Genomic DNA, 71937 nt, shown 5'->3' with positions numbered 1-71937 from the left:
GTGGTGAGTTACTCACACCCTTCTCATTAACCTGTGGTGAGTTATTCACACCCTTCTCAATAACCTGTGGTGAGTTACTCACACCCTTCTCATTAACCTGTGGTGAGTTATTCACACCCTTCTCATTAACCTGTGGTGAGTTATTCACACCCTTCTCATTAACCTGTGGTGAGTTATTCACACCCTTCTCATTAACCTGTGGTGAGTTACTCACACCCTTCTCATTAACCTGTGGTGAGTTATTCACACCCTTCTCATTAACCTGTGGTGAGTTATTCACACCCTTCTCATTAACCTGTGGTGAGTTATTCACACCCTTCTCATTAACCTGGGGTGAGTTATTCACACCCTTCTCATTAACCTGTGGTGAGTTATTCACACCCTTCTCATTAACCTGTGGTGAGTTACTCACACCCTTCTCATTAACCTGTGGTGAGTTATTCACACCCTTCTCATTAACCTGTGGTGAGTTACTCACACCCTTCTCATTAACCTGTGGTGAGTTATTCACACCCTTCTCATTAACCTGCGGTGAGTTACTCACACCCTTCTCATTAACCTGTGGTGAGTTATTCACACCCTTCTCATTAACCTGTGGTGAGTTACTCACACCCTTCTCATTAACCTGTGGTGAGTTATTCACACCCTTCTCATTAACCTGTGGTGAGTTATTCACATCCTTCTCATTAACCTGTGGTGAGTTATTCACATCCTTCTCATTAACCTGTGGTGAGTTATTCACACCCTTCTCATTAACCTGTGGTGAGTTATTCACACCCTTCTCATTAACCTGTGGTGAGTTACTCACACCCTTCTCATTAACCTGTGGTGAGTTACTCACACCCTTCTCATTAACCTGTGGTGAGTTATTCACACCCTTCTCATTAACCTGTGGTGAGTTATTCACACCCTTCTCATTAACCTGTGGTGAGTTATTCACACCCTTCTCATTAACCTGTGGTGAGTTATTCACACCCTTCTCATTAACCTGTGGTGAGTTATTCACACCCTTCTCATTAACCTGTGGTGAGTTATTCACACCCTTCTCATTAACCTGTGGTGTGTTACTCACACCCTTCTCATTAACCTGTGGTGAGTTATTCACACCCTTCTCATTAACCTGTGGTGAGTTATTCACACCCTTCTCATTAACCTGTGGTGAGTTACTCACACCCTTCTCATTAACCTGTGGTGAGTTATTCACACCCTTCTCATTAACCTGTGGTGAGTTATTCACACCCTTCTCATTAACCTGTGGTGAGTTACTCACACCCTTCTCATTAACCTGTGGTGAGTTATTCACACCCTTCTCATTAACCTGTGGTGAGTTACTCACACCCTTCTCATTAACCTGTGGTGAGTTATTCACACCCTTCTCATTAACCTGTGGTGAGTTATTCACACCCTTCTCATTAACCTGTGGTGAGTTACTCACACCCTTCTCATTAAGCTGTGGTGAGTTACTCACACCCTTCTCATTAACCTGTGGTGAGTTATTCACACCCTTCTCATTAACCTGTGGTGAGTTACTCACACCCTTCTCATTAACCTGTGGTGAGTTATTCACACCCTTCTCATTAACCTGTGGTGAGTTATTCACACCCTTCTCATTAACCTGTGGGGAGTTACTCACACCCTTCTCATTAACCTGTGGTGAGTTATTCACACCCTTCTCATTAACCTGTGGTGAGTTACTCACACCCTTCTCATTAACCTGTGGTGAGTTATTCACACCCTTCTCATTAACCTGTGGTGAGTTACTCACACCCTTCTCATTAACCTGTGGTGAGTTATTCACACCCTTCTCATTAACCTGTGGTGAGTTATTCACACCCTTCTCATTAACCTGTGGTGAGTTACTCACACCCTTCTCATTAACCTGTGGTGAGTTATTCACACCCTTCTCATTAACCTGTGGTGAGTTACTCACACCCTTCTCATTAACCTGTGGTGAGTTATTCACACCCTTCTCATTAACCTGTGGTGAGTTATTCACACCCTTCTCATTAACCTGTGGTGAGTTACTCACACCCTTCTCATTAAGCTGTGGTGAGTTACTCACACCCTTCTCATTAACCTGTGGTGAGATATTCACACCCTTCTCATTAACCTGTGGTGAGTTACTCACACCCTTCTCATTAACCTGTGGTGAGTTATTCACACCCTTCTCATTAACCTGTGGTGAGTTATTCACACCCTTCTCATTAACCTGTGGTGAGTTATTCACACCCTTCTCATTAACCTGTGGTGAGTTACTCACACCCTTCTCATTAACCTGTGGTGAGTTACTCACACCCTTCTCATTAACCTGTGGTGAGTTATTCACACCCTTCTCATTAACCTGTGGTGAGTTATTCACACCCTTCTCATTAACCTGTGGTGAGTTATTCACACCCTTCTCATTAACCTGTGGTGAGTTACTCACACCCTTCTCATTAACCTGTGGTGAGTTATTCACACCCTTCTCATTAACCTGTGGTGAGTTATTCACACCCTTCTCATTAACCTGTGGTGAGTTATTCACACCCTTCTCATTAACCTGTGGTGAGTTACTCACACCCTTCTCATTAACCTGTGGTGAGTTATTCACACCCTTCTCATTAACCTGTGGTGAGTTATTCACACCCTTCTCATTAACCTGTGGTGAGTTATTCACACCCTTCTCATTAACCTGTGGTGAGTTATTCACACCCTTCTCATTAACCTGTGGTGAGTTATTCACACCCTTCTCATTAACCTGTGGTGAGTTACTCACACCCTTCTCATTAACCTGTGGTGAGTTATTCACACCCTTCTCATTAACCTGTGGTGAGTTACTCACACCCTTCTCATTAACCTGTGGTGAGTTACTCACACCCTTCTCATTAACCTGTGGTGAGTTACTCACACCCTTCTCATTAACCTGTGGTGAGTTACTCACACCCTTCTCATTAACCTGTGGTGAGTTATTCACACCCTTCTCATTAACCTGCGGTGAGTTACTCACACCCTTCTCATTAACCTGTGGTGAGTTATTCACACCCTTCTCATTAACCTGTGGTGAGTTACTCACACCCTTCTCATTAACCTGTGGTGAGTTATTCACACCCTTCTCATTAACCTGTGGTGAGTTATTCACATCCTTCTCATTAACCTGTGGTGAGTTATTCACATCCTTCTCATTAACCTGTGGTGAGTTATTCACACCCTTCTCATTAACCTGTGGTGAGTTATTCACACCCTTCTCATTAACCTGTGGTGAGTTATTCACATTGTCGATGAACAAATAAGGTTTTATATGTAAGATGGTTAAATAAAAGAGCAACATGATTGATTATTATTATTTGTGCTCTGGTCCTATGAGCTCTTTGTCAATTCCCAAGAGCCGAGTTGTGACAAAAATTCACACTCATTCTTATGTTTAATTAATGTATCGTATAGTGTGTGTGTGGCAGACTTAACATGATGGCAAAAAAACAACATTTGAGAGTGGTGCTGACCCTGATGCTAGAGGGGGTACGCAGCTGGAGGTTGAATGTTTGAAGGGGTAAGGGGCTTTAAAAAGTTTGGGAACCACTGGTTTAGAGTAACACTATTTGGGGGGGGGGGGTGACTTGTGTACCTGTTTGCTGATTCTCTCGGTCAGGGCTCCCTTGAAAAAGAAACATTGAAATCTAAATAGGACTCACCTGGTTAAATAGACAGTCAACCATGTGGAGGGAGGCTGTACCTGGAACAGGACCTCTACGATGCCTGTCCCTGCTGGAGCAGCCATGTGGCGGGAGGCTGTACCTGGAGCAGCCCTGTGGAGGGGGGTGTGGTCCACCTTGGTCTGGGCACCATGGCTGACCCCTGGCCTCAGTAGAACCTCCGTTGGGGAGTACTGATCGTGCTGGGCAGACAGGTCCCCAGCTACACTCACAGGTAGAGTAGAGAGATCTCAGTCAGTCAGACAATCAATCAATCAGTTAATCATCCAAATGTAAAAGTTTGTCCAGTAACCCAACCCGCCTGTCCATGTAATCTCAATAATAATTAAATGGTCAAACTGATCCAAGATCAGCACTTCTAATCTGAGATGCTTTGCTGCGTACCGAATGGTCCTGGTCCAATGTAGTGCACTAAATAGGGAATAGGGTGCCATTTGGGATGCTAGTTTTATGAATAAGGGCCCTGGTGAGAACTTGGCTGCTTTCACGAGCTTCCTTCACAGGTCCACTAGAGACCTCCAGTGGTGAGAGGAGAGCATTACAACACACAACACAGCACACGTTATCGTCACCACTGAACCCAAACGCTGTCTCAGGTCTTATACCTGACCCTTTATCTCAGGTCCACCAGAGACATCTAGTGGTGAGAGGAGAGCATTACAACACAGCACACGTTATCATCACCACCGAACCCAAACGCTGTCTCAGGTCTTATACCTGACCCTTTATCTCAGGTCCACCAGAGACATCTAGTGGTGAGAGGAGAGCATTAAAACACAACACAGCGTCAAACTGAACAAACTGGATGTGGGAACTCCACTCGGGCGTTTCTTTCATATCTGCTAAATTAGGTTAAGGGGAAGGTGTTGTGGGAGATGAGTGGTTGGTAGATTTAGCCTATTAAACCAATGACTATGTGCTTTTCATGGTCTTCCTGTATTGTCTGACAGGTTGGTACACCAGACTCTTGGCACATTTGGGCAGAAGTGTCTAGAAACAAGATGAACCTAACCCTGGCTCTGGCCCTAACCCTTACCGTTACCCTGGATCTGGCCCTAACCCTTACCGTTACCCTGGATCTGGCCCTAACCCTTACCGTTACCCTGGATCTGGCCCTAACCCTTACCGTTACCCTGGATCTGGCCCTAACCCTTACCGTTACCCTGGATCTGGCCCTAAACCTTACCGTTACCCTGGCTCTGGCCCTAACCGTTACCCTGGATCTGGCCCTAACCCTTACCGTTACCCTGGATCTGGCCCTAAACCTTACCGTTACCCTGGCTCTGGCCCTAACCCTAACCGTTACCCTGGATCTAGCCCTAAACCTTACCGTTACCCTGGCTCTGGCCCTAACCCTAACCGTTACCCTGGCCCTAACCCTAACCGTTACCCTGGCTCTGGCTCTAACCGTTACCCTGGCTCTGGCCCTAAACCTTACCGTTACCCTGGATCTGGCCCTAAACCTTACCGTTACCCTGGCTCTGGCCCTAACCCTTACCGTTACCCTGGATCTGGCCCTAAACCTTACCGTTACCCTGGCTCTGGCCCTAACCCTAACCGTTACCCTGGCTCTGGCTCTAACCGTTACCCTGGCTCTGGCCCTAACCCTTTCCGTTACCCTGGCTCTGGCCCTCAACCTTACCGTTTATACCAGGTCCAAATATCTAAGTTTCAAGTTGTATGTGTCACATGCACCAGTAGACCTACAGCTTTAACTTGCCAGCCCCCAATAGCAGTATTCAATATCAAAACAGAGGAAGTTATATACAGGGTCAGGGCCTGTAGCACATTTACAATGTGCAGGATACTGGAGTATTGTGGTAGATATGTACATGTAGACAGGGATACTGGAATATTGAGGTAGATATGTACATGTAGACAGGGATTAGGAGAAAGTGACTGGTTGCAGGATTAATTCATATTAATATGGCAGCAGCATGAGTGGTGTATGTGTGTGTGTGTGTGTGTGTGTGTGTGTGTGTGTGTAGGCGGAAAAGGGCTGTAGTAAAGTGACTGATAGCAGGAGTATATAAATACTTCGTATATAAATACGTCGTTGGGTTGGAGCACGAAAGACAGCAGACATACAGTACGGCACCATTACCACCAGTGACATCTAGGGGTGGGAGGAGAGCATTACAACCCACCATTACTTTACCTTATTAACCTTGATCTCGGTTCAACCAGAACTAAAATCTTACATAGTTGGGTCAGATGGTCGATTAAATTCTGGGAACAAACGTGTTAGAAATGTAGATTTACGGATTGAGAAGTCTCCACCCTCGCAAATGGAAACTGTAAGGCAAAGCCCCTCCCCTTCCGATAATTTCACCTGTATTTATCACACATGGGCTAGAAATCCCCACCCCCAGTTTAAGCACCGCCTTTGCCCAATCCTGATTCGTCCAAATAACCAGTGAGGAAGACCCAAGCACAGGAACTAATGCTGCTGATTATCTCACACATCCCATAGCCTGAAGAAAGACCCGCGGTACCATTTACCCTCCTTGTGTCTCTAAAACTGTGTAGAATTATTAGTTCAGTCAGCAACAGTAAACACAACACATTTTTTTGGTCAGAAAAACCCATGAAAATAAGTACTTTGGTTTCCTTTTCTAGTTTATTATCATACCAATACATACATACATACATACATACATACATACATACATACATACATACATACATACATGTAGCTTCCAAAGCAAGATAATATTGTGGAAACTCTACAAAAACACACAGATTATGAACTGCAAATACATGAGTTAAATATTTGAATATATAGACGATAACATCACAACACAGGCAAAATGAGACCTCTAAATATGTAGTTTGTTAAACTATGAATTTCACACCACTCCTTGTTTCTCACCAATAAATCCATGAAGGAGTAGTAATCAACATGCCTTTTCTCTCAAGCACTCCAGCACTGACAGTGTTTGTATGCTAGTATCAGGGTCGGGGAAATTCAAATTGAAGTCTGTTAATTCGTTTAAAAAAAACTGAAATTCGTATTCAATATGTATTTTCAATGACTTTTCAATTCACTGAAAAATAAAATAATTTAAAATGTTTTTCAATTTTAGTTTAAAAAAATCTAATCACATCACATCCTGAATTGACTCCAATTTGAATTGACCCCAACCCTGCTTGGTATGTTTAGTTTTAGGAAGATTGTTATGATGTGTTAAAATAGATCCTCATAAATAAACACTTTCAACTTTATTATTTAAATTGGAAATATAGATTACATTTTAAATGTTATAAAAAAAATGGACACTTTATTTAAAACAATATGTTATTTCATTAGCGGTAAAGCTTGCTATCCTATTGAATGACCAAATCACTAGTAACAGAGGAAGTTCCTCATCTCCTCACAGTCCCTGGTTCCCCAAAGCTCTCCCTCTCTGGGCAGGGTCCCACAGCGGAGGTGTTGGGCGGGGCAGTGGGGCAGCCTCCCCCCGGTCCAGGCCTCGTACTCCAGGGGGTCTCCATTCACCCACAACCAGAAACCACTGAAAAAGCGTAGACCGGTCCACACATGGTCCGTCTGGGCCCCCTTTGAATTCATAATATTCTGGACGATGAGCTGCTCATTCTCAGACAGCAGGCTGGTGAGGTCAGTGTAGTGTTTCCTGCAGTGCTCCAGAGCCTTCTCCCACGTCTTGTTTTTCTGAACCAGGACCACATTCACATCAAAGCACCAGAAAGGGTTTCTTTGTTGGCACAAGCTGTCAGCCATCTCACCCTTTATCACACCGACACAGTCCTGGTTGACAATAAGATGGTTTGGCAGGCCTTTACTCCAGAACCTGAATGTTGAGTTCCACCCTCCAGACCACTTCCACTCTGTTGAGTCATTGGTATCTCTGTACAGACCGATCCAAGTCAAACCAATCCAGTTGAATTCAGAAGTTAAGACGGTGGAGAACAGCTCTGCTTCCTCCTGGTCGGTGATGAAGGCCAGGTCAATGTATTTTTCTCTGCAGTACTGCTGAGCTCCTTGCCAGGTCAGCTGTTTATCCACATAGTAGAACTGTTTGGTAAGACCAGAGACTACTGCAAACAGAGCAGTGATGAGGAGCCCAGTGGAGATGCTCTTCCTCTGCATGATGTACCAGTACTCAGTCAGTGTGGGATGGAGTTGACCCTGCTGCTGCTCTTATGATCACCAACTACCGGGCGCTTCCTTGGCTCACCTCTACACACAAAGCAAACTAATCAGAGAGGCTTCATTAACTCACCTGTATACCCAACCCACCAATGAGGACACTTCCCTAACTCACCTGTAAACACTGGCCCTTCTGCTGCCACTACCCACATCTCTCTCTCTCTCTCTCTCTCTCTCTCTCTCATAGAATGGCCCAATGGGGACGATGCAAAACGAGCGTGCCCCCCCCCCCCTTCTCTTTCTCTCTCTAGGTCACTTCCCTTCCCTCTACAGTCCTTCGTTAGGTAAATCTCCTCACTGCCTCTCAGTCAAATGTTTCCAGCCATGCAAAGACCCTGGGTTGCTCTAGGTAGGTCTGGGTTGGGCCGGTCTGGGTGGGTCTGGTCTAGGTTTGTCTGGGTTGGTCTAGGTTGGTCTGGGTTGGGCAGCAGAAGAACAGAGAAGATGGTCCCCAGTTAAATCCCCCAGGTCATGGATCAGAGTGACTCTATTGTTTGGTTTGAGCTCACCCGCACACGCAGCCCACCAATCAGAGAGACTTCCTCAGCTCACTTGTACACCCAGCCCACCAATCAGAGAGACTTCCTCAGCTCACTTGTACACCCAGCCCACCAATCAGAGAGACTTCCTCAGCTCACTTGTACACCCAGCCCACCAATCAGAGAGACTTCCTCAGCTCACTTGTACACCCAGCCCACCAATCAGAGAGACTTCCTCAGCTCACTTGTACACCCAGCCCACCAATCAGAGAGACTTCCTCAGCTCACTTGTACACCCAGCCCACAAATCAGAGAGACTTCCTCAGCTCACTTGTACACCCAGCCCACCAATCAGAGAGACTTCCTCAGCTCACTTGTACACCCAGCCCACAAATCAGAGAGACTTCCTCAGCTCACTTGTACACCCAGCCCACCAATCAGAGAGACTTCCTCAGCTCACTTGTACACCCAGCCCACCAATCAGAGAGACTTCCTCAGCTTACTTGTACACCCAGCCCACCAATCAGAGAGACTTCCTCAGCTCACTTGTACACCCAGCCCACAAATCAGAGAGACTTCCTCAGCTCACTTGTACACCCAGCCCACAAATCAGAGAGACTTCCTCAGCTCACTTGTACACCCAGCCCACCAATCAGAGAGACTTCCTCAGCTCACTTGTACACCCAGCCCACCAATCAGAGAGACTTCCTCAGCTTACTTGTACACCCAGCCCACCAATCAGAGAGACTTCCTCAGCTCACTTGTACACCCAGCCCACAAATCAGAGAGACTTCCTCAGCTCACTTGTACACCCAGCCCACCAATCAGAGAGACTTCCTCAGCTCACTTGTACACCCAGCCCACCAATCAGAGAGACTTCCTCAGCTCACTTGTACACCCAGCCCACCAATCAGAGAGACTTCCTCAGCTCACTTGTACACCCAGCCCACCAATCAGAGAGACTTCCTCAGCTCACTTGTACACCCAGCCCACAAATCAGAGAGACTTCCTCAGCTCACTTGTACACCCAGCCCACCAATCAGAGAGACTTCCTCAGCTCACTTGTACACCCAGCCCACCAATCAGAGAGACTTCCTCAGCTCACTTGTACACCCAGCCCACCAATCAGAGAGACTTCCTCAGCTCACTTGTACACCCAGCCCACCAATCAGAGAGACTTCCTCAGCTCACTTGTACACCCAGCCCACCAATCAGAGAGACTTCCTCAGCTCACTTGTACACCCAGCCCACCAATCAGAGAGACTTCCTCAGCTCACTTGTACACCCAGCCCACAAATCAGAGAGACTTCCTCAGCTCACTTGTACACCCAGCCCACCAATCAGAGAGACTTCCTCAGCTCACTTGTACACCCAGCCCACCAATCAGAGAGGCTTTCTTTAACAGTGGCGAGTTGTCATGGATCCCAAAGGGAAAACATTTCCACGAAAAAATACTAAAACATAAAATAATACATCTTTCATCTCTTTGTGTTTCATCATTTTTCTTCAATTTGCAAGAGGCTGTATGTATCTCATCATAGAAAGCATCCGAGCGAGTAAAACAGCTCCTCCCAGTCTGTATGTGTAGCCCATCTATCTGATGCTCTGTGGTCCAAAAATAGGATGATATTGTTGGAGCATTGAATGCAAGGGAAGCCAGTTAGCATTTGGCCTCCCTTGATAAAAAATAAATAATACAATAATAGTCAATCAGTGTTGAGCTAAACTGAGTGAGCTCAACTGTGAATGGTCCTGGCACACCAAAACAAAGTGTCAGACCAATCACATCACATCGAGCCAAACATCATTGACAGAAAAAAATGTTTTTGTTGCATCTCGTTGTGTTGTTGTACTCCGGTGGCTGGCTAGCTAATAAAATTGTCCCTTCCATGGACGGAGATAAGGATTTGGACATGTGGTTGTACTTAATTATCCATACTGGCTTGAGAAGATGGAAGTTCAATATGTAGCTAGATGCATTTTAGCCAGGTAGCCTAGGACAACACAAACTAAAAAGTGTACTGTATGACAGCGTGATAGACCATTTCAGTAACATGAAAGAGAGGAGGATGGCATTTCTTTACAAGTAGGGGGAGTCAACATGTTACGCACACGCAAACAGAAATCAGTGCCATGGAAAGCCACATGATATTTAGCTTATGTTGATCGGACTAAAGTGTTTTCGGAATCTTTTAGTTGCCACTGTTTTAGACTAAACTTGTTGAAGTTGAAATGGTGCTGGAATAGTGGGAGCCCATGTTTTCTTTGTGATTTGCGGTAAGCTCATTCCTTTGATGATAAAGGCGAATCCGACCATCACCCCTGGTGAGACAAAACCGCGACTCGTCAGTGAAGAGCGCTTTTTGTCAGTCCTGTCTGGTCCAGCGACGGTGGGTTTGTGCCCATAGGCGACGTTGTTGCCGGTGATGTCTGGTGAGGACCTGCCTTACAACAGGCCCTCAGTCCACCCTCTCTCAGCCTATTGCGGCCAGTCTGAGCACTGACGGAGGGATTGTGCGTTCCTGGTGTAACTCGGGCAGTTGTTGTTGCCATCCTGTACCTGTGTCACGCCCTGACCTTAGAGATCCTTTTTATGTCTCTATTTGGTTTGGTCAGGATGTGATTTGGGTATTCTATGTTCTATTATTTGTATTTCTATGTTTTGGCCGGGTAGGGTTCTCAATTAGGGACAGATGTCTATCGTTGTATTTCTATGTTTTGGTCGGGTAGGGCTCTCAATTAGGGACAGATGTCTATCGTTGTATTTCTATGTTTTGGCTGGGTAGGGTTCTCAATTAGGGACAGATGTCTATCATTGTCTCTGATTGAGAACCATACTTAGGTAGCCCTTTTCCCACCTGTCTTTGTGGGAAGTTGACTTTGTTTATGGCACATAGCCTTTAGCTTCACAGTTTATTTTGTAGTGTTTATAGTTTTATTCGGCGTCTTTTCTAAATAAAATAATATGTACGCTCACCACGCTGTCCAGTTCTTTCAACGGCCGTGACAACCTGTCCCGCAGGTGTGATGTTCGGATGTATCGTTCCTGTGCAGGCGTTGTGACCCGTGGTCTGCCAATGCGAGGACGATCAAAAGTCCGTCCTGTCTCCCTGTAGCGATGTCTTAGGCGTCTCACAGTACGGACATTGCAATTTGTGGCCCTAGCCACATCTGCAGTTCTCATGCCTCCTTGCAGCATGCCTAAGGCACATTCACGCAGATAATCAGGGACCTGGGGCATCTTTCTTTTGGTGTTTTTTAGAGTCAGTAGGAAGGCCTCTTTAGTGTCCTACGTTTTCAGAACTGTGACCTTAATTGCCTACCGTCTGTAGGCTGTTAGTGTCTTAACGACCGTTCCACAGGTGCATGTTCATTAATTGTTTATGGTTCATTGAACAAGCATGGGAAACAGTGTTTAAACCCTTCACAATGAAGATCTGTGAAGTTATTTGGATTTTTAAGAATTATCTTTAAAAGACAGGGTCCTGAAAAATGGATGTTTCATCGTTCGCTGAGATTACATCACTGACAGATCAAGTAAACACAATACGACAACAGGCCTGAAGAGTAAATAAAGACGATGATCCATGACCTTGGGGAATTAACTTGGGGACATCTTCCCTGCTGTGCTGCTGCCCAACCCAGGCTTGGGTGAAAAGGACTGAAGGGTTTTTACATGGCTGAAAAACATTTGACTGAGATGCAGAGAGGAGATTTACCTAAACAAAGAAATGTAGAGGGAAGGGAAGTGACCCTTGATGAAAATGAAAACGTGTCAGTTTGTTACTTTCACAAGGAGTAATAACATGTTCAACTACTTAAGACATTGTCTCGAATCATCTATGCTGAACAAAAATATAAACGCAACATGCAACAATTTCAACGATTTTTACCGAGTTACAGTTCATATAAGGAAATCAGTCAATTTTAATTCATTAATAGGGCCCTAATCTATGGATTTCACCTGACTGGGCAGGGGTGCAGCAATGGGTAGGTCTGGGAGGGCATAGGCCCACTCACTTGGGAGACTGGCCCACCCACTGGGGATCAAGGCGCAGCCAATCAGAATGAGTTTTTCCCCACAAAATGCTTTATTATAGACAGAAATAGTCCTCAGTTTCATCAGCTGTCCGGGTGGCTGGTTTCAGTTGATCCCGCAGGTAAAGAAGCCGGATGTTGGTGGCTGATTGGCTGATTGGCTGTGCAATCAGAGAAACCCTTTCTTGTGCTTTGATCTGAATGTGATCCTGGTACAGACGAACAAGACGTGGGAGGAGGCTCTGGATCACTGCAGGAAACACTACACTGACCTCACCAGCCTGCTGTCTGAGAATGAGCAGCTCCTCGTCCAGAGAATGAGGGATTCAAAGGGGGCCCAGACGGACCATGTGTGGACCGGTCTACGCTTTTTCAGTGGCTTCTGTCTGTGGGTGAACGGGGACCCCTGGAGAACCAGGCCTGGACTGGGAGGAGGTTGGCTCAGGCTGCCCCATCCAACACCTCCGCTGTGGGACCCTGGCCAGAGAGGGGAACCAGGGACTGTGAGAAGAGGAGGAACTTCCTTTGTTACTAGTGAATTGGTAATTCAATGTAATTCTCTTATTAGAATAACATAGGACACTATGTTATGTTTGTCAATTATTTAAAAAAAGTTAACATGAATTTGTTTGAAAGCCAAAGATGTTGTTACATAAATAAAGATTAATGGAGAAGACAGCACAGCAGGCACCCGGGTTGTGAAGGAGTGGATGAGATATTTATTAATATACTAGCAGTGATGGAACTTAAAGGGATACTTTGAGATTTTGGCAATGAGGCCCTTTATGAACTCGTGGATGAATCTAAATCAAATGTATTTACAGTGCCTTGCGAAAGTATTCGCCCCCCTTGAACTTTGCGACCTTTTGCCACATTTCAGGCTTCAAACATAAAGATATAAAACTGTATTTTTTTGTGAAGAATCAACAACAAGTGGGACACAATCATGAAGTGGAACGGCATTTATTGGATATTTAAAACTTTTTTAACAAATCAAAAACTGAAATATTGGGCGTGCAAAATTATTCAGCCCCTTTACTTTCAGTGCAGCAAACTCTCTCCAGAAGTTCAGTGAGGATCTCTGAATGATCCAATGTTGACCTAAATGACTAATGATGATAAATACAATCCACCTGTGTGTAATCAAGTCTCCGTATAAATGCACCTGCACTGTGATAGTCTCAGAGGTCCGTTAAAAGCGCAGAGAGCATCATGAAGAACAAGGAACACACCAGGCAGGTCCGAGATACTGTTGTGAAGAAGTTTAAAGCCGGATTTGGATACAAAAAGATTTCCCAAGCTTTAAACATCCCAAGGAGCACTGTGCAAGCGATAATATTGAAATGGAAGGAGTATCAGACCACTGCAAATCTACCAAGGCCTGGCCGTCCCTCTAAACTTTCAGCTCATACAAGGAGAAGACTGATCAGAGATGCAGCCAAGAGGCCCATGATCACTCTGGATGAACTGCAGAGATCTACAGCTGAGGTGGGAGACTCTGTCCATTGGACAACAATCAGTCGTATATTGCACAAATCTGGCCTTTATGGAAGAGTGGCAAGAAGAAAGCCATTTCTTAAAGATATCCATAAAAAGTGTTGTTTAAAGTTTGCCACAAGCCACCTGGGAGACACACCAAACATGTGGAAGAAGGTGCTCTGGTCAGATGAAACCAAAATTGAACTTTTTGGCAACAATGCAAAACGTTATGTTTGGCGTAAAAGCAACACAGCTCATCACCCTGAATACACCATCCCCACTGTCAAACATGGTGGTGGCAGCATCATGGTTTGGGCCTGCTTTTCTTCAGCAGGGACAGGGAAGATGGTTAAAATTGATGGGAAGATGGATAGAGCCAAATACAGGACCATTCTGGAAGAAAACCTGATGGAGTCTGCAAAAGACCTGAGACTGGGACGGAGATTTGTCTTCCAACAAGACAATGATCCAAAACATAAAGCAAAATCTACAATGGAATGGTTCAAAAATAAACATATCCAGGTGTTAGAATGGCCAAGTCAAAGTCCAGACCTGAATCCAATTGAGAATCTGTGGAAGGAACTGAAAACTGCTGTTCACAAATGCTCTCCATCCAACCTCACTGAGCTCGAGCTGTTTTGCAAGGAGGAATGGGAAAAAATGTCAGTCTCTCGATGTGCAAAACTGATAAACTGATACATACCCCAAGCGACTTACAGCTGTAATCGCAGCAAAAGGTGGCGCTACAAAGTATTAACTTAAGGGGGCTGAATAATTTTGCACGCCCAATTTTTCAGTTTTTGATTTGTTAAAAAAGTTTGAAATATCCAATAAATGTCGTTCCACTTCATGATTGTGTCCCACTTGTTGTTGATTCTTCACAAACAAATACAGTTTTATATCTTTATGTTTGAAGCCTGAAATGTGGCAAAAGGTCGCAAAGTTCAAGGGGGCCGAATACTTTCGCAAGGCACTGTATATAGCCCTTCGTACTGCTGTACTGCTGTACAGAATCCCAGCCTGAAACCCCAAACAGCAAGCAATGCAGGTGTTGAAGCACGTTGGAAAAACTCCATAGAAAGGCCAAAACCTAGAGAGGAACCAGGCTATGAGGGGTGGCCAGTCCTCTTCTGGCTGTGCCGGGTGGAGATTATAACAGGACATGGCCAAGATGTTCAAATGTTCATAAATTACCAGCATGGTCAAATAATAGGTCTGGGACAGGTAGCACGTCCGGTGAACAGGTCAGGGTTCCATAGCCGCAGGCAGAACAGTTGAAACTGGAGCAGCAGCATATTTATACCATTTTTATCTTTCTGTGTCCAGTATGAAGGAAAGTTAGAGGTAGTTTCGTGACCCAAAGCTAACTAGCTTTAGAGCAATGACTGCTAGCAGATACCAGTAGACTTCCAGTCATTGCGATAACGCTAAAATCTTGAAGTATCCCTTTAAGGATCCTGTGCGGTACAAAAGCTGTTGTGTTGCAACAATAATAAAACAAAGAAATAAGCAGATGTCCTTTTTTGTCAATCTTTCTTGCCTAGTTTACTAGGCTATTATTAGCCTACTGGAAAGGAATGTGCAAATAGACAAATAAGAAAATCCACTACAGACAACACTTTGACAGCACGGGAGCTGCATGCAAACCCGCAGCTCTGCAGTGCACCGACTGCGCAGGGTGTAGAGATTACTCCCTCTTGTTCAACCAATCCCAGACACCATTTTATTTTGTTGAATGTCACACATATAATATATTCCTCTATTTTATGGTGTTCTGACTTATTAAACGGTGGGATATCAATAAAATAAGTATTGTAAACATATTATCCGTAATGTCCAGCGAATTTAGTGCCCGAAATCAGGCGTTTTAGTCTTAAGATGTATAAATTCCATAAATGTAACTGCAAAAGGGACTCCAGAGTGGCGCAGTGATCTAAGGCACTGCATCGCAGTGCTGGCTGTGCCACTAGAGATCCTGGTTCGAGTCCAGACTCTGTTGCAGCTGGCAGCGACCAGGAGACCCATGGGGCAGTGCACAATTGGCCCAGTGTCGTCCAGGTTAGGGGAGGGTTTGTCCCGCAAGGATGTACTTGTCCCATTGCACACTAGCAACTCCTGTGGTGGGCTGGGTGCAGTGTACACTGACATGGTCACCAGGTGTATGGTGTTAAGATAGCAGTGTGGCTTGGCTGGGTTGTGTTTCGGGGGACGCTTGACCTTTGCCTCTCCTGAGTCTGTACGGGAGTTGCACCAATTGGAAGTCTACTGGTATCTGCTACCAGTCTTTGCTCTAAAGCTAGCTTTAAAAAACAATAATTTCAACTGCAAAGCTAGTGCCTTAGCACTTGTCGGTAGTTTTGAAAAACTGCAAACAGGAAATCATAAGATTGATTGACTTTCTGGGGTCAACTTCTGGGGGAAGTGGAAGCAACTTTTGTTTTTTTACAACTGAAAGAGATCCAACTTCCACATCCAACGGGGAAAAATAAAGTACCCTACTTCTCTCTATTTTTTATTTAAAAAATATATAGATATATTTAACCTTTATTTAACTAGGCAAGTCAGTTAAGAACAAATTCTTATTTACAATGATGGCCTAGGAACAGTGGGTTAACTGCCTTGTTCAGGGGCAGAACGACAGATTTGTACCTTGTCGGTTACTGGCCCAATGCTCTAACCACTAGGCTACCTGCCTCCCCTCTAACCACTAGGCTACCTGCCTCCCCTCTAACCACGAGTCCTCCATCAGTATCTTAAGAAAACAAGCACAACTAGATTTTTACAAAGTGGCCGAAATGCCACGTCCACTTATGTTAGTACTGTAACGACCCTGAGTTTATAAGCGCGGATATCGACTCTGCCGGTCGAGCATGCTTTTGCGGCACAGTAAATAGCGCGCTGGACTTCTGGCTAGAAGGTCAACGGTTCGAGACCTGCTCCCTGCTGTTTCAGTACAGTAAATTCATAACAACCTAACCATTACGAAACTTCTAATCGATCAAATAGGCCTCACGTAGCAACGGTTGTTGTTTAGAAAAATCGGGTTGATTCTAGCAGTGGTGTGTTCTACATGGTTGATAAAGTTTTGCCATTTTGAGTTCTTCCGGGAATCAGGAGTCAGCTGACTAGGGCTCGTCACTAGTTACCACAGCCACACAGTCATAAACCCCGCCTGTTTCTAAAATATATATTCTTAAAATGTGATTATAAACCTAACCGTAACCACACTACGAACCATACGTCTAAACCTAACCCAAAATTAAGCCCCCAAAACACATTTCTTTAAAAAAAAATACAATTTTACGACATAGCCAATTTTCACTTTGTGACTGTGGTAACTATCGGAAAACACTAGAAAAAACTGAACAAGACAACAGTGCAACGTTATGGTAAGTTGTCTTATTTCCTCTTTTCAAACGTATTCACTTGCTATCTCTTCATTGCAATAACTGTTGGAGGTTATTCGCCGTTATAGTTACGGTTATAACGTCTTTTGTCGTTACCTAGCTAAACATCCATAAGCTGACAGAGCCTGTTCGAGTAAACAACTACAGTGAAAGCTAGCTAGCCTAGTTTAGCTAATAAGCTAGCTATCCTGCTAACAAACTAACTTGACAGATGGGGGGGTTGGCTTGCTACTGCACTTCCTGATGAAACATTACTTAGGAAGCTACCTGGCTTGCTAACTTAACATTTTGCGAACGTACTAGCTAGTAGCAAGTCCAATGTCACATATATTATATTTACAATTTCGTCAAAGAAAATGTCTGTGGTTTCGTTTCTTGGAAGCCTTGCTAAATGCACAGTTCATGTTTACATCTTGCTTGGATGCATTACTCCAGCTGAACCGCCAAAGATAATCATACACTGGAAATGAATCCCCAGGTACACAAATCACAATACAGTGCTTGGCCATTCAGAGAACAACCGCTTACGAACAAAAACGTCAAAAACCTATTGGACATGGTTCTACACTGAACAAAAATATAAACGCAACATGCAATTTTTTTTTCTTTTTTCTGAGTTACAGTTCATTTAAGGAAATCAATCCATTTCAATAAACTAGACGTGTCTGTAGGCAGCCCGGTACCAGCCTGACTAGACGTGTCTGTAGGCAGCCCGGTACCAGCCTGACTAGACGTGTCTGTAGGCAGCCCGGTACCAGCCTGACTAGACGTGTCTGTAGGCAGCCCGGTACCAGCCTGACTAGACGTGTCTGTAGGCAGCCCGGTACCAGCCTGACTAGACGTGTCTGTAGGCAGCCCGGTACCAGCCTGACTAGACGTGTCTGTAGGCAGCCCGGTACCAGCCTGACTAGACGTGTCTGTAGGCAGCCCGGTACCAGCCTGACTAGACGTGTCTGTAGGCAGCCCGGTACCAGCCTGACTAGACGTGTCTGTAGGCAGCCCGGTACCAGCCTGACTAGACGTGTCTGTAGGCAGCCCGGTACCAGCCTGACTAGACGTGTCTGTAGGCAGCCCGGTACCAGCCTGACTAGACGTGTCTGTAGGCAGCCCGGTACCAGCCTGACTAGACGTGTCTGTAGGCAGCCCGGTACCAGCCTGACTAGACGTGTCTGTAGGCAGCCCGGTACCAGCCTGACTAGACGTGTCTGTAGGCAGCCTGACTAGACGTGTCTGTAGGCAGCCTGACTAGACGTGTCTGTAGGCAGCCCGGTACCAGCCTGACTAGACGTGTCTGTAGGCAGCCCGGTACCAGCCTGACTAGACGTGTCTGTAGGCAGCCCGGTACCAGCCTGACTAGATGTGTCTGTAGGCTGCCCGGTACCAGCCTGACTAGACGTGTCTGTAGGCAGCCCGGTACCAGCCTGACTAGACGTGTCTGTAGGCAGCCCGGTACCAGCCTGACTAGATGTGTCTGTAGGCAGCCCGGTACCAGCCTGACTAGACGTGTCTGTAGGCAGCCCGGTACCAGCCTGACTAGACGTGTCTGTAGGCAGCCCGGTACCAGCCTGACTAGACGTGTCTGTAGGCAGCCCGGTACCAGTTTAAACATGAATGGAAGTACTTTAGTTCAAAAATATATATATATAAATAAGTGGTTAAATATTTTTTTAACAAATCCTACAAAGTCCTCATCTTTGTTATTTCTCTCAGATATAGGACAGCCACTTCAAAACATACGTCCATTTGATGATCCCTCACCGACTTTATCACAGTCGCAACTGACAGTATTTTTCAGTTCCAACCCATTTCTGGCGGCCTCAAGTTTCCAAAAACCACAAGCGATGCATGTTTAACATTCAGACCGAATGTCTGGCCTCTTAAAGTCCCCTGGAAGAAGATGCCTCATCAATCGGTGCTAAAGGTTGTTGGCCTCTATGAATGGGGCAGGCAAGGGGTTCATAATAATGATAATAATAATAAAAGCTATTTGTTTCAATTGTTCTGTCTTTCCAGAGCGGTGAGGACTGGAATATGTGAACATTGTACAGTGCTGGTGATATATAACCCACCATTGAAGATGCCTGCGGTGTCCCGCGGGGCGAAGGACTTGTACCTCTCTACTAACCTGGGGGACCTCAACAAGAAAGCTGAAGTCAAGCCTGACAAAATCAACACCAGGAGGTAAGCTGTTGTTCTGGCATGGATGTCATTTAAATGGTCCTGGTAACAGGCCTATTGTTCTGGCATGGATGTCATTTAAACAGGCCTGTTACCAGGACCATACAGACACTGGCTGGACACAACAGGCCTGTTACCAGGATCATACGGACACTGCTCTTGGTAACAGGCCTGTGTTCAATTCTCCAGCTATGTTCTATTGTGTGTTCCAGCTATGTCCTATTGTGTGTTCCAGCTATGTCCTTTTGTGTGTTCCAGCTATGTCCTTTTGTGTGTTCCAGCTATGTCCAGAGTGTATGGTAAATGTTCTGTTGTGTTTTCCAGCTATGTCCAGAGTGTATGGTAAATGTTCTGTTGTGTGTTCCAGCTATGTCCAGAGTGTATGGTAAATGTTCTGTTGTGTTTTCCAGCTATGTCCAGAGTGTATGGTAAATGTTCTGTTGTGTGTTCCAGCTATGTCCAGAGTGTATGGTAAATGTTCTGTTGTGTGTTCCAGCTATGTCCAGAGTGTATGGTAAATGTTCTGTTGTGTGTTCCAGCTATGTCCAGAGTGTATGGTAAATGTTCTGTTGTGTGTTCCAGCTATGTCCAGAGTGTATGGTAAATGTTCTGTTGTGTGTTCCAGCTATGTCCAGAGTGTATGGTAAATGTTCTGTTGTGTGTTCCAGCTATGTCCAGAGTGTATGGTAAATGTTCTGTTGTGTGTTCCAGCTATGTCCAGAGTGTATGGTAAATGTTCTGTTGTGTGTTCCAGCTATGTCCAGAGTGTATGGTAAATGTTCTGTTGTGTGTTCCAGCTATGTCCAGAGTGTATGGTAAATGTTCTGTTGTGTGTTCCAGCTATGTCCAGAGTGTATGGTAAATGTTCTGTTGTGTGTTCCAGCTATGTCCAGAGTGTATGGTAAATGTTCTGTTGTGTGTTCCAGCTATGTCCAGAGTGTATGGTAAATGTTCTGTTGTGTGTTCCAGCTATGTCCAGAGTGTATGGTAAATGTTCTGTTGTGTGTTCCAGCTATGTCCAGAGTGTATGGTAAATGTTCTGTTGTGTGTTCCAGCTATGTCCAGAGTGTATGGGAAATGTTCTGTTGTGTGTTCCAGCTATGTCCAGAGTGTATGGTAAATGTTCTGTTGTGTTTTCCAGCTATGTCCAGAGTGTATGGTAAATGTTCTGTTGTGTTTTCCAGCTATGTCCAGAGTGTATGGTAAATGTTCTGTTGTGTTTTCCAGCTATGTCCAGAGTGTATGGTAAATGTTCTGTTGTGTGTTCCAGCTATGTCCAGAGTGTATGGTAAATGTTCTGTTGTGTGTTCCAGCTATGTCCAGAGTGTATGGTAAATGTTCTGTTGTGTGTTCCAGCTATGTCCAGAGTGTATGGTAAATGTTCTGTTGTGTGTTCCAGCTATGTCCAGAGTGTATGGTAAATGTTCTGTTGTGTGTTCCAGCTATGTCCAGAGTGCCTGTAAGATCTTCAAGGCTGCGGAGGAGTGTCGACTGGATGGAGACGAGGAGAAGGCCTATGTTCTCTACATGAAATACCTAACGGTTTATGATCTCATCAAGAAGAGGCCCGACTTCAAGCAGCAACAGGTACCACCCATGAATACGACCCATGTTTTGCTACTCAGACCACAGAGGGAGTTCAAGCCATACGATATGTGTTAAAGGAGACTGGGAGCTCCCACCTCCCCATGTATTCAGTGGGTTTTCAGACTGTAGGAATGTAATGGGGGGCACAGCGTGTAGAGGGGAGAACAGGGGGGGGGGGAAGTAGTGGGTGAAGAGGGATTCAACCCCATGCCGACACGGGCTGTGTGCTTGTAGACTGCAGAACTAGTGATGAGCCACACTCCCACACGGGACTGTTATGATACTGGCCATATTGAGGGTTCGAACTGTACGAGGAAAAGGCTTCCTACCGTGATTTCACGCTCTATTGATTTCCCGATTGGTTATAGATTAGTACTGTCTTAGTCGAAGTGGGATGCTGCTGGTTTCACATTAACCATCAAAACTAAAGGTACTTGATTTTCCTGATTGGTTATAGATTAGTACTGTCTTAGTCGAAGTGGGATGCTGCTGGTTTCACATTAACCATCAAAACTAAAGGTACTTGATTTTCCTGATTGGTTATAGATTAGTACTGTCTTAGTCGAAGTGGGATGCTGCTGGTTTCACATTAACCATCAAAACTAAAGGTACTTGATTTTCCTGATTGGTTATAGATTAGTACTGTCTTAGTCGAAGTGGGATGCTGCTGGTTTCACATTAACCATCAATACTAAAGGTACTTGATTTTCCTGATTGGTTATAGATTAGTACTGTCTTAGTCGAAGTGGGATGCTGCTGGTTTCACATTAACCATCAATACTAAAGGTACTTGATTTTCCTGATTGGTTATAGATTAGTACTGTCTTAGTCGAAGTGGGATGCTACTGGTTTCACATTAACCATCAAAACTAAAGGTACTTGATTTTCCTGATTGGTTATAGATTAGTACTGTCTTAGTCGAAGTGGGATGCTGCTGGTTTCACATTAACCATCAAAACTAAAGGTACTTGATTTTCCCGATTGGTTATAGATTAGTACTGTCTTAGTCGAAGTGGGATGCTGCTGGTTTCACATTAACCATCAAAACTAAAGGTACTTGATTTTTGCTGACATTGTGAAAAGTAATTCTGTTTGGCAACGACACAATGTATTGATTTTGGCTAGCTGTTTTTTTTCCGTTGTTGAGACCGCTGTCATCTGAAGCACCTTTCCTCTCTGTTGTCCAAGGAGTTCTTCCTGTCCGTGCTGGGGCCCACCAGCTTTAAAAAAGCCATAGAAGAAGCCGAGAAACTCTCTGAAAGCCTTAAACTCAGGTTGGTGTGTTGTCGTCATTTATTCACAGACATTACGTTCACTATGTGCACTTTGTACTGGATGTTAGTAAATCAACTGGTATTCAGTTGGCATAGGTTTTAGCTGACCTTCAATAACCCTGAATGGTTTGAAGGAGACCATGGACTTTACCAAAGACGGAGATACGTTGATTTGAAGCTATAGAATCTCAGCCTGATGCTTCTACAGGTTACTGTTTCTGTTTTTGTGTGTGTGTGTGTGTGTGTGTGTGTGTGTGTGTGTGTGTGTGCGTGTTTAGGTACGAGGAAGTCGAGGTTCGCAAAAAGCTTGAGGAGAAAGAGAGACAAGAGGAGAAGAAAAGGAGGGAGGATAAGATGGAGAAAGATGGAGGGAGGGCATCTCCAAAAGCAGGGAAAGAGATCAAGAAGGTAGGTCCCTGAATGATGACGAGGACACAACAGCTCTATCGAAGGCTGTGAGGTTGATACATAAGCTCAGATAAGCAAGTGGTACTGGAAAAATAAATGTCTGTGAGCACCACCCCTGTCGACACCACCCATGTCACCACCCGTTGCCGACACCACCCGTTGTCGACACCACCCATGTCACCACCCGTTGCCGACACCACCCGTTGTCGACACCACCCATGTCAGCACCAGTTGTCGACACCACCCATGTCAGCACCAGTTGTCGATAACACCCATGTCAGCACCAGTTGTCGACACCACCCATGTCAGCACCAGTTGTTGACACCACCCATGTCAGCACCAGTTGTCGACACCACCCATGTCAGCACCAGTTGTTGACACCACCCATGTCAGCACCAGTTGTTGACACCAACCATGTCACCACCCGTTGTTGACACCACCCATGTCAGCACCAGTTGTTGACACCACCCATGTCAGCACCAGTTGTTGACACCACCCATGTCAGCACCAGTTGTTGACACCACCCATGTCAGCACCAGTTGTCGACACCACCCCTGTCTACACCAGTTGTCGACACCACCCCTGTCAGCACCAGTTGTTGTGGTCTCAGTTGGTCCTTTAAGATGCTGTGGTCTCAGTTGTAATGTTCTGTGTTCTAGGTAAAAGAGCAGAAGGAGTTGAAAAATGTAACTTCAAAAGGTAAGGATGGTTACCAGCAAACTGACTCAAATGCTTTTTAAAAAGTTTCAGAATTGGAGGTAATACGAAGTTATGACATGAATATAAGTTGTTTTACACAACAGGTTGATATTTATTGATTTATCCATCTTTTATTATCCCTACCTCCCTCCCTCCGTACCTCCCTCCCTCCGTACCTCCCTCCCTCCGGACCTCCCTCCCTCCGGACCTCCCTCCCTACCTCCCTCCGTACCTCCCTCCCTCCCTCTGTACCTCCCTCCCTACCTCCCTCCGTACCTACCTCCCTCCCTACCTCCCTCCGGACCTCCCTCGCTCCCTCCGTACCTCCCTCCCTCCCTCTGTACCTCCCTCCCTCCCTCTGTACCTCCCTCCCTCCCTCTGTACCTCCCTCCCTTCCTCCCTCCCTCCGTACCTCCCTCCCTCCCTCCCTCTGTACCTCCCTCCCTCCCTCTGTACCTCCCTCCCTCCCTCTGTACCTCCCTCTGTACCTCCCTCCCTCTGTACCTCCCTCCCTCCCTCCGTACCTCCCTCCCTCCCTCTGTACCTCCCTCCCTACCTCCCTCCCTCCCTCCGTACCTCCCCTCCCTACCTCCCTCCCTCTGTACCTCCCTCCGTACCTCCCTTCCTCCCTCCCTCCGTACCTCCCTTCCTCCCTCCCTCCGTACCTCCCTCCCTCCCTCTGTACCTCCCTCCCTCCCTCTGTACCTCCCTCCCTCCCTCTGTACCTCCCTCCCTCCCTCTGTACCTCCCTCTGTACCTCCCTCCCTCCCTCTGTACCTCCCTCCCTCCCTCTGTCCCTCCCTACCTCCCTCCCTCCCTCTGTACCTCCATCCCTACCTCCCTTCCTCCCTCCCTCTATACCTCCCTCCCTACCTCCCTCCCTCCCTCTGTACCTCCCTCCCTCCCTACCTCCCTCCCTCTGTACCTCCCTCCCTCTGTACCTCCCTCCCTCTGTACCTCCCTCCCTCCGTACCTCCCTCCCTCCCTCCCTCTGTACCTCCCTCCCTCCCTCTGTACCTCCCTCCCTCCCTCCCTCCCTCTGTACCTCCCTCCCTCCCTCCCTCCCTCTGTACCTCCCTCCCTCCCTCTGTACCTCCCTCTGTACCTCCCTCCCTCCCTCTGTACCTCCCTCCCTCTGTACCTCCCTCCCTCCCTAGCTGCGGTGTCTGCAGGAGGGATCACAGCAGAGGGGTTGTTCAAGATGATGAGGGACCAGGCCATTACGGTCATTGTGATGGACGCTCGCTGCCTCCGAGACTTCCAGGACTCACAGATCCAGGTCCCCACCCAGACCGTCATCAGTGTCCCAGAGGAGGCTATCAACCCTGGGTACGGAGGGAGCGATGGGTGGAGGGTTGTATGGTTGATCCAGGTCTCCACTCTGACCATGCCCAAATAAATGTATTAAAAACGACTAATAATCACTACGGGCTACAAGCTGTCTTCTCTGGGGCCACATTCAGCCCATGGGCCGTGTGTTGTGCACCCCTCCACAGGGTAACAGGTCATCATTCTGTTCCCACAGCATCACAGTGAACCAGATTGAGGCCAATCTACCTGATGCGTCCAGAGAGACGTGGAAGAGACGGGGGTTCGTAGATTACATCATCCTACTGGACTGGTTCAGCTCTGTTACTGACCTCAAACTGGGAAGCACCTTACAAAGCCTCAAAGATGCTCTCTACAAGGTAACATAACATAGGAATGTGTGTTCCCTGCAATGCTTCCTCAGTCAGTGTGTTTCCATTGAGGTAATGTGTGTTTCCATTGAGGTAATGTGTGTTTCCATTGAGGTAATGTGTGTTTCCATTGAGGTAATGTGTGTTTCCATTGAGGTAATGTGTGTTTCCATTGAGGTAATGTGTGTTTCCATTGAGGTAATGTGTGTTACCTCAGTCAGTGTGTTTCCATTGAGGTAATGTGTGTTTCCATTGAGGTAATGTGTGTTTCCATTGAGGTAATGTGTGTTTCATTGAGGTAATGTGTGTTTCCTCAGCCAGTGTGTTTAATTGAGGTAATGTGTGTTTAATTGAGGTAATGTGTGTTTCCATTGAGGTAATGTGTGTTTCCTCAGCCAGTGTGTTTCCATTGAGGTAATGTGTTTAATTGAGGTAATGTGTTTAATTGAGGTAATGTGTGCCTCACAGTGGGACAGTACCACTATCCTGCGTAGTGAGCCCATGGTTCTGGAGGGAGGCTATGAGAGCTGGCTCCTCTTCTACCCCATGTACACATCCAACGCCAAAGTCAGACCGCCCCGAACACACAGCTACAGCACCCTCCCACAGCGTGAGTACCACTTACCTTAACCCTAACCCCCGAACACACAGCTATAACACCCTCCCACAGTGTGAGTACCCCTTAACCCTCACTTTAACCCTCACCCTAAACCCCCGAACACACAGCTATAACACCCTCCCACAGCGTGAGTACCCCTTAACCCTCACCCTAACCCCCCGAACACACAGCTATAACACCCTCCCACAGCGTGAGTACCCCTTAACCCTTACCTTAACCCTCACCCTACCCCCCCGAACACACAGCTATAACACCCTCCCACAGCGTGAGTACCCCTTAACCCTTACCTTAACCCTCACCCTACCCCCCCGAACACACAGCTATAACACCCTCCCACAGCGTGAGTACCCCTTACCCCTTAACCCTTACCTTAACCCTCACCCTAACCCCCGAACACACAGCTATAACACCCTCCCACAGCGTGAGTACCCCTTAACCCTCACCCTAACCCCCCGAACATACAGCTATAACTCCCTCCCACAGCGTGAGTACCCCTTAACCCTCACCTTAACCCTCACCCCCAAACACACAGCTACCGCACCCTCCCACAGCGTGAGTACCCCTTAACCCTTACCTTAACCCTCACCCTAAACCCCCGAACATACAGCTATAACACCCTCCCACAGCGTGAGTACCCCTTAACCCTCATCCTAACCCCCGAACACACAGCTACAGCACCCTCCCACAGCGTGAGTACCCCTTAACCCTTACCTTAACCCTCACCCTAACCCCCGAACACACAGCTATAACACCCTCCCACAGCGTGAGTACCCCTTAACCCTCACCCTACCCCCCCCCGAACACACAGCTATAACACCCTCCCACAGCGTGAGTACCCCTTAACCCTCACCCTAACCCCCCGAACACACAGCTATAACACCCTCCCACAGCGTGAGTACCCCTTAACCCTCACCCTACCCCCCCCCGAACACACAGCTATAACACCCTCCCACAGCGTGAGTACCCCTTAACCCTCACCCTAACCCCCCGAACACACAGCTATAACACCCTCCCACAGCGTGAGTACCCCTTAACCCTTACCTTAACCCTCACCCCCCGAACACACAGCTATAACACCCTCCCACAGCGTGAGTACCCCTTAACCCTCACCCTAACCCCCCGAACACACAGCTATAACACCCTCCCACAGCGTGAGTACCCCTTAACCCTTACCTTAACCCTCACCCCCCGAACACACAGCTATAACACCCTCCCACAGCCGACCACATTCACACATTTCTGTCTGTACCCCAAACACACCACAGCACTGAGCTATTCGCCGTTCAGGCAAGAAATACAGCCGGTAGGACTCTGCCTGCAGAAATACAGCCGGTAGGACTCTGCCTGCAGAAATACAGCCGGTAGGACTCTGCCTGTAGAAATACAGCCGGTATGAAATACAGCCGGTAGGACTCTGCCTGTAGAAATACAGCCGGTAGGACTCTGCCTGTAGAAATACAGCCGGTAGGACTCTGCCTGTAGAAATACAGCCGGTAGGACTCTGCCTGTAGAAATACAGCCGGTAGGACTCTGCCTGCAGAAATACAGCAGGGCGGACTCTGCCTGTAGAAATACAGCCGGTAGGACTCTGCCTGCAGAAATACAGCCGGTAGGACTCTGCCTGTAGAAATACAGCCGGTAGGACTCTGCCTGTAGAAATACAGCCGGTAGGACTCTGCCTGTAGAAATACAGCCGGTAGGACTCTGCCTGCAGAAATACAGCCGGTAGGACTCTGCCTGTAGAAATACAGCCGGTAGGACTCTGCCTGTAGAAATACAGCCGGTATGAAATACAGCCGGTAGGACTCTGCCTGCAGAAATACAGCCGGTAGGACTCTGCCTGCAGAAATACAGCCGGTAGGACTCTGCCTGTAGAAATACAGCCGGTAGGACTCTGCCTGCAGAAATACAGCCGGTAGGACTCTGCCTGTAGAAATACAGCCGGTAGGACTCTGCCTGTAGAAATACAGCCGGTATGAAATACAGCCGGTAGGACTCTGCCTGCAGAAATACAGCCGGTAGGACTCTGCCTGTAGAAATACAGCCGGTAGGACTCTGCCTGTAGAAATACAGCCGGTATGAAATACAGCCGGTAGGACTCTGCCTGTAGAAATACAGCCGGTATGAAATACAGCCGGTAGGACTCTGCCTGCAGAAATACAGCTGGTAGGACTCTGCCTGTAGAAATACAGCCGGTAGGACTCTGCCTGTAGAAATACAGCCGGTATGAAATACAGCCGGTAGGACTCTGCCTGTAGAAATACAGCCGGTAGGACTCTGCCTGTAGAAATACAGCCGGTAGGACTCTGCCTGTAGAAATACAGCCGGTAGGACTCTGCCTGCAGAAATACAGCTGGTAGGACTCTGCCTGTAGAAATACAGCCGGTATGAAATACAGCCGGTAGGACTCTGCCTGCAGAAATACAGCCGGTAGGACTCTGCCTGTAGAAATACAGCCGGTAGGACTCTGCCTGTAGAAATACAGCCGGTAGGACTCTGCCTGTAGAAATACAGCAGGTAGGACTCTGCCTGTAGAAATACAGCCGGTATGAAATACAGCCGGTAGGACTCTGCCTGTAGAAATACAGCCGGTAGGACTCTGCCTGTAGAAATATAGCCGGTAGGACTCTGCCTGTAGAAATACAGCCGGTAGGACTCTGCCTGCAGAAATACAGCCGGTAGGACTCTGCCTGTAGAAATACAGCCGGTAGGACTCTGCCTGTAGAAATACAGCCGGTATGAAATACAGCCGGTAGGACTCTGCCTGCAGAAATACAGCCGGTAGGACTCTGCCTGTAGAAATACAGCCGGTAGGACTCTGCCTGTAGAAATACAGCCGGTATGAAATACAGCCGGTAGGACTCTGCCTGTAGAAATACAGCCGGTAGGACTCTGCCTGTAGAAATACAGCCGGTAGGACTCTGCCTGTAGAAATACAGCCGGTAGGACTCTGCCTGTAGAAATACAGCCGGTAGGACTCTGCCTGCAGAAATACAGCTGGTAGGACTCTGCCTGTAGAAATACAGCCGGTAGGACTCTGCCTGTAGAAATACAGCCGGTATGAAATACAGCCGGTAGGACTCTGCCTGCAGAAATACAGCCGGTAGGACTCTGCCTGTAGAAATACAGCCGGTAGGACTCTGCCTGTAGAAATACAGCCGGTAGGACTCTGCCTGTAGAAATACAGCAGGTAGGACTCTGCCTGTAGAAATACAGCCGGTATGAAATACAGCCGGTAGGACTCTGCCTGTAGAAATACAGCCGGTAGGACTCTGCCTGTAGAAATACAGCCGGTAGGACTCTGCCTGTAGAAATACAGCCGGTAGGACTCTGCCTGTAGAAATACAGCCGGTAGGACTCTGCCTGTAGAAATACAGCCGGTAGGACTCTGCCTGCAGAAATACAGCCGGTAGGACTCTGCCTGTAGAAATACAGCCGGTAGGACTCTGCCTGTAGAAATACAGCCGGTAGGACTCTGCCTGTAGAAATACAGCCGGTAGGACTCTGCCTGTAGAAATACAGCCGGTAGGACTCTGCCTGTAGAAATACAGCAGGTAGGACTCTGCCTGTAGAAATACAGCCGGTATGAAATACAGCCGGTAGGACTCTGCCTGTAGAAATACAGCCGGTAGGACTCTGCCTGTAGAAATATAGCCGGTAGGACTCTGCCTGCAGAAATACAGCCGGTAGGACTCTGCCTGTAGAAATACAGCCGGTAGGACTCTGCCTGTAGAAATACAGCAGGTAGGACTCTGCCTGTAGAAATACAGCCGGTATGAAATACAGCCGGTAGGACTCTGCCTGTAGAAATACAGCCGGTAGGACTCTGCCTGCAGAAATACAGCCGGTAGGACTCTGCCTGTAGAAATACAGCCGGTAGGACTCTGCCTGTAGAAATACAGCCGGTATGAAATACAGCCGGTAGGACTATGCCTGCAGAAATACAGCCGGTAGGACTCTGCCTGGAGAAATACAGCTGGTAGGACTCTGCCTGTAGAAATACAGCCGGTAGGACTCTGCCTGTAGAAATACAGCCGGTATGAAATACAGCCGGTAGGACTCTGCCTGCAGAAATACAGCCGGTAGGACTCTGCCTGTAGAAATACAGCCGGTAGGACTCTGCCTGTAGAAATACAGCCGGTATGAAATACAGCCGGTAGGACTCTGCCTGTAGAAATACAGCCGGTAGGACTCTGCCTGTAGAAATACAGCCGGTAGGACTCTGCCTGTAGAAATACAGCCGGTAGGACTCTGCCTGTAGAAATACAGCCGGTAGGACTCTGCCTGCAGAAATACAGCCGGTAGGACTCTGCCTGTAGAAATACAGCCGGTAGGACTCTGCCTGTAGAAATATAGCCGGTAGGACTCTGCCTGCAGAAATACAGCCGGTAGGACTCTGCCTGTAGAAATACAGCCGGTAGGACTCTGCCTGTAGAAATACAGCAGGTAGGACTCTGCCTGTAGAAATACAGCCGGTATGAAATACAGCCGGTAGGACTCTGCCTGTAGAAATACAGCCGGTAGGACTCTGCCTGTAGAAATACAGCCGGTAGGACTCTGCCTGCAGAAATACAGCCGGTAGGACTCTGCCTGTAGAAATACAGCCGGTAGGACTCTGCCTGTAGAAATACAGCCGGTATGAAATACAGCCGGTAGGACTCTGCCTGCAGAAATACAGCCGGTAGGACTCTGCCTGTAGAAATACAGCCGGTAGGACTCTGCCTGTAGAAATACAGCCGGTAGGACTCTGCCTGTAGAAATACAGCCGGTATGAAATACAGCCGGTAGGACTCTGCCTGTAGAAATACAGCCGGTAGGACTCTGCCTGTAGAAATACAGCCGGTAGGACTCTGCCTGCAGAAATACAGCTGGTAGGACTCTGCCTGTAGAAATACAGCCGGTAGGACTCTGCCTGTAGAAATACAGCCGGTATGAAATACAGCCGGTAGGACTCTGCCTGCAGAAATACAGCCGGTAGGACTCTGCCTGTAGAAATACAGCCGGTAGGACTCTGCCTGTAGAAATACAGCCGGTAGGACTCTGCCTGTAGAAATACAGCAGGTAGGACTCTGCCTGTAGAAATACAGCCGGTATGAAATACAGCCGGTAGGACTCTACCTGTAGAAATACAGCCGGTAGGACTCTGCCTGTAGAAATACAGCCGGTAGGACTCTGCCTGTAGAAATACAGCCGGTACGACTCTGCCTGTAGAAATACAGCCGGTAGGACTCTGCCTGCAGAAATACAGCCGGTAGGACTCTGCCTGTAGAAATACAGCCGGTAGGACTCTGCCTGTAGAAATACAGCCGGTAGGACTCTGCCTGTAGAAATACAGCCGGTAGGACTCTGCCTGCAGAAATACAGCCGGTAGGACTCTGCCTGTAGAAATACAGCCGGTAGGACTCTGCCTGTAGAAATACAGCCGGTAGGACTCTGCCTGTAGAAATACAGCCGGTAGGACTCTGCCTGTAGAAATACAGCCGGTAGGACTCTGCCTGTAGAAATACAGCAGGTAGGACTCTGCCTGTAGAAATACAGCCGGTATGAAATACAGCCGGTAGGACTCTGCCTGTAGAAATACAGCCGGTAGGACTCTGCCTGTAGAAATATAGCCGGTAGGACTCTGCCTGCAGAAATACAGCCGGTAGGACTCTGCCTGTAGAAATACAGCCGGTAGGACTCTGCCTGTAGAAATACAGCAGGTAGGACTCTGCCTGTAGAAATACAGCCGGTATGAAATACAGCCGGTAGGACTCTGCCTGTAGAAATACAGCCGGTAGGACTCTGCCTGTAGAAATACAGCCGGTAGGACTCTGCCTGCAGAAATACAGCCGGTAGGACTCTGCCTGTAGAAATACAGCCGGTAGGACTCTGCCTGTAGAAATACAGCCGGTATGAAATACAGCCGGTAGGACTCTGCCTGCAGAAATACAGCCGGTAGGACTCTGCCTGTAGAAATACAGCCGGTAGGACTCTGCCTGTAGAAATACAGCCGGTAGGACTCTGCCTGTAGAAATACAGCCGGTATGAAATACAGCCGGTAGGACTCTGCCTGTAGAAATACAGCCGGTAGGACTCTGCCTGTAGAAATACAGCCGGTAGGACTCTGCCTGCAGAAATACAGCTGGTAGGACTCTGCCTGTAGAAATACAGCCGGTAGGACTCTGCCTGTAGAAATACAGCCGGTATGAAATACAGCCGGTAGGACTCTGCCTGCAGAAATACAGCCGGTAGGACTCTGCCTGTAGAAATACAGCCGGTAGGACTCTGCCTGTAGAAATACAGCCGGTAGGACTCTGCCTGTAGAAATACAGCAGGTAGGACTCTGCCTGTAGAAATACAGCCGGTATGAAATACAGCCGGTAGGACTCTACCTGTAGAAATACAGCCGGTAGGACTCTGCCTGTAGAAATACAGCCGGTAGGACTCTGCCTGCAGAAATACAGCTGGTAGGACTCTGCCTGTAGAAATACAGCCGGTAGGACTCTGCCTGTAGAAATACAGCCGGTATGAAATACAGCCGGTAGGACTCTGCCTGCAGAAATACAGCCGGTAGGACTCTGCCTGTAGAAATACAGCCGGTAGGACTCTGCCTGTAGAAATACAGCCGGTAGGACTCTGCCTGTAGAAATACAGCAGGTAGGACTCTGCCTGTAGAAATACAGCCGGTATGAAATACAGCCGGTAGGACTCTACCTGTAGAAATACAGCCGGTAGGACTCTGCCTGTAGAAATACAGCCGGTAGGACTCTGCCTGTAGAAATACAGCCGGTACGACTCTGCCTGTAGAAATACAGCCGGTAGGACTCTGCCTGCAGAAATACAGCCGGTAGGACTCTGCCTGCAGAAATACAGCCGGTAGGACTCTGCCTGTAGAAATACAGCCGGTAGGACTCTGCCTGTAGAAATACAGCCGGTATGAAATACAGCCGGTAGGACTCTGCCTGCAGAAATACAGCCGGTAGGACTCTGCCTGTAGAAATACAGCCGGTAGGACTCTGATCTCATTTTTCTCCTGGTGTAATTGAACCCAGGGTAGGGTAGTAGACATATACAGTGGGGAGAACAAGTATTTGATACACTGCCGATTTAGCAGGTTTTCCTACTTACAAAGCATGTAGAGGTCTGTAATTTTTATCATAGGTACACTTCAACTGTTCGAGATGGAATCTAAAACAAAAATCTCCAAAAAATCACACTGATTTTTAAGTAATTAATTTACACACACACACAGTGGGGCAAAAAAGTATTTAGTCAGCCACCAATTGTGCAAGTTCTCCCACTTAAAAAGATGAGAGAGGCCTGTAATTTTCATCACTTCAACTATGACAGACAAAATGAGAAAGAAAAAAATCCAGAAAATCACATTGTAGAATTTTTTATGAATTTATTTGCAAATTATGTCTGACCCACTGGGAATGTGATGAAAGAAATCAAATCAGAAATAAATAATTCTCTACTATTATTCTGACATTTCACATTCTTAAAATAAAGTGGTGATCCTAACTGACCTAAGACAGGGCATTTTTACTAGGATTAAAAATCAGGAATTATTAACTGAGGTTAAATGTATTTGGCTAAGGTGTATGTGAACTTATATTTCTTATTCCATCCCTTAGATTTGTGTGTATAAGGTAGTTGTGGAATTGTTAGATAGTTCTGACAGTGCAGCACTTAGGAGCACAATTATTTCACTACACTCTCATTAACATCTGTGTATATGTGTGGTATATGGTATGTGACCAATAACATGTGATTTGGTTTAGACCTCTGGATTCAGTTAGAGAGCCAAACCATGACTTCAGTAGGAGTTATTGTATCATTACTTGTTCATGTTTTCTGTTGAGCAGTGAACTTCAGCTACCCGTCACTGGAGGAGCCGAAACCTCCAACCCCTCCTCCCCCCGAGCCGGACCCTGAACCCCAGGCTCCCCCTGCCTCCCTGAGTAGCGTACAGGTGAACGGTGCCCCCCTGGAGGATCTGACCCCCTCCCACCCTCAGACCCCCTCCACATGGATGGAGGCTGACGCCACAGACTCACCCCACACAGGGTTCACTCACCCTGGAGTAGACCACAGCAAGAAGGACCCTGGAGCCGGGCCAGGGACCCCCAGCCAGCCTGGAGGGACAGCCAAGCACATCCCACAGGTTACTGAACGAGCTCATTGTTTGTTTTTATCATTCATTCAATAAATATTTAGCTTTTTAAATATATTAAAAGGATAGTTTACCCAAATCACAAGATGACATTGGTTTCATTATTTATTTATTTTACCTTTTATTTAACTAGGCAAGTCAGTTAAGAACAAATTCTTATTTTCAATGACGGCCCAGGAACAGTGGGTTAACTGCCTTGTTCAAGGGCAAAACGACAGATTTGTGCCTTGTCAACTCGGGGATTTGAACTTGCAACCTTTCGGTTACTAGTCCAACGCTCTAACCACTAGGCGACCCTGCCGCCCCATTACCCTGTAAGCAGTCTATGGACAAGGTTATGACAGCAATCTACGATTTTGGTTTCAAGTCATGGTATCCTTTATTTGAAATGTTTCACGCATCATGTCCAAGTCATCTATAAGTAACTTTGATGAGCTACACAATCAATTTGAGATACTTTAGGTTGATTTGGACATGTCGTGTGGGAAAATGGTCATGTATTAGGTAATTAGGTACCATGGCTTGCATTGGATTTGTGACACAAGTCCTAAAACCAATAGCGTTTTGAAAACAGTGCCAGGGAAAACTAAACTAAATCATGGATCGTTCTCATACATTTATAGACGGCGTACAGGGTAAAGGAAACCAATTGTCATTTGGGTCAACTATCCCTTCAAATATATTTCAAGAGAACGTCACAATGAGATATTGATAGCTTTTTCCTAGTTCTCAATAGTCCAGAAAATCTGTGTTAATGTCAACACTTAACCTGCCCAGGGACTGCGGTTGAAAATTAGCCGGCTGGCTAAAACCGGCACTTTTACAGAAACGTTGATTAATGTGCACTGTCCCTGTAAAAAAAATTAACTCAAACCTTTAATTTCTGCTTTTTATTGTTCTTCAAATGTCTAATTAAAAGCTTAATCCTCCCTGTTTTTTACCCCCCCCCCCCCCCTCTCCTGCCGTTCCTCGCTGCCCCAGATCGACCGTACCAAGAAGCCATCAGTCAGAGTCTCAGATGGGTCTAAAACCCCCCTGGATGCCCTCCCCAGGGACCTGCCTCCCTCCTCCCAGAATGGCCCGTCTGTACCCCAACCCAACCGCTCGGTCAAACCGGCCTTTGACCCGGCGGTGCCTCTGACGGACGAGGAACGAGGTCAGATCCACACAGAGACGGCTGCTCTGATGGAGAAGGCCCGGAGAGAGCAGGAACAACGCAAACAGGAACGCCGCACCGAGGAGGAGTGGAGAGAGAGGGAACACCGGGAGAAGGAAAATGAGGAGATGGAGAGGAGGAAAGAGGAAGAGAACAGGACTCAGGAGAGGAAGAGGTTGGAGAGACACAAGGCAGAGGAGGAGAACGGGGTTAGGGAAGAGCGAGAGAAGAGGGGGAAGGAGCAGAGGGAGGATACGCCGACCAACGGTGATTCTCTGGACTCGCCGGCTCCCAACCGTATCGTCACTGAGATTAAGGTCAGTGTCTCTGTCTATCTGTGGCTGCATTCACTCATGTCATTTAAAGCTTTGGTTTGGTGCACGCATGGGAGGAGGGAGTTTCCACCATCTTCCGTCACACCAGTCCTTTGAGGAGTGAACAATTTCATGGTATCCAATTGGTAGTTAGTCGCTGCAACTCCTGTGCGTCCTCCGAAACCCAACCAAGCCGCACGGATTCTTGACACAATGCCCACTTTAAACTGGACTTAACCTGGAAGCCAGCCGCACCAATGTGGCAGTTCTATTTCTGAGGCAGATCACAGTCCTGCCTCTCCCATCTCCTCATTGGTTTATAGAAGCAGGTACCCACGTGCCATCTTCTCATTGGTTATACCCACATGGGGGATTGAAAGACGAACTGTGTTCCCGGTTGTTGTGGTAATACTATGAAAGTTTAGATGCCAATCACCATATAAGTTCAAAGCCCTGGAAGCAGGAGAGATGACTAGAAACGATTCGGTTGACCGTTTTATGTGTGGATTAATTGTCAGAGTAGAGGACCTTGTGCATTTCAGGAAAAATAGCAACTCAATGTTTATATCCCAGGACAAATTAACTAGCAACAGCAAGCTAGCTAAATAGGACAAATTAGATAGCAAGTGCAAGCTAGCTAAATAGGACAAATTAGCTAGCAAGTGCATGCTAAATTGCCATAAATGTTAAATGCTTTTCGACCTGTCCCCAAATTAATGTAATTGGTTCAGAGTTTGTTTTGATATTTTAACCTGCGTGTTGTGATCACGTTTGGTGTAGGGGGACAAAATACATTGATGCACGATGGCGCACACACACACAGCCGGTTTGGGTTCCGTGTTTAGTGTGTCACCTTTATTTATACAGGTACGTCAATAAAGAACAGATTCTTATTTACAATGATGACCTGTCAAACACATCAATACACAACAATGACTCTATACACATCTATATTCACATCAATTACACGACACACCCTCTGGCTTCTGCTACCCAAATATTGTAACCCAACTAAACTCAGCAAAAAAATAAATGTCCTCTCACTGTCAACTGCGTTTATTTTCAGTAAACGTAACATGTGTAAATATTTGTATGAACATAACAAGATTCAACAACTGAGACAAAAACTGAAATGGAATAATGTGTCCCTGAACAAAGGGGGGGTCAAAATAAATCAAAAGTAACAGTCTCTGGAGTGGTGTGGCCACCAGCTGCATTAAGTACTGCAGTGCATCTCCTCCTCATGGACTGCACCAGATTTGCCAGTTCTTGCTGTGAGATGTTACCCCACTCTTCCAAATCAAATCAAATCAAATTTATTTATATAGCCCTTCGTACATCAGCTGATATCTCAAAGTGCTGTACAGAAACCCAGCCTAAAACCCCAAACAGCAAGCAATGCAGGTGTAGAAGCACGGTGGCTAGGAAAAACTCCCTAGAAAGGCCAATACCTAGGAAGAAACCTAGAGAGGAACCAGGCTATGTGGGGTGGCCAGTCCTCTTCTGGCTGTGCCGGGTGGAGATTATAACAGAACATGGTCAAGATGTTCAATGTTCATAAATGACCAGCATGGTCGAATAATAATAAGGCAGAACAGTTGAAACTAGAGCAGCAGCACAGTCAGGTGGAAGTTGAAACTGGAGCAGCAGCATGGCCAGGTAGACTGGGGACAGCAAGGAGTCATCATGTCAGGTAGTCCTGGGGCATGGTCCTAGGGCTCAGGTCAGTTGAAACTGGAACAGCAGCATGGCCAGGTGGACTGGGGACAGCAAGGAGTCATCATGTCAGGTAGTCCTGGGGCATGGTCCTAGGGCTCAGGTCCTCCGAGAGAGAGAAAGAAAGAGAGAAGGAGAGAATTAGAGAACGCACACTTCGATTCACACAGGACACCGAATAGGACAGGAGAAGTACTCCAGATATAACAAACTGACCCCAGCCCCCCGACACATAAACTACTGCAGCATAAATACTGGAGGCTGAGACAGGAGGGGTCAGGAGACACTGTGGCCCCATCCGAGGACACCCCCGGACAGGGCCAAACAGGAAGGATATAACCCCACCCACTTTGCCAAAGCACAGCCCCCACACCACTAGAGGGATATCTTCAACCACCAACTTACCATCCTGAGACAAGGCTGAGTATAGCCCACAAAGATCTCCGCCACGGCACAACCCAAGGGGGGGGGGGGCGCCAACCCAGACAGGATGACCACAACAGTGAATCAACCCACTCAGGTGACGCACCCCCTCCAGGGACGGCATGAGAGAGCCCCAGCAAGCCAGTGACTCAGCCCCTGTAATAGGGTTAGAGGCAGAGAATCCCAGTGGAAAGAGGGGAACCGGCCAGGCAGAGACAGCAAGGGCGGTTCGTTGCTCCAGAGCCTTTCCGTTCACCTTCCCACTCCTGGGCCAGACTACACTCAATCATATGACCCACTGAAGAGATGAGTCTTCAGTAAAGACTTAAAGGTTGAGACCGAGTTTGCATCTCTGACATGGGTAGGCAGACCGTTCCATAAAAATTGAGCTCTATAGGAGAAAGCCCTGCCTCCAGCTGTTTGCTTAGAAATTCTAGGGACAATTAGGAGGCCTGCGTCTTGTGACCGTAGCGTACGTATAGGTATGTACGGCAGGACCAAATCAGAGAGATAGGTAGGAGCAAGCCCATGTAATGCTTTGTAGGTTAGCAGTAAAACCTTGAAATCAGCCCTTGCTTTGACAGGAAGCCAGTGTAGAGAGGCTAGCACTGGAGTAATATGATCAAATTTTTTGGTTCTAGTCAGGATTCTAGCAGCCGTATTTAGCACTAACTGAAGTTTATTTAGTGCTTTATCCGGGTAGCCGGAAAATAGAGCATTGCAGTAGTCTAACCTAGAAGTGACAAAAGCATGGATGAATTTTTCTGCATCATTTTTGGACAGAAAGTTTCTGATTTTTGCAATGTTACGTAGATGGAAAAAAGCTGTCCTCGAAATGGTCTTGATATGTTCTTCAAAAGAGAGATCAGGGTCCAGAGTAACGCCGAGGTCCTTCACAGTTTTATTTGAGACGACTGTACAACCATTAAGATTAATTGTCAGATTCAACAGAAGATCTCTTTGTTTCTTGGGACCTAGAACAAGCATCTCTGTTTTGTCCGAGTTTAATAGTAGAAAGTTTGCAGCCATCCACTTCCTTATGTCTGAAACACATGCTTCTAGCGAGGGCAATTTTGGGGCTTCACCATGTTTCATTGAAATGTACAGCTGTGTGTCATCCGCATAGCAGTGAAAGTTTACATTATGTTTTCGAATAACATCCCCAAGAGGTAAAATATATAGTGAAAACAATAGTGGTCCTAAAACGGAACCTTGAGGAACACCGAAATTTACAGTTGATTTGTCAGAGGACAAACCATTCACAGAGACAAACTGATATCTTTCCGACAGATAAGATCTAAACCAGGCCAGAACATGTCCGTGTAGACCAATTTGGGTTTCCAATCTCTCCAAAAGAATGTGGTGATCGATGGTATCAAAAGCAGCACTAAGGTCTAGGAGCACGAGGACAGATGCAGAGCCTCGGTCCGATGCCATTAAAATGTAATTTACCACCTTCACAAGTGCCGTCTCAGTGCTATGATGGGGTCTAAAACCAGACTGAAGCATTTCGTATACATTGTTTGTCTTCAGGAAGGCAGTGAGTTGCTGCGCAACAGCCTTCTCTAAAATTTTTGAGAGGAATGGAAGATTCGATATAGGCCGATAGTTTTTTATATTTTCTGGGTCATGGTTTGGCTTTTTCAAGAGAGGCTTTATTACTGCCACTTTTAGTGAGTTTGGTACACATCCAGTGGATAGAGAGCCGTTTATTATGTTCAACATAGGAGGGCCAAGCACAGGAAGCAGCTCTTTCAGTAGTTTAGTTGGAATAGGGTCCAGTATGCAGCTTGAAGGTTTAGAGGCCATGATTATTTTCATCATTGTGTCAAGAGATATAGTACTAAAACACTTGAGCGTCTCTCTTGATCCTTGGTCCTGGCAGAGTTGTGCAGACTCAGGACAACTGAGGTTTGGAGGAATACGCAGGTTTAAAGAGGAGTCCGTAATTTGCTTTCTAATAATCATAATCTTTTCCTCAAAGAAGTTCATGAATTTATCACTGCTAAAGTGAAAGTCATCCTCTCTTGGGGAATGCTGCTTTTTAGTTAGCTTTGCGACAGTATTAAAAAGGAATTTCGGATTGTTCTTATTTTCCTCAATTAAGTTAGAAAAATAGGATGATCGAGCAGCAGTAAGGGCTCTACGGTACTGCACGGTACCGTCCTTCCAAGCTAGTCGGAAGACTTCCAGTTTGGTGTGGCGCCATTTCCGTTCCAATTTTCTGGAAGCTTGCTTCAGAGCTCGGGTATTTTCTGTGTACCAGGGAGCTAGTTTCTTATGAGACATTTTTTTGGTTTTTAGGGGTGCAACTGCATCTAGGGTATTGCGCAAGGTTAGATTGAGATCCTCAGTTAGGTGGTTAACTGATTTTTGTCCTCTGGCGTCCTTGGGTAGGCAGAGGGAGTCTGGAAGGGCATCAAGGAATCTTTGTGTTGTCTGTGAATTTATAGCACGACTTTTGATGTTCCTTGGTTGGGGTCTAAGCAGATTATTTGTTGCAATTGCAAACGTAATAAAATGGTGGTCCGATAGTCCAGGATTATGAGGAAAAACATTAAGATCCACCACATTTATTCCATGGGACAAAACTAGGTCCAGCGTATGACTGTGACAGTGAGTGGGTCCAGAGACATGTTGGACAAAACCCACTGAGTCGATGATGGCTCTGAAAGCCTTTTGGAGTGGGTCTGTGGACTTTTCCATGTGAATATTAAAGTCACCAAAGATTAGAATATTATCTGCTATGACTACAAGGTCCGATAGGAATTCAGGGAACTCAGTGAGAAACGCTGTATATGGCCCAGGAGGCCTGTAAACAGTAGCTATAAAAAGTGATTGAGTAGGCTGCATAGATTTCATGACTAGAAGCTCAAAAGACGAAAATGTCATTTTTTTTTTTGTAAATTGAAATTTGCTATCGTAAATGTTAGCAACACCTCCGCCTTTGCGGGATGCACGGGGGATATGGTCACTAGTGTAGCCAGGAGGTGAGGCCTCATTTAAAACAGTAAATTCATCAGGCTTAAGCCATGTTTCAGTCAGGCCAATCACATCAAGATTATGATCAGTGATTAGTTCATTGACTATAATTGCCTTTGAAGTAAGGGATCTAACATTAAGTAGCCCTATTTTGAGATGTGAGGTATCATGATCTCTTTCAGTAATGACAGGAATGGAGGTGGTCTTTATCCTAGTGAGATTGCTAAGGCGAACACCGCCATGTTTAGTTTTGCCCAACCTAGGTCGAGGCACAGACACGGTCTCAATGGTGATAGCTGAGCTGACTACACTGACTGTGCTAATGGCAGACTCCACTATGCTGGCAGGCTGGCTAACAGCCTGCTGCCTGGCCTGCACCCTATTTCATTGTGGAGCTAGAGGAGTTAGAGCCCTGTCTATGTTGGTAGATAAGATGAGCACCCCTCCAGCTAGGATGGAGTCCGTCACTCCTCAGCAGGTCAGGCTTGGTCCTGTTTGTGGGTGAGTCCCAGAAAGAGGGCCAATTATCTACAAATTCTAACTTCCACCAAGGCACGTGAAAGTTCCCGGGCATTTCTGGGGGGAATAGCCCTAGCCCTCACCCTCCGATCCAACAGGTCCCAGACATTTCTGGGGGGAATGGCCCTAGCCCTCACCCTCTGATCCAACAGGTCCCAGACATTTCTGGGGGGAATGGCCCTAGCCCTCACCCTCTGATCCAACAGGTCCCAGACATTTCTGGGGGGAATGGCCCTAGCCCTCACCCTCTGATCCAACAGGTCCCAGACATTTCTGGGGGGAATGGCCCTAGCCCTCACCCTCTGATCCAACAAGTCCCAGACCTGCTCAATGGTATTGAGATCCGGGCTCTTCGCTGGCCATGGCAGAACATTGACATTCCTGTCTTGCAGGAAATCACGCACAGAACGAGCAGTATGGCTGGTGGCATTGTCATGCTGGAGGGTCATGTCAGAATGAGCCTGCAGGAAGGGTACCACATGAGGGAGGAGGATGTCTTCCCTGTAACGCACAGCGTTGAGATTGCCTGCGATGATGACAAGCTCAGTCCGATGATGCTGTGACACACCACTCCACACCATGACGGACCCTCCACCTCCAAATCGATCCCGCTCCAGAGTACATCAATCCTGCTCCAGAGCACAGGCCTCGGTGTAACTCTCATTCCTTCAACGTGTGACGTGTGATGTTCGGATGTACCGATCCTGTGTAGGTGTTGTTACACATGGTCTGCCACACGTGGTCTGCCACTGCGAGGAGGATCAGCTGTCCGTCCTGTCTCCCTGTAGCGCTGTTTTAGGCATCTCAGAGTACAGACATTACAGACATTACAGAAATCAGCCGTTTCCAGCTACAATAGTCATTTACAACATTAACAATGTCTTCACTGTATTTCTGATCAATTTTAAGTTATTTTATTCTTTCAAAAAGGACATTTCTAAGTGACTCCAAACTTTTGAACAGTTGAAGTGGGAAGTTTACATACACTTAGGTTGGAGTCATTAAGACTCGTTTTTCAACCACTCCACAAATGTCTTGTTAATAACAAACTATAGTTTTGGCAAGTTGGTTAGGACATGTACTTTGTGCATGACACAAGTAATTTTTCCAACTCCACCAACTTTAAGGACTTTTGGAGATCATTCCACATGAGCGGTGCCAAAAGTCTAAATGCAGATTTACCTAACTCGGTGGAGATTGATCTCCAGGATTAGCTATCCCTGAGTCCAGGTCTGGTAACTTGTACGTCTTAAGGTAACCAATGAGGTCAATTATGACGGACGTTTATGCTAGAGGGCTTTATAACCAAAAAGAGCGCAATGGCATCAAACTACGAGACTTCAAGGAGGGCCAGCCTACTTTCTCCGTCTGTCTGTGGCAGTGAGTCTCTGTTTCTGTGATGCTGAAAGAGACACTAAGCATCTAACCCTTTCTCCCAGTCTCTACTGTACCTTTCCAGCCCAACACCAGTAAGCCCATCCCATAGCCAACCCATCTCTTAATATAAACCCCATCCATCCATCTCACCCCTCTGATAGTATCCACAATTTGATACTATCCAGTAGCCACTTAGTAAGTAGTCTGTCCCCAATGACCAGTGGAAATCTGATAAGCCCATCCCATGTGTAACCCATATCCTACTACAGTGGTTCTCAAACCTCTCCTCGGGGACCCCCAGCCGGTCCAAACCTCCCCTAGGGGACCCCCAGCTGGTCCAAACCTCTCCTAGGGGACCCCCAGCCGGTCCAAACCTCCCCTAGGGGACCCCCAGCCGGTCCAAACCTCCCCTAGGGGACCCCCAGCCGGTCCAAACCTCCCCTAGGGGACCCCCAGCCGGTCCAAACCTCCCCTAGGGGACCCCCAGCCGGTCCAAACCTCTCCTCGGGGACCCCCAGCCGGTCCAAACCTCTCCTCGGGGACCCCCAGCCGGTCCAAACCTCTCCTCGGGGACCCCCAACCGGTCCAAACCTCTCCTCGGGGACCCCCAGCCGGTCCAAACCTCCCCTAGGGGACCCCCAGCCGGTCCAAACCTCCCCTAGGGGACCCCCAGCCGGTCCAAACCTCTCCTCGGGGACCCCCAGCCGGTCCAAACCTCTCCTCGGGGACCCCCAGCCGGTCCAAACCTCTCCTCGGGGACCCCCAACCGGTCCAAACCTCTCCTCGGGGACCCCCAGCCGGTCCAAACCTCTCCTCGGAGACCCCCAGCCGGTCCATGTATTTGATCTATTCCAGAACTGGCACACCTGATTCAACTTGTCAACTAATCATCAAGCCCTTGTCTAGGTGAATCAATCATCAAGCTCTTGACTTGGCGAATCAATCATCAGTCCCTTGATTAGGTGAATCAATCATCAGGCCCTTGACCTGGCGAATCAATCATCAGGCCCTTGACCTGGCGAATCAGGTGAGATAGTTTAGGGTTACATTTGTGAAACACCTTGGGGGTTCCTGAGGAGAGATTTGGAGAACCACTGTCCTAATATACAGCCCATCAATCTCACTGATACCCATGAAGCTAATCTGTACAGTGAAATGATGTGCGCTGCCCTGTGTTGTGTCCCTCCCAAACCCCAGGCTCCCTCCCCCCTGAAGCTTAGTGGTGATGTAAAGAGGAGTCGTCAGCCTGGGATGTTAAAGCATAGAACAGTTGATGACTATGTCATACCCAAGGTATATAATCACCGCTCTGAACCACCACCTCAATATGGCATGTTGTTGTTTTAGAAAAAGCTTCAGTATTTATTTAGGAGTATGTTTCTGCATCCAGGGTGCATGGTCTCGACCGCTGTTGGAAATGGCGGGACACAAATGGCGCTATGGGGACGTTTGATCTCCAAGTTTGCGATTTAAAAAAATTAAATAATAATATATATATATATATATATATATATATATATATATTTTTTTTTTCTACCATTGCCTGCCGGGAACGTTCTAGTGAAGCAACAGGAGAACCCTGCAGTTAAATACTACCGATAGCTGTCCCCCTTTTGACTGGGTATTTAAATACTACCGATAGCTGTCCCCCTTTTGACTGGGTATTTAAATACTACCGATAGCTGTCCCCCTTTTGACTGGGTATTTAAATACTACCGATAGCTGTACCCCTTTGTCCCTGCATTTAAATACTACCGATAGCTATCCCCCTTTGTCCCTGCATTTAAATACTACCGATAGCTGTCCCCCTTTGTCCCTGCATTTAAATACTACCGATAGCTGTACCCCTTTGTCCCTGCATTTAAATACTACCGATAGCTATCCCCCTTTGTCCCTGCATTTAAATACTACCGATAGCTGTACCCCTTTGTCCCTGCATTTAAATACTACCGATAGCTGTCCCCCTTTTGACTGGGTATTTAAATACTACCGATAGCTGTCCCCCTTTGTCCCTGCATTTAAATACTACCGATAGCTGTCCCCCTTTTGACTGGGTATTTAAATACTACCGATAACTGTCCCCCTTTTGACTGGGTATTTAAATACTACCGATAACTGTCCCCCTTTTGACTGGGCAGAATTCTCCTTACATTGGCTGCGCTCTATACACTGTGTGTAACGTGTGTGTGTGTAACGTGTGTGTGTAACGTATGTAATGTGTGTGTTGTCCCACAGCGGGAGCTCCTAACCAGAGCCAGAAGTGAAGAGATGGGGAGGAGTGTACCAGGCCTGCCTGTTGGCTGGATGAAGGTGAAAACAAACACTAAACTGACATATCAAACTATTTCACGTTTTAGTTTCTTGATGTTTAAAGAGAACTGCTAAAAGTAGCCAGCAAGGAGGGAAAGCATTGAAGTGTACATATTCTATCAGTGTAATGGTTAACTACATGGCATGCTAATACGATGGAGAATGTTCTCACACACAACCATCAGTTCTGAGAAAAAGAAAATGGAGAACGAAAGAAAGAAACTCTCCCCTCTCCTCTCTCTCCTCTCTACACCAGTTCTTAGATACGGTAACCGGTACCTACCGTTACTACCATTCCCCAACCAACCGGGTGCACCGCTACCCCCCTGAGGTCAGCGTGCCCCAGACACCCCCCTCCACCCCTCCTACGGCCAAACAGAAGCAGCCTCGCCCCGCTGAGCCAGACCAGACCATGGAACGTGACCAAGAGCAGTCCAAACTGAAACGTTCCTATTCTTCTCCAGACATCAGCCAGGACCTGAGGGAGGAGGGGCTAAAGAAGGTTACCGCCCCTATAACTGCAGCCACGCGCCCAACTTTTAACAGGGAGACCAAGTAGGTGACATCATCGTCACATGGATATGGGCCTGGTCAATATATACGTTTCACTCACTCAGATTAAGCCTACTACTGGACTAAAAAGCTCTTTTTCAATGACGAATATGTTTTTAAATCCTGGGGTGTATTCATTAGTTGGATTCCGTTGCAAAGTGTTCCAAATGTTTTTCCAACGGAAACCGTTTACCGTTTTACTCTAGGAACCAAACGGAAGCCAACAGAGAAAACAGAACGAAACTGGGAGGGACCTAGCTGAATTTGTCCAATCGAAACCGTTTCCGTTACAAAATGTTTTGCAGCAGACACCGAATCCGACTAATGAATACACCCCTCGACTAAAACTTAATCTGAGTCTGGGGGTTAAAATCAACCCTAGGACTAAATTGCATTTAAATGTCTCTAGATCATTTGGATTCATGGATATGATATACAAAATATATACTATTGGATTATGACAAAACTTGATTTAAAAAGTTTGAGTCTCCATAAGTATTTAATCTACATTTCTGGATGAAAGTTGACGACGTCACAGAAGCAGTTTTGTAATGTAGTTTATTTGACGGTACTGTTTGTAACTCGTCACTGCCGTCTGTCCCCCAGACCGTCCACTGCTAGCGTCTACACCAAGGTGGAGATCGCCCGTCCGTCTGCGGCTAAGATACGCAACCTGAACCCTGTGTTCGGCGGTCTGGGCGCCTCGCTCACCGGCCTGCGTAACCTCGGTAACACCTGCTACATGAACTCCATCCTGCAGTGTCTCTGCAACACCCCGGCCATGGTCGACTACTTCAACAAGAACCTCTATCAGGAGGATATCAACAGGTCAGTCATGTAGTGGTAATGATAATGTAGTAATGATAATGTAACACCCCGACCATGGTCGACTACTTCAACAAGAACCTCTATCAGGAGGATATCAACAGGCCAGTCATGTAGTGGTAAAAATAATGTAGTAATGATAATGCGGTAATGATAATGCAGTAATGATAATGCAGTAATGGTAATGTGGTAATGACACTTCAACAAGAATTACTACCAAGATAAGATAATCATACATATACAGCTAACTCTCTCTGTCTCTCTGTCTCTCTGTCTCTCTCTCTCTCTGCCTCTGTCTCTCTCTCTCTGCCTCTCTCTCTGCCTCTGTCTCTCTCTCTCTGCCTCTCTCTCTGTCTCTCTGTCTCTCTCTCTCTGCCTCTCTCTCTGTCTCTCTGTCTCTCTCTCTCTGTCTCTCTCTGCCTCTCTCTCTCTCTCTCTCTCTCTCTCTCTCTCTGTCTCTCTGTCTCTCTCTCGCTCTCTCTCGCTCTGTCTCTTTCTCTCGCTGTCTCTCTCTCTTGCTCTCGCTCACTCTGTCTCGCTCCATCTCTCTCTCTCTCTCTCTCTCTCTCTCTCTCTCTCTCTCTCTCTTTCTCTCTCTCTCTGTCTCTCTCTCTCTTTCTCTCTTTCTCTCGCTGTCTCTCTCTTGCTCTCTCTCTCTCGCGCTCTCTCTGTCTCGCTCTCTCTCTCTCCATCTCTCTCCCCTTCCCTCTGTCTTTCTCCCTCCCTCTGTCTCTCTCTCTTTCTCCCTCCCTCCCTCTCTGTCTCTCTTTCTCTCTCTCTCCTCTCCCCCCCCGACAGGGCTAATATCCTGGGTCACCGAGGCGAGGTGGCAGAGGAGTTTGGTGTGATCATGAAGGCTCTGTGGTCAGGCCTGTATAAGTGTATCAGCCCCCGCGACTTTAAGGTCACTATAGGGAAGATCAATGAATCCTTCTCTGGCCAGGAACAACAGGACTCCCAGGAGCTGCTGCTCTTCCTTATGGACGGACTCCACGAGGACCTCAACAAGGTAGGGAGACCGGAGAGCGGACAGAAGAAAAGTCATTAACAAGGAAAATAGTGTGAACATTACCTAGAGTTGTATTGAGGAGATGGTGTGAGGAGAGAGGAGAGGAGATGGAGAGAGGAGAGGAGATGGTGTGGGGAGAGAGGAGAGGAGATGGGGAGAGAGGAGAGGAGATGGGGAGAGAGGAGAGGGTGTGTGGAGAGAGGAGAGGAGAGGGTGTGTGGAGAGAGGAGAGGGTGTGTGGAGAGAGGAGAGGGTGTGTGGAGAGAGGAGAGGAGAGGAGAGGGTGTGTGGAGAGAGGAGAGGAGAGGGTGTGTGGAGAGAGGAGAGGAGAGGGTGTGTGGAGAGAGGAGAGGAGATGGTGTGGGGAGAGAGGAGAGGAGATGGTGTGAGGAGAGAGGAGAGGAGATGGTGTGTGGAGAGAGGAGAGGAGATGGTGTGGGGAGAGAGGAGAGGAGATGGTGTGGGGAGAGAGGAGAGGAGATGGTGTGAGGGGAGAGGAGAGGAGATGGTGTGGGGAGAGAGGAGAGGAGATGGTGTGGGGAGAGAGGAGAGGAGATGGTGTGAGGAGAGAGGAGAGGAGATGGTGTGGGGAGAGAGGAGAGGAGATGGTGTGAGGAGAGAGGAGAGGAGATGGTGTGTGGAGAGAGGAGAGGAGATGGTGTGGGGAGAGAGGAGAGGAGATGGTGTGGGGAGAGAGGAGAGGAGATGGTGTGAGGGGAGAGGAGAGGAGATGGTGTGGGGAGAGAGGAGAGGAGATGGTGTGGGGAGAGAGGAGAGGAGATGGTGTGAGGAGAGAGGAGAGGAGATGGTGTGGGGAGAGAGGAGAGGAGATGGTGTGAGGAGAGAGGAGAGGAGATGGTGTGAGGAGAGAGGAGAGGAGATGGTGTGTGGAGAGAGGAGAGGAGATGGTGTGGGGAGAGAGGAGAGGAGATGGTGTGAGGAGAGAGGAGAGGAGATGGTGTGAGGAGAGAGGAGAGGAGATGGTGTGAGGAGAGAGGAGAGGAGATGGTGTGAGGAGAGAGGAGAGGAGATGGTGTGGGGAGAGAGGAGAGGAGATGGTGTGTGGAGAGAGAAGAGGAGATGGTGTGGGAGGAGAGGAGATGGTGTGAGGAGATGGTGTGAGGATGGTGTCTGTCCATGTTGTATTGTCCTGTCCTCTGTCCATGTTGTATTGACCTGTCCTCTGTCCATGTTGTATTGACCTGTCCTCTGTCCATGTTGTATTGACCTGTCCTCTGTCCATGTTGTATTGACCTGTCCTCTGTCCATGTTGTATTGACCTGTCCTCTGTCCATGTTGTATTGACCTGTCCTCTGTCCATGTTGTATTGACCTGTCCTCTGTCCATGTTGTATTGACCTGTCCTCTGTCTCTCTGTCCATGTTGTATTGTCCTCTGTCTCTGTCCATGTTGTATTGTCCTCTGTCCATGTTGTATTGACCTCTGTCTCTGTCCATGTTGTATTTACCTGTCCTCTTTCTGTCCATGTTGTATTGTCCTCTGTCTCTGTCCATGTTGTATTGACCTCTGTCTATGTTGTATTGACCTCTGTCTCTGTCCATGTTGTATTGACCTGTCCTCTTTCTGTCCATGTTGTATTGACCTGTCCTCTTTCTGTCCATGTTGTATTGACCTCTGTCTCTGTCCATGTTGTATTGTCCTCTGTCCATGTTGTATTGACCTGTCCTCTGTCTGTCCATGTTGTATTGACCTGTCCTCTGTCCATGTTGTATTGACCTGTCCTCTGTCCATGTTGTATTGACCTGTCCTCTGTCTCTCTGTCCATGTTGTATTGTCCTCTGTCTCTGTCCATGTTGTATTGTCCTCTGTCCATGTTGTATTGACCTCTGTCTCTGTCCATGTTGTATTTACCTGTCCTCTTTCTGTCCATGTTGTATTGTCCTCTGTCTCTGTCCATGTTGTATTGACCTCTGTCTATGTTGTATTGACCTCTGTCTCTGTCCATGTTGTATTGACCTGTCCTCTTTCTGTCCATGTTGTATTGACCTGTCCTCTTTCTGTCCATGTTGTATTGACCTCTGTCTCTGTCCATGTTGTATTGTCCTCTGTCCATGTTGTATTGACCTGTCCTCTGTCTGTCCATGTTGTATTGTCCTCTGTCTCTGTCCATGTTGTATTGTCCTCTGTCTCTGTCCATGTTGTATTGACCTGTCCTCTGTCTCTGTCCATGTTGTATTGACCTGTCCTCTTTCTGTCCATGTTGTATTGTCCTCTGTCTCTGTCCATGTTGTATTGTCCTCTGTCCATGTTGTATTGACCTGTCCTCTGTCTGTCCATGTTGTATTGTCCTCTGTCTGTCTCTGAAGGCTGCTAACCGTAAGGGTTACATAGAGGAGGAGAATGACGATCTGGACGACCAGCGGGCTGCTGACCAGGCCTGGACCAAACACAAGCTGCTCAACGAGTCTGTCATCGTAGCGCTGTTCCAGGGTCAGTTTAAGAGCACAGTTCAGTGTCTCACCTGCCACAGGAAGTCCCGCACCTTCGAGACCTTTATGTACCTGACCCTGCCGCTGGCCTCCAGCAACAAGTGTTCCCTGCAGGTAAGACAACACCTGTGTGTTTACATATACGGCTCTTCCAAATCAATACCCTTTTCTGATATTTTAAGTAGAAATTGGTCAGAAATATAGCATTTTAAAAGCCTGTTATATTAAATGAATTCCGCATTCACAGATGTGACAGGCTTAAAAAAAACTGTTAAACTATATAATAATAATAATTTAAAAAATACAATTAAAATAAAATATTTTTAAAAAATATACAGTGCCTTGCGAAAGTATTCGGCCCCCTTGAACTTTGCGACCTTTTGCCACATTTCAGGCTTCAAACATAAAGATATAAAACTGTATTTTTTTGTGAAGAATCAACAACAAGTGGGACACAATCATGAAGTGGAACGACATTTATTGGATATTTCAAACTTTTTTAACAAATCAAAAACTGAAAAATTGGGCGTGCAAAATTATTCAGCCCCCTTAAGTTAATACTTTGTAGCGCCACCTTTTGCTGCGATTACAGCTGTAAGTCGCTTGGGGTATGTCTCAAGAGAGACTGAGAGACTGAAATGTTTTCCCATTCCTCCTTGCAAAACAGCTCGAGCTCAGTGAGGTTGGATGGAGAGCATTTGTGAACAGCAGTTTTCAGTTCTTTCCACAGATTCTCGATTGGATTCAGGTCTGGACTTTGACTTGGCCATTCTAACACCTGGATATGTTTATTTTTGAACCATTCCATTGTAGATTTTGCTTTATGTTTTGGATCATTGTCTTGTTGGAAGACAAATCTCCGTCCCAGTCTCAGGTCTTTTGCAAACTCCATCAGGTTTTCTTCCAGAATGGTCCTGTATTTGGCTCCATCCATCTTCCCATCAGTTTTACCCATCTTCCCTGTCCCTGCTGAAGAAAAGCAGGCCCAAACCATGATGCTGCCACCACCATGTTTGACAGCGGGGATGGTGTGTTCAGGGCGATGAGCTGTGTTGCTTTTACGCCAAACATAACATTTTGCATTGTTGCCAAAAAGTTCAATTTTGGTTTCATCTGACCAGAGCACCTTCTTCCACATGTTTGGTGTGGCTTGTGGCAAACTTTAAACGACACTTTTTATGGATATCTTTAAGAAATGGCTTTCTTCTTGCCACTCTTCCATAAAGGCCAGATTTGTGCAATATACGACTGATTGTTGTCCTATGGACAGAGTCTCCCACCTCAGCTGTAGATCTCTGCAGTTCATCCAGAGTGATCATGGGCCTCTTGGCTGCATCTCTGATCAGTCTTCTCCTTGTATGAGCTGAAAGTTTAGAGGGACGGCCAGGTCTTGGTAGATTTGCAGTGGTCTGATACTCCTTCCATTTCAATACTATCGCTTGCACAGTGCTCCTTGGGATGTTTAAAGCTTGGGAAATCTTTTTGTATCCAAATCCGGCTTTAAACTTCTTCACAACAGTATCTCGGACCTGCCTGGTGTGTTTCTTGTTCTTCATGATGCTCTCTGCGCTTTTAACGGACCTCTGAGACTATCACAGTGCAGCTGCATTAATACGGAGACTTGATTACACACAGGTGGATTGTATTTATCATCATTAGTCATTTAGGTCAACATTGGATCATTCAGAGATCCTCACTGAACTTCTGCAGAGAGTTTGTTGCACTGAAAGTAAAGGGGCTGAATAATTTTGCACGCCCAATTTTTCCGTTTTTGAATTGTTAAAAAAGTTTGAAATATCCAATAAATGTCGTTCCACTTCATGATTGTGTCCCACTTGTTGTTGATTCTTCACAAAAAAATACAGTTTTATATCTTTATGTTTGAAGCCTGAAATGTGGCAAAAGGTCGCAAAGTTCAAGGGGGACGAATACTTTCGCAAGGCACTGTATATATATATATATATATTGTTATATGAATAAAAAGGAGCTGAAGTGCCACAGCGTTTTGACATGTCCCTCTGTGCATCTTTCTGACTTGTAGGAAGATTTGAACCCAGTTTATTTCACTATCATTGTAAAGCCCTGGTTATTCTGCATCTTTCTGACTTGTAGGAAGATTTGAACCCAGTTCATTTCACCATCAGGGTAAAGCCCTGGTTATTCTGCATCTTTCTGACTTGTAGGAAGATTTCAACCCAGTTCATTTCACCATCATTGTAAAGCCCTGGTTATTCTGCATCTTTCTGACTTGTAGGAAGATTTCAACCCAGTTTATTTCACTATCATTGTAAAGCCCTGGTTATTCTGCATCTTTCTGACTTGTAGGAAGATTTGAACCCAGTTTATTTCACTATCATTGTAAAGCCCTGGTTATTCTGTATCTTTCTGACTTGTAGGAAGATTTGAACCCAGTTCATTTCACTATCATTGTAAAGCCCTGGTTATTCTGCATCTTTCTGACTTGTAGGAAGATTAGAACCCAGTTCATTTCACCATCAGGGTAAAGCCCTGGTTATTCTGCATCTTTCTGACTTGTAGGAAGATTTGAACCCAGTTTATTTCACTATCATTGTAAAGCCCTGGTTATTCTGAATCTTTCTGACTTGTAGGAAGATTAGAACCCAGTTCATTTCACCATCAGGGTAAAGCCCTGGTTATTCTGCATCTTTCTGACTTGTAGGAAGATTTGAACCCAGTTATTTCACTATCAGGGTAAAGCCCTGGTTATTCTGCATCTTTCTGACTTGTAGGAAGATTAGAACCCAGTTCATTTCACCATCAGGGTAAAGCCCTGGTTATTCTGCATCTTTCTGACTTGTAGGAAGATTTGAACCCAGTTCATTTCACCATCAGGGTAAAGCCCTGGTTATTCTGCATCTTTCTGACTTCTAGGAAGATTAGAACCCAGTTCATTTCACTATCAGGGTAAAGCCCTGGTTATTCTGCATCTTTCTGACTTCTAGGAAGATTAGAACCCAGTTCATTTCACTATCAGGGTAAAGCCCTGGTTATTCTGCATCTTTCTGACTTGTAGGAAGATTTGAACCCAGTTTATTTCACTATCATTGTAAAGCCCTGGTTATTCTGCATCTTTCTGACTTGTAGGAAGATTTGAACCCAGTTCATTTCACTATCATTGTAAAGCCCTGGTTATTCTGCATCTTTCTGACTTGTAGGAAGATTAGAACCCAGTTCATTTCACCATCAGGGTAAAGCCCTGGTTATTCTGCATCTTTCTGACTTGTAGGAAGATTTGAACCCAGTTTATTTCACTATCATTGTAAAGCCCTGGTTATTCTGCATCTTTCTGACTTGTAGGAAGATTAGAACCCAGTTCATTTCACCATTAGGGTAAAGCCCTGGTTATTCTGCATCTTTCTGACTTGTAGGAAGATTTGAACCCAGTTCATTTCACCATCAGGGTAAAGCCCTGGTTATTCTGCATCTTTCTGACTTCTAGGAAGATTAGAACCCAGTTCATTTCACCATCAGGGTAAAGCCCTGGTTATTCTGCATCTTTCTGACTTGTAGGAAGATTTGAACCCAGTTCATTTCACCATCATTGTAAAGCCCTGGTTATTCTGCATCTTTCTGACTTGTAGGAAGATTAGAACCCAGTTCATTTCACCATTAGGGTAAAGCCCTGGTTATTCTGCATCTTTCTGACTTGTAGGAAGATTTGAACCCAGTTAATTTCACCATCAGGGTAAAGCCCTGGTTATTCTGCATCTTTCTGACTTCTAGGAAGATTAGAACCCAGTTCATTTCACCATCAGGGTAAAGCCCTGGTTATTCTGCATCTTTCTGACTTGTAGGAAGATTTGAACCCAGTTCATTTCACCATCAGGGTAAAGCCCTGGTTATTCTGCATCTTTCTGACTTGTAGGAAGATTTCAACCCAGTTCATTTCACCATCATTGTAAAGCCCTGGTTATTCTGCATCTTTCTGACTTGTAGGAAGATTTGAACCCAGTTTATTTCACTATCATTGTAAAGCCCTGGTTATTCTGCATCTTTCTGACTTGTAGGAAGATTAGAACCCAGTTCATTTCACCATCAGGGTAAAGCCCTGGTTATTCTGCATCTTTCTGACTTGTAGGAAGATTTGAACCCAGTTTATTTCACTATCATTGTAAAGCCCTGGTTATTCTGAATCTTTCTGACTTGTAGGAAGATTAGAACCCAGTTCATTTCACCATCAGGGTAAAGCCCTGGTTATTCTGCATCTTTCTGACTTGTAGGAAGATTTGAACCCAGTTCATTTCACCATCAGGGTAAAGCCCTGGTTATTCTGCATCTTTCTGACTTCTAGGAAGATTAGAACCCAGTTCATTTCACTATCAGGGTAAAGCCCTGGTTATTCTGCATCTTTCTGACTTCTAGGAAGATTAGAACCCAGTTTATTTCACTATCATTGTAAAGCCCTGGTTATTCTGCATCTTTCTGACTTGTAGAAAGATTTGAACCCAGTTCATTTCACTATCATTGTAAAGCCCTGGTTATTCTGCATCTTTCTGACTTGTAGGAAGATTAGAACCCAGTTCATTTCACCATTAGGGTAAAGCCCTGGTTATTCTGCATCTTTCTGACTTGTAGGAAGATTTGAACCCAGTTCATTTCACCATCAGGGTAAAGCCCTGGTTATTCTGCATCTTTCTGACTTGTAGGAAGATTTGAACCCAGTTATTTCACTATCAGGGTAAAGCCCTGGTTATTCTGCATCTTTCTGACTTGTAGGAAGATTTGAACCCAGTTTATTTCACTATCATTGTAAAGCCCTGGTTATTCTGCATCTTTCTGACTTGTAGGAAGATTAGAACCCAGTTCATTTCACCATTAGGGTAAAGCCCTGGTTATTCTGCATCTTTCTGACTTGTAGGAAGATTTGAACCCAGTTCATTTCACCATCAGGGTAAAGCCCTGGTTATTCTGCATCTTTCTGACTTGTAGGAAGATTTCAACCCAGTTCATTTCACCATCAGGGTAAAGCCCTGGTTATTCTGCATCTTTCTGACTTCTAGGAAGATTAGAACCCAGTTCATTTCACTATCAGGGTAAAGCCCTGGTTATTCTGCATCTTTCTGACTTGTAGGAAGATTTGAACCCAGTTTATTTCACTATCATTGTAAAGCCCTGGTTATTCTGCATCTTTCTGACTTGTAGGAAGATTTCAACCCAGTTCATTTCACCATCAGGGTAAAGCCCTGGTTATTCTGCATCTTTCTGACTTGTAGGAAGATTTGAACCCAGTTATTTCACTATCAGGGTAAAGCCCTGGTTATTCTGCATCTTTCTGACTTATAGGAAGATTTGAACCCAGTTAATTTCACCATCAGGGTAAAGCCCTGGTTATTCTGCATCTTTCTGACTTCTAGGAAGATTAGAACCCAGTTCATTTCACTATCATTGTAAAGCCCTGGTTATTCTGCATCTTTCTGACTTGTAGGAAGATTTGAACCCAGTTCATTTCACTATCATTGTAAAGCCCTGGTTATTCTGCATCTTTCTGACTTGTAGGAAGATTAGAACCCAGTTCATTTCACCATCAGGGTAAAGCCCTGGTTATTCTGCATCTTTCTGACTTGTAGGAAGATTTGAACCCAGTTTATTTCACTATCATTGTAAAGCCCTGGTTATTCTGCATCTTTCTGACTTGTAGGAAGATTAGAACCCAGTTCATTTCACCATCAGGGTAAAGCCCTGGTTATTCTGCATCTTTCTGACTTGTAGGAAGATTTGAACCCAGTTCATTTCACCATCAGGGTAAAGCCCTGGTTATTCTGCATCTTTCTGACTTGTAGGAAGATTTCAACCCAGTTCATTTCACCATCAGGGTAAAGCCCTGGTTATTCTGCATCTTTCTGACTTGTAGGAAGATTTGAACCCAGTTATTTCACTATCAGGGTAAAGCCCTGGTTATTCTGCATCTTTCTGACTTGTAGGAAGATTTGAACCCAGTTATTTCACTATCAGGGTAAAGCCCTGGTTATTCTGCATCTTTCTGACTTATAGGAAGATTTGAACCCAGTTAATTTCACCATCAGGGTAAAGCCCTGGTTATTCTGCAGTTTTCACAGTCATTTCTGAACATCCTTTAATGTGATTCGTCTAATACCATGAAATGTCCGTCCCTCATTGTAAGATTTCTGTCTGATTTTTAGGATGAAATTGTTCTTTGCTTAGTGTGTCCAGGTACAACCTCTAAGTTGTGATTGGCTACCTGGTTGATCCTGCCAGTAGCATATGCTTGTCTCAGAGGTTAAGCCATGCAAGTCTAAGTACACACGGCTGGTACAGTGAAACTGCCAATGGCTCATCAAGCGAATGGCTCATTGAACCCTGTTCATGTTTAGTTGGAACCTAATGTAGCAGGTCGGAAACACCTGAGCAGAGTCCCCACACCTGGTTTTCAGTCTACAGTCTACAGTCTACTGTGTTCCAGGACTGTCTGAAGCTGTCTAATCTAACCATGTCTTACTGTCCTGAAGTTGTCTAATCTAACCATGTCTTACTGTCCTGAAGTTGTCTAATCTAACCATGTCTTACTGTCCTGAAGTTGTCTAATCTAACCATGTCTTACTGTCCTGAAGTTGTCTAATCTAACCATGTCTTACTGTGTGTTCCAGGACTGTCTAATCTAACCATGTCCTACTGTCCTGAAGCTGTCTAATCTAACCATGTCTTACTGTCCTGAAGCTGTCTAATCTAACCATGTCTTACTGTCCTGAAGCTGTCTAATCTAACCATGTCTTACTGTCCTGAAGCTGTCTAATCTAACCATGTCTTACTGTCCTGAAGCTGTCTAATCTAACCATGTCTTACTGTCCTGAAGCTGTCTAATCTAACCATGTCTTACTGTCCTGAAGCTGTCTAATCTAACCATGTCTTACTGTCCTGAAGCTGTCTAATCTAACCATGTCTTACTGTGTGTTCCAGGACTGTCTAATTTAACCATGTTTTACTCTCTGAAGCTGTCTAATCTAACCATGTCCTACTGTCCTGAAGCTGTCTAATCTAACCATGTCCTACTGTGTGTTCCAGGACTGTCTAATCTAACCATGTCCTACTGTCCTGAAGCTGTCTAATCTAACCATGTCCTACTGTGTGTTCCAGGACTGTCTGAAGTTGTTTTCTAAGGAGGAGAAGATGACCGACCAGAACAAGGTGTTCTGTCGCCACTGTAAAGCTCTCAGAGACTCCGTCAAGAAACTGGAGATCTGGAAGGTCCCGCCCATCATACTGGTTCACCTTAAACGGTACCTACTGACGACACCGTGTGCATTTTGAAATGACACATGATGACCAAGACACACACACACACACACACACACGCACACACACCGATAACAACGTGTATTAACCCCAGTACTGCCGTCTGTTGTAGGTTCTCGTACGAGGGCCGTTGGAAGCAGAAGCTACAGACCACAGTAGACTTCCCTCTGGAGAACCTGGACCTCAGTCAGTATGTCATCGGACCCAGACTCGGCCTCAAGAGATACAACCTGTTTGGAGTGTCTGTGAGTACTGTACAGCACCTGCCTGGAGACGCCGCGGGTCAAATGCTTTACTGTGCCGTCTTCTGGTCCCGTGTGGCTCGGTTGGTAGAGCATGGGGTCTTTTCAACGACAGGGGGTTCCATTCCCCCAGTGGCCACTCATGGGGCGACAGGGTAGCCTAGTGGTTAGAGCGTTGGACTAGTAACCGGAAGGTTGCAAGTTCAAACCCACGAGCTGACAAGGTACAAAATCTGTTCTGCCCCTGAACAAGGCAGTTAACCCACTGTTCCTAGGCCGTCATTGAAAATAAGAATTTGTTCTTAACTGACTTGCCTGGTTAAATAAAGGTAAAATAAAATAAATACCAAAATGTATGCCCCCCCCATCAACTACTGTCACTTTGGATAAAAGCCTTTTGAGTAAATGACATGCGCTATGTATACTAAAGTACGTGAACACCCCTTCAGATTGGTGGATTGTGCCATTTCTCGTTGCTGACGGGTGTATAAAATCGAGTACACAGCCACGCAATCTCCATAGACAAACATTGGCGGTAGACTGGCCATCCTGAAGAGGTCAGTGACTTTCAACGTGGCACCGTCATAGGATGCCACCTTTCCAACAAGTCAGTTCGACAAATCTCTGCCCTAATAGAGCTGTCCCGGTCCAACTGTAAGTGCTGTTATTGTGATGTGGAAACGTCTAGGAGCAACAACGGCTCAGCCGCAAAGTGGGAGGCCACAAGCTCACAGAATGGGACATGTGAGTACTGAAGCGCGTAAAAATCATTTGTCCTCGGTTGCAACACTCACTACCAAATTCCAAACTGTCTCTGGAAGCAACGTCAGCACAAGAACTGTTCGTCAGGAGATTCATGAAATGTGTTTCCATGGCCAAGCAGCCGCACACAAACCTAAGATCACCATGTGCAATGCCAAGCGTCGGCTGGAGGGTGTAAAGCTCGCCGCCATTGGACTCTGGAGCAGTGGAAATGCGTTCTCTGGAGTGATGAATCACTCTTCACCATCTGGCAGTCTGACAGACGAATCTGGGTTTGGCGGATGCCAGGAGAACCCTACCTGCCCAAATGCATGGTGCCAACTGTAAAGTTTGGTGTGGAGAAATAATGGTCTGGGGCCTGTTTTTCACGGGTCGGGCCCCTTAGTTCCAGTGAAGGAAAATTTTAACGCTACAGCAAACAATGACTTTCTCGACTAGAGACTGTGCTTCTAACTTTGTGGCAACAGTTTGGGGAAGGCCCTTTCCTGTTTCAGCATGACAATGCCCCCTTGCACAAAGTGAGGATCATACAGAAATGGTTTGTCAAGATCTGTGTGGAAGTACTTGACTGGCCTGCACAGAGCCCTGACCTCAACCTCATCAAACACCTTTGGGATGAATTGGAACGCCTACTACGAGCCAGGCCTAATCTCCCAACAGTGCACGACCTCACATGCTATCGAGGTTGAATGGAAGCAAGTCCTCCGCAGGAATGTTTCAACATCTAGTGGAAAGCCTTCCCGGAAGAGTGGAGGCTGTTATAGCAGCAAAGGGGGGGCCAACTCCATATTAACGCCCATGATTTTGTAATGAGATGTTTGAAGAGCAGATGTCCACATACTTTTGATCATGTTGTGTATATTAATTACCCATAATTCATCAGTGCTTGACTTATTACAATGATCCAATGGAAAAAGTCCCCAAACTCCAAGCTTTGAAAGGATTGGTCATGTACTTTACAAGGTCTGAAGGAGTTGTCCTTCGCCAGGTCTGAAGGAGTTGTCCTTCGCCAGGTCTGAAGGAGTTGTCCTTCGCCAGGTCTGAAGGAGTTGTCCTTCGCCAGGTCTGAAGGAGTTGTCCTTCGCCAGGTCTGAAGGAGTTGTCCTTCGCCAGGTCTGAAGGAGTTGTACTTCGCCAGGTCTGAAGGAGTTGTCCTTCGCCAGGTCTGAAGGAGTTGTCCTTCGCCAGGTCTGAAGGAGTTGTCCTTCGCCAGGTCTGAAGGAGTTGTCCTTCGCCAGGTCTGAAGGAGTTGTCCTTCGCCAGGTCTGAAGGAGTTGTACTTCGCCAGGTCTGAAGGAGTTGTACTTCGCCAGGTCTGAAGGAGTTGTACTTCGCCAGGTCTGAAGGAGTCGTACTTCGCCAGGTCTGAAGGAGTCGTCCTTCGCCAGGTCTGAAGGAGTTCTCCTTCGCCAGGTCTGAAGGAGTTGTACTTCGCCAGGTCTGAAGGAGTTGTACTTCGCCAGGTCTGAAGGAGTTGTCCTTCGCCAGGTCTGAAGGAGTTGTCCTTCGCCAGGTCTGAAGGAGTTGTCCTTCGCCAGGTCTGAAGGAGTTGTCCCTTGCCAGGTCTGAAGGAGTTGTCCTTCGCCAGGTCTGAAGGAGTTGTCCTTCGCCAGGTCTGAAGGAGTTGTCCTTCGCCAGGTATGAAGGAGTTGTCCTTCGCCAGGTCTGAAGGAGTTGTCCTTCGCCAGGTCTGAAGGAGTTGTCCTTCGCCAGGTCTGAAGGAGTTGTCCTTCGCCAGGTCTGAAGGAGTTGTCCTTCGCCAGGTCTGAAGGAGTTGTCCTTCGCCAGGTCTGAAGGAGTTGTCCCTCGCCAGGTCTGAAGGAGTTGTCCCTCGCCAGGTCTGAAGGAGTTGTCCCTCGCCAGGTCTGAAGGAGTTGTCCCTCGCCAGGTCTGAAGGAGTTGTCCCTCGCCAGGTCTGAAGGAGTTGTCCCTCGCCAGGTCTGAAGGAGTTGTCCCTCGCCAGGTCTGAAGGAGTTGTCCCTCGCCAGGTCTGAAGGAGTTGTCCCTCGCCAGGTCTGAAGGAGTTGTCCTTCGCCAGGTCTGAAGGAGTTGTCCTTCGCCAGGTCTGAAGGAGTTGTCCTTCGCCAGGTCTGAAGGAGTTGTCAGATTTATTATCTCAATGTTTTGTGATATCTGTTTTGTATGTATTTGTGTATGTCTAGGAGATAGGGGATAAGTGCCTAGGGGATGAGGGCTAGTGTGCTAGTGTGTGTGTGTGTGTGTGTGTGTGTGTATATACAGTACCAGTCAAAAGTTTGGACACACCTACTCATTCAAGGGTTTTTCTTTATTTTTTTACTATTTTCTACATTGTAGAATAATAGTGAAGACATCAAATCAAATCAAATCAAATTTATTTATATAGCCCTTCGTACATCAGCTGATATCTCAAAGTGCTGTACAGAAACCCAGCCTAAAACCCCAAACAGCAAGCAATGCAGGTGTAGAAGCACGGTGGCTAGGAAAAACTCCCTAGAAAGGCCAATACCTAGGAAGAAACCTAGGCTATGTGGGGTGGCCAGTCCTCTTCTGGCTGTGCCGGGTGGAGATTATAACAGAACATGGTCAAGATGTTCAATGTTCATAAATGACCAGCATGGTCGAATAATAATAAGGCAGAACAGTTGAAACTAGAGCAGCAGCACAGTCAGGTGGAAGTTGAAACTGGAGCAGCAGCATGGCCAGGTAGACTGGGGACAGCAAGGAGTCATCATGTCAGGTAGTCCTGGGGCATGGTCCTAGGGCTCAGGTCAGTTGAAACTGGAACAGCAGCATGGCCAGGTGGACTGGGGACAGCAAGGAGTCATCATGTCAGGTAGTCCTGGGGCATGGTCCTAGGGCTCAGGTCCTCCGAGAGAGAGAAAGAAAGAGAGAAGGAGAGAATTAGAGAACGCACACTTAGATTCACACAGGACACCGAATAGGACAGGAGAAGTACTCCAGATATAACAAACTGACCCCAGCCCCCCGACACATAAACTACTGCAGCATAAATACTGGAGGCTGAGACAGGAGGGGTCAGGAGACACTGTGGCCCCATCCGAGGACACCCCCGGACAGGGCCAAACAGGAAGGATATAACCCCACCCACTTTGCCAAAGCACAGCCCCCACACCACTAGAGGGATATCTTCAACCACCAACTTACCATCCTGAGACAAGGCTGAGTATAGCCCACAAAGATCTCCGCCACGGCACAACCCAAGGGGGGGGGGCGCCAACCCAGACAGGATGACCACAACAGTGAATCAACCCACTCAGGTGACGCACCCCCTCCAGGGACGGCATGAGAGAGCCCCAGCAAGCCAGTGACTCAGCCCCTGTAATAGGGTTAGAGGCAGAGAATCCCAGTGGAAAGAGGGGAACCGGCCAGGCAGAGACAGCAAGGGCGGTTCGTTGCTCCAGAGCCTTTCCGTTCACCTTCCCACTCCTGGGCCAGACTACACTCAATCATATGACCCACTGAAGAGATGAGTCTTCAGTAAAGACTTAAAGGTTGAGACCGAGTTTGCGACTCTGACATGGGTAGGCAGACCGTTCCATAAAAATGGAGCTCTATAGGAGAAAGCCCTGCCTCCAGCTGTTTGCTTAGAAATTCTAGGGACAATTAGACATCAAAACTATAAAATAACACATATGGAATCATGTAGTAACCAAAAAAGTGTTAAACAAATCAAAATACATTTGAGATTCTTCAAAGTAGCCACCCTTTGTCTTGATGACAGTTTTGCACACTCTTTACATTCTCTCAACCAGCTTCATAAGGAATGATTTTCCAACAGTCTTGAAGGAGTTCCCACATATGCTGAGCAGTTGTTGGCTGCTTTTCCTTCACTCTGCGATCCAACTCATCCCAAACCATCTCAATTGGGTTGAGGTCAGGTGATTGTGGAGGCCAGGTCATCTGATGCAGCACCATCACTCTCCTTCTTGGTCAAATAGCCCTTACACAGCCTGGAGGTGTGTTGGATCATTGTCCTGTTGAACATCAAAAGATAGTCCCACTAAGCGCAAAACAGATGGGATGGCGTATCACTGCAGAATGACGTGGTTGACATGCTGGTTAAGTGTGCCTTGAATTTTAAATAAATCACTCAGTGTCACCAGCAAAGCACCATCACACCTCCTCCTCCATGCTTCACGGTGGAAACCACACATGTGGAGATCATCCGTTCACCTATTCTGCGTCTCACAAAGACATGGCGGTTGGAACCAAAAATCTCACATTTCTACCCATCAGACCAAAGGACAGATATCCACGGGTCTAATGTCCATTGCTCGTGTTTCTTGGCCCAAGCAAGTCTCTCATTGGTGTCCTTTTAGTAGTGGTTTCTTTGCGGCAAAGTCATGAAGGCTCGATTCACGCAGTCTCCTCTGAACAGTTGATGTTGAGATGTCTGTTACTTGAACTCTGTGGAGCATTTATTTGGGCTGCAATCTGAGGCTGGTAACTCTAAGGAACTCTGGGTCTTCCTTTCCTGTGGCGGTCCTCATGAGAGCCAGTTTCATCATAGCGCGTGAAGTTCTTGACATTTGCTGTATCGACTGACATTCATGTCTTAAAGTAATGATGGACTGTTGTTTCTCTTTGCTTATTTCAGCTGTTCTTGCCATACTATGGACTTGATCTTTTACCAATTAGAGCTACCTTCTGTATACCACCCCTAACTTGTCACAACACAACTGTTTGGCTCAAACGCATTAAGAAGGAAAGAAATTCCACAAATGAACTTTTAACAAGGCACACCTGTTAATTGAAATGTATTCCAGGTGACTACCTCATGAAGCTGGTTGAGAGAATGCTAAGACTGTGCAAAGCTGTTGTCAAGGCAAAGGGTGGCTACTTTGAAGAATATCAAATAGAAAATATATTGTGGTTTGTTTAACACTTTTTTTTGTGGTTACTACATGATTCTATGTGTTATTTCATAGTTTTGATGTCTTCACTATTATTCTACTATGTAGCACATAGTAAACATAGATAAAACGCTAGACTCAGGAGGTGTGTGTGTGTGTGTGTGTGTGTGTGTATATACAGTACCAGTCAAAAGTTTGGACACACCTACTCATTCAAGGGTTTTTCTTTATTTTTTACTATTTTCTACATTGTAGAATAATAGTGAAGACATCAAATCAAATCAAATCAAATTTATTTATATAGCCCTTCGTACATCAGCTGATATCTCAAAGTGCTGTACAGAAACCCAGCCTAAAACCCCAAACAGCAAGCAATGCAGGTGTAGAAGCACGGTGGCTAGGAAAAACTCCCTAGAAAGGCCAATACCTAGGAAGAAACCTAGGCTATGTGGGGTGGCCAGTCCTCTTCTGGCTGTGCCGGGTGGAGATTATAACAGAACATGGTCAAGATGTTCAATGTTCATAAATGACCAGCATGGTCGAATAATAATAAGGCAGAACAGTTGAAACTAGAGCAGCAGCACAGTCAGGTGGAAGTTGAAACTGGAGCAGCAGCATGGCCAGGTAGACTGGGGACAGCAAGGAGTCATCATGTCAGGTAGTCCTGGGGCATGGTCCTAGGGCTCAGGTCAGTTGAAACTGGAACAGCAGCATGGCCAGGTGGACTGGGGACAGCAAGGAGTCATCATGTCAGGTAGTCCTGGGGCATGGTCCTAGGGCTCAGGTCCTCCGAGAGAGAGAAAGAAAGAGAGAAGGAGAGAATTAGAGAACGCACACTTAGATTCACACAGGACACCGAATAGGACAGGAGAAGTACTCCAGATATAACAAACTGACCCCAGCCCCCCGACACATAAACTACTGCAGCATAAATACTGGAGGCTGAGACAGGAGGGGTCAGGAGACACTGTGGCCCCATCCGAGGACACCCCCGGACAGGGCCAAACAGGAAGGATATAACCCCACCCACTTTGCCAAAGCACAGCCCCCACACCACTAGAGGGATATCTTCAACCACCAACTTACCATCCTGAGACAAGGCTGAGTATAGCCCACAAAGATCTCCGCCACGGCACAACCCAAGGGGGGGGGGCGCCAACCCAGACAGGATGACCACAACAGTGAATCAACCCACTCAGGTGACGCACCCCCTCCAGGGACGGCATGAGAGAGCCCCAGCAAGCCAGTGACTCAGCCCCTGTAATAGGGTTAGAGGCAGAGAATCCCAGTGGAAAGAGGGGAACCGGCCAGGCAGAGACAGCAAGGGCGGTTCGTTGCTCCAGAGCCTTTCCGTTCACCTTCCCACTCCTGGGCCAGACTACACTCAATCATATGACCCACTGAAGAGATGAGTCTTCAGTAAAGACTTAAAGGTTGAGACCGAGTTTGCGACTCTGACATGGGTAGGCAGACCGTTCCATAAAAATGGAGCTCTATAGGAGAAAGCCCTGCCTCCAGCTGTTTGCTTAGAAATTCTAGGGACAATTAGACATCAAAACTATAAAATAACACATATGGAATCATGTAGTAACCAAAAAAGTGTTAAACAAATCAAAATACATTTGAGATTCTTCAAAGTAGCCACCCTTTGCCTTGATGACAGTTTTGCACACTCTTTACATTCTCTCAACCAGCTTCATAAGGAATGATTTTCCAACAGTCTTGAAGGAGTTCCCACATATGCTGAGCAGTTGTTGGCTGCTTTTCCTTCACTCTGCGATCCAACTCATCCCAAACCATCTCAATTGGGTTGAGGTCAGGTGATTGTGGAGGCCAAGTCATCTGATGCAGCACCATCACTCTCCTTCTTGGTCAAATAGCCCTTACACAGCCTGGAGGTGTGTTGGATCATTGTCCTGTTGAACATCAAAAGATAGTCCCACTAAGCGCAAAACAGATGGGATGGCGTATCACTGCAGAATGACGTGGTTGACATGCTGGTTAAGTGTGCCTTGAATTTTAAATAAATCACTCAGTGTCACCAGCAAAGCACCATCACACCTCCTCCTCCATGCTTCACGGTGGAAACCACACATGTGGAGATCATCCGTTCACCTATTCTGCGTCTCACAAAGACATGGCGGTTGGAACCAAAAATCTCACATTTCTACCCATCAGACCAAAGGACAGATATCCACGGGTCTAATGTCCATTGCTCGTGTTTCTTGGCCCAAGCAAGTCTCTCATTGGTGTCCTTTTAGTAGTGGTTTCTTTGCGGCAAAGTCATGAAGGCTCGATTCACGCAGTCTCCTCTGAACAGTTGATGTTGAGATGTCTGTTACTTGAACTCTGTGGAGCATTTATTTGGGCTGCAATCTGAGGCTGGTAACTCTAAGGAACTCTGGGTCTTCCTTTCCTGTGGCGGTCCTCATGAGAGCCAGTTTCATCATAGCGCGTGAAGTTCTTGACATTTGCTGTATCGACTGACATTCATGTCTTAAAGTAATGATGGACTGTTGTTTCTCTTTGCTTATTTCAGCTGTTCTTGCCATACTATGGACTTGATCTTTTACCAATTAGAGCTACCTTCTGTATACCACCCCTAACTTGTCACAACACAACTGTTTGGCTCAAACGCATTAAGAAGGAAAGAAATTCCACAAATGAACTTTTAACAAGGCACACCTGTTAATTGAAATGTATTCCAGGTGACTACCTCATGAAGCTGGTTGAGAGAATGCTAAGACTGTGCAAAGCTGTTGTCAAGGCAAAGGGTGGCTACTTTGAAGAATATCAAATAGAAAATATATTGTGGTTTGTTTAACACTTTTTTTTGTGGTTACTACATGATTCTATGTGTTATTTCATAGTTTTGATGTCTTCACTATTATTCTACAATGTAGCACATAGTAAACATAGATAAAACGCTAGACTCAGGAGGTGTGTGTGTGTGTGTGTGTGTGTGTGTGTGTGTGTGTGTGTGTGTGTGTGTGTGTATAAACAGGACGTTAACCCTGTGTCCTTCCCTTCTGTAACAGAACCATTATGGCGGTCTGGATGGGGGTCACTACACAGCCTACTGTAAGAACGCCATGAAACAGCGCTGGTACAAGTTTGACGACCACGAGGTCTCCGAAATCTCCACCTCCACCGTCAAGTCCTCTGCAGCGTACATCTTCTTCTTCTCCTCCCTGTGAGGGCAGAGCTGCAACACTGCCAGGAGCTATGAGGCTACGTAAAGGCTACATAAAGGCTAGCTAACATGCAGAGCTGCTTTGACTCAGCTTACTCTGCTGGTGGGAGAAAGGAACTGAACTGGCAATGTTTTTGTTAACTGAACTGAACTGCCAGGGGCCATACTTGTGAACATTTGCTTAGAGCATGGTTTAAACCGTTAGTCTAAAATGGCTGCTAGCTGTTTCTCTCAGGCCATCCTGGCCAAATTAGCCACAACGCTAATTAGCCACCACGCTGAGGAAGGCCAGCTAAGTAGATGATTATATCCGAATAAACAAATCAACCTATCAGATAACTTAGAGCCACCATCCAATCACATTTGTTCATGAGGTCAATTTGCTTCCAACTGATTGGTCTAAGTGGAGTTTCCCCAATATATGTTTTTGCATGATGCTTCCTTGACTAGGCAAGTGGCATCATAAAAAAATGGCGGTTTTCACATATATGATGAAGTTCTGTGTTGTTTCTTATCCATTTAACACAAACAACTCCATGTACTTTTCAATTACAAACGTCGGAGGATGATATTGTAACATGTTTGTTATTCATACATTGTCAAAGTGATTTATTTTTAAGGAGGAAATTCATGGTCTAAGCAGACGTTCACAAGTATGGCCAGGTTTTGGATAACTGAACTGGCTAGGTTTGGTGGTTTTGGTAGACTGAACTAACAGGTTGATGTGTGGAAAGACAGGGACACACTGTAGTGTGTGGTGGAAGGGTGGGTTAGTGACTGGGTGTGTGGAGGAAAGGGACACACTGTTGCGTGTGGTGGAAGGGTGGGTTAGTGACTGGGTGTGTGGAAAGACAGGGACACACTAGCGTGTGGTGGAAGGGTGGGTTAGTGACTGGGTGTGTGGAAAGACAGGGACACTGTAGCGTGTGGTGGAAGGGTGGGTTAGTGACTGGGTGTGTGGAAAGACAGGGACACACTGTAGCGTGTGGTGGAAGGGTGGGTTAGTGACTGGGTGTGTGGAAAGACAGGGACACACTAGCGTGTGGTGGAAGGGTGGGTTAGTGACTGGGTGTGTGGAAAGACAGGGACACACTGTAGCGTGTGGTGGAAGGGTGGGTTAGTGACTGGGTGTGTGGAAAGACAGGGACACACTGTAGCGTGTGGTGGAAGGGTGGGTTAGTGACTGGGTGGGTGGAAAGACAGGGACACACTGTAGCGTGTGGTGGAATGGTGGGTTAGTGACTGGGTGGGTGGAGGAAAGGGACACACTAGCGTGTGGTGGAAGGGTGGGTTAGTGACTGGGTGGGTTCCCTGTTAAAACACTGTCTATTCATACTAAACCAGAGAGCAGGGAGAGGGTTCCCTGTTAAAATCACCTCAGCTTAAACCCCTGTTCTTAACACAGCAACGTTGTCATTCTGCTAGTTCTGGGTTTCAGTTGAGTCTGTGTGGCGTGGACAGACTTTTGTTAGTATACACAGACCTTATACACAGACCTTATTTAAGATACCATGTACTATGAATCTTCTAGTGAAGAGTATAGGGACGTTTAGTTAGGAAGACTGACGTCAGGGACGTTTAGTGTGACGTACACTGCCTTCGGAAAGTTTTCAGACCCCTTGACTTTTTCCACATTTTATTACGTTAAGGCAAATGTATTCAATCGTTTTTTCTCCTCATTAATCTACACACAATACCCCATAATGACAAAGCAAAAACAGGTTTTTATAAATGTTTGCTAATTTATTCAAAATAAACAAGTATTTACATAAGTATTCAGACCCTTTACTCAGTAATTAGTTGAAGCACCTTTGGCAGAGATTACAGCCTCGAGTATAACGCTACAAGCTTGGCACACCTGTATTTGGGGAGTTTCTCCCATTCTTCTCCTCTCAGGTTCTGTCAGGTTGGATGGGGAGCGTTGCTGCACAGTTATTTTCAGGTCTCTCCAGAGATGTTCAATCAGATTCAAGTCCAGGCTCTGGCTGGGCCACTCAAGGACATTTAGAGACTTGTCCGAATGCCACTACTGCGTTGTCTTCGCTGTGTACTTAGGGTCGTTGTCCTGTTGGAAGGTGAACCTTTGCCCCCAGTCTGAGGTCCTGAGTGCTCTGGAACAGGTTTTCATTAAGGATCTCTCTATACTTTGCCACGTTCATGTTTGCATTGATCCTGACTAGTCTCCCAGTCCCTGCCGCTGAAAAACATCCCCACAGCATGATGCTGCCACCACCAGGATTGTGCCAGGTTTCGTCCAGACGTGACGCTTGGCATTCAGGCCAAAGACTTCAATGGTGGTTTCATCAAACCAGATAATCTTGTTTCTCATGGTCTTTAGAGTCTTTAGGTGTCTGTTGGCAAACTCCAAGAGGACTGTCGTGTCTTTTACTGAGGAGTGGCTTCTGTTTGGCCACCCTACCATAAAGGACTGATTGGTGGTGTGCTACAGAGATGGTTGTCCTTCTGGAAGGTTCTCCCATCTCCACAGAGGATCTCTAGAGCTCTGTGACCATCGGGTTCTTGGTCCCCTAAATAAAGTATTTCTGTTTTTTTTATTTGTAATAAATGTGCCAAAATTTCTAAAAACCAGTTTTTGCTTTTGTTCTAATAGTGTATCTGTTAAAGGAATTAAATTCCTATATGTTTATTAACCAATTCAAATTAAACACTCAAATTTGAAAGATACTTATTTGCATAAAATGGACAGAGGCCAGTCTCAAAATCAATCAATAGCGTTTATTCTCGAGAGTACTGATCATGGTACAATTTTACAACAGGTTATAAACTAAAACATGACGTCATAGGTTTTAAACTGTCCCTCCTCCACTCCGATACAATGGCAGTATAGTTCACAAGCCTTCCCACATCGTCCACCACCTGTTAGATCATCTACTACCAGCCCACGGTCTCTCCTCTCCCTGTGTAGATAAGCATTCTAGCCAGTCTGACGATAACTTCATTAGTTTCTACCAAGGAACAGACAGTCTTTGTTCTAATTCTTGAATATAATTACACACATTATATTCAGTATATTATAATAAGATTCATACATCCATACAGTAACATAATAGAATTCTGTTTAGTCATAGTTCTGATTGTAATGTATACATAATTTAGTCATTATTGATAAAAATCCCTTAACAGTGTTGTGTGTAGATTGCCGTTTTAATTTCACTCCATTTTAGAATAAGGCTGTACTGTGACAGTGTGGAATAAGGAAAGGGGTCTGAGTACTTTCCGAATGCACTGTATATGGACGTTTAGTTAGGTAGAGTGACTTATCTGTACATACAGTAATATTAACAGCTTTCTACTGATATTACACATGAAACACTAAACACGTTGTACATGAACATGGTGCCGAGAGGGATCCTCCTCTTCTTTTTAAACTCACCAATGATCCTTTTATTTTCTCCTTTTTGAGAGAAGCAGCTGGCATGATTGATGACTTAACAAATTGATAAAGGAGTATTCTAAACTACATATTTAGTGTGTATCCCAAAATAGCACCCTATCCCCTATTAAAGAGCACACCTTTTGACAGGGCCCTGGGTTTAAATTTATTTTTTTAAAGAAGTGCGCTTTTCTAGGGAATCATTTGAGACTCGGTCCTTCTCCTGGTGAGGTGTTGAGGTGTTTTTGGTGTGCCCTAAGAGGAGAGGTTTTGTTAAAAACACTTCCCTTCACAGTGTACTGCTGTTTGACCCCCAGTCTTCAGATGAACTCTCTGCGTTGTTTAGGGAGTTCGGTCTTCAGATGTACTCTGCGTTGTTTAGGGAGTTCGGTCTTCAGATGAACTCTCTGCGTTGTTTAGGGAGTTCGGTCTTCAGATGAACTCTCTGCGTTGTTTAGGGAGTTCGGTCTTCAGATGAACTCTCTGCGTTGTTTAGGGAGTTCGGTCTTCAGATGAACTCTCTGCGTTGTTTAGGGAGTTCGGTCTTCAGATGAACTCTCTGCGTTGTTTAGGGAGTTCGGTCTTCAGATGAACTCTCTGCGTTGTTTAGGGAGTTCGGTCTTCAGATGAACACTGCGTTGTTTAGGGAGTTCGGTCTTCAGATGAACTCTCTGCGTTGTTTAGGGAGTCCGGTCTTCAGATGTCTGCGTTGTTTAGGGAGTTCGGTCTTCAGATGAACTCTCTGCGTTGTTTAGGGAGTCCGGTCTTCAGATGTCTGCGTTGTTTAGGGAGTTCGGTCTTCAGATGAACTCTCTGCGTTGTTTAGGGAGTCCGGTCTTCAGATGTCTGCGTTGTTTAGGGAGTTCGGTCTTCAGATGAACTCTCTGCGTTGTTTAGGGAGTTCGGTCTTCAGATGAACTCTCTGCGTTGTTTAGGGAGTTCGGTCTTCTGATGAACTCTCTGCGTTGTTTAGGGAGTTCGGTCTTCTGATGAACTCTCTGCGTTGTTTAGGGAGTTCGGTCTTCAGATGTGATGTCTGCGTTGTTTAGGGAGTTCGGTCTTCAGATGTGATGTCTGCGTTGTTTAGGGAGTTCGGTCTTCAGATGTACTCTCTGCGTTGTTTAGGGAGTTCGGTCTTCAGATGTCTGCGTTGTTTAGGGAGTTCGGTCTTCAGATGTCTGCGTTGTTTAGGGAGTTCTTGCTTGTTTTATGCTGGACACATTCTATGAAAACCAACAGCACAATGCACTTGCGGTGTTTGTATAAAACACATTCATTTATTCAAATCGACCAACTTGACTTTTTGATTTGTAGCAAATGGCACCCTATTCCCTATATAGTGCCCTACTTTTGACCAGGGCCCATAGGGTAGTGCACTATTAAGGGAATGGGGTGCACAAGTAGCCTTTTGTGACCGATTGAAAATGGTTGAGCCTGATACTGAGACATAAATCATTAGGCCTAATCAATAATGTCATCTATCAGTGTAATTTTACTACCCTGGAAAATAACCTCTTCAGCGTACACTAGTCTACTGCACTCCCTTGCTATTAAACACACATGTTTTCATCTAAAATACATGACTTAACCTTCAATACCAATGTTAAGGAGATCAATACATGACTTAACCTTCAATACCAATGTTAAGGAGATCAATACATGACTTAACCTTCAATACCAATGTTAAGGAGATCAATACATGACTTAACCTTCAATACCAATGTTAAGGAGATCTATAATCAATACATGACCTTACCTTCAATACCAATGTTAAGGAGATCAATACATGACCTTACCTTCAATACCAATGTTAAGGAGATCTATAATCAATAAATGTATAGGTTAAGCCAGTTAAATAAATAAAAAATACATAATCTGGTTGTCTTGACAACGGCCGCTGATTATTTGTGATATGTTGATCTTCTGTTGTCCTTTTTTCAACTTGGTCCTGGAATAACCACTAATTCACATGTGGGGATGTATGAATGCCGATGTTTCTGACATTTTAAAAACATCTGGAGCTGAGTTAGACTGTTTTTCTCAATGTGTTGGGCTCTCTGGGGGTCTAGGTTTAAGCACAACATTCAGTATGTGGGAGGGAGGGAAGGGGGCTGTCTGGGGGTCTAGGTTTAAGCACAACATTCAGTATGTGGAGGGAGGGAAGGGGGCTGGCTGGGGGTCTAGGTTTAAGCACAACATTCAGTATGTGGAGGGAGGGAAGGGGGCATCCCAGGGTGTGGCTGGGGGTCTAGGTTTAAGCACAACATTCAGTATGTGGAGGGAGGGAAGGGGGCTGGCTGGGGGTCTAGATTTAACCACAACATTCAGTATGTGGGAGGGAGGGAAGGGGGCTGGCTGGCTGGGGGTCTAGGTTTAAGCACAACATTCAGTATGTGGAGGGAGGGAAGGGGGCTGGCTGGGGGTCTAGGTTTAAGCACAACATTCAGTATGTGGAGGGACGGAAGGGGGCTGGCTGGGGGTCTAGGTTTAAGCACAACATTCAGTATGTGGGAGGGAGGGAAGGGGGCTGGCTGGGGGTCTAGGTTTAAGCACAACATTCAGTATGTGGGAGGGAGGGAGGGAAGGGGGCTGGCTAGGGGTCTAGGTTTAAGCACAACATTCAGTATGTAGAGGGAGGGAAGGGGGCTGGCTGGGGGTCTAGGTTTAAGCACAACATTCAGTATGTAGAGGGAGGGAAGGGGGCTGGCTGGGGGTCTAGGC

General features: G+C 46.3%; 1 protein-coding gene across 3 annotated transcripts; it reads left to right on the top strand.

Moving 5' to 3' along the window:
• The first annotated feature begins 17115 nt into the window (after nucleotides 1-17115).
• On the top strand, nucleotides 17116-71135 carry LOC116359597 (ubiquitin carboxyl-terminal hydrolase 8). Of its 3 annotated transcripts, XM_031812476.1 has the most exons (21): nucleotides 17228-17245; nucleotides 18974-19184; nucleotides 19277-19444; nucleotides 20884-21028; nucleotides 22217-22302; nucleotides 22581-22710; nucleotides 23370-23409; nucleotides 24567-24738; nucleotides 24935-25097; nucleotides 25557-25698; nucleotides 33558-33856; nucleotides 34847-35338; nucleotides 43550-43645; nucleotides 44588-44662; nucleotides 44919-45217; nucleotides 45821-46042; nucleotides 46838-47048; nucleotides 49375-49611; nucleotides 56611-56753; nucleotides 56882-57014; nucleotides 65668-71135. In XM_031812476.1, exons 3-21 carry the CDS (start codon nucleotides 19341-19343, stop codon nucleotides 65824-65826), a joined length of 3348 nt encoding a protein of 1115 aa, XP_031668336.1. In that variant the 5' UTR covers nucleotides 17228-17245; nucleotides 18974-19184; nucleotides 19277-19340; the 3' UTR covers nucleotides 65827-71135. The 3 variants fall into 3 exon arrangements, with proteins under 3 accessions (XP_031668335.1, XP_031668337.1, XP_031668336.1); XM_031812475.1 differs by lacking the exon at nucleotides 18974-19184 and having other exon boundaries at nucleotides 17116-17245; XM_031812477.1 differs by lacking the exons at nucleotides 18974-19184; nucleotides 43550-43645 and having other exon boundaries at nucleotides 17116-17245.
• Nucleotides 71136-71937: the final 802 nt, after the last annotated feature.

This window comes from Oncorhynchus kisutch, unplaced genomic scaffold (assembly GCF_002021735.2).
Source record: "Oncorhynchus kisutch isolate 150728-3 unplaced genomic scaffold, Okis_V2 Okis03b-Okis08b_hom, whole genome shotgun sequence".
NCBI classification, from domain to species: Eukaryota; Metazoa; Chordata; class Actinopteri; order Salmoniformes; family Salmonidae; genus Oncorhynchus; species Oncorhynchus kisutch.
This window is presented reverse-complemented; position numbering and strand designations above follow the sequence as displayed.

Excerpts from the sequence above, each read along its gene's own strand:
- LOC116359597 (XM_031812475.1), top strand. The coding sequence starts at position 19,341 with ATGCCTGCGGTGTCCCGCGGGGCGAAGGACTTGTACCTCTCTACTAAC. Across the intron at positions 21,029-22,216 it reads CCGACTTCAAGCAGCAACAG|GAGTTCTTCCTGTCCGTGCT; the intron begins GTACCACCCATG and ends CTGTTGTCCAAG. Across the intron at positions 24,739-24,934 it reads GAGGAGGCTATCAACCCTGG|CATCACAGTGAACCAGATTG; the intron begins GTACGGAGGGAG and ends CTGTTCCCACAG.